This window comes from Momordica charantia (assembly GCF_013281855.1).
Source record: "Momordica charantia cultivar OHB3-1 chromosome 8 unlocalized genomic scaffold, Mcharantia_2.0 BLBB01000008.1, whole genome shotgun sequence".
Classification (NCBI taxonomy): Eukaryota; Viridiplantae; Streptophyta; class Magnoliopsida; order Cucurbitales; family Cucurbitaceae; genus Momordica; species Momordica charantia.
Window position 1 is genome coordinate 11,259,414 of NW_028275166.1, and position 54,167 is coordinate 11,313,580.

General features: G+C 35.5%; 5 protein-coding genes across 13 annotated transcripts; 2 read left to right on the forward strand and 3 right to left on the reverse strand.

Annotated features, from left to right (window-relative positions):
* The first annotated feature begins 5,219 nt into the window (after nt 1-5,219).
* LOC111019921 (uncharacterized) lies at nt 5,220-8,573 on the forward strand. Of its 3 annotated transcripts, none has more exons than XM_088127096.1 (6): nt 5,220-5,476; nt 5,561-5,689; nt 6,762-6,878; nt 7,425-7,645; nt 7,733-7,781; nt 8,262-8,573. In XM_088127096.1, the coding sequence occupies exons 1-6, from the start codon at nt 5,374-5,376 to the stop codon at nt 8,462-8,464; spliced, it is 822 nt and encodes a 273-aa protein (XP_087983222.1). In that variant the 5' UTR covers nt 5,220-5,373; the 3' UTR covers nt 8,465-8,573. The 3 variants fall into 3 exon arrangements, with proteins under 3 accessions (XP_087983222.1, XP_087983224.1, XP_087983223.1); XM_088127098.1 differs by having other exon boundaries at nt 5,221-5,476; nt 5,561-5,693; nt 6,793-6,878; XM_088127097.1 differs by having other exon boundaries at nt 5,221-5,476; nt 7,733-7,780; nt 8,267-8,573.
* Nucleotides 8,574-11,441: 2,868 nt separating this feature from the next.
* On the forward strand, nt 11,442-13,309 carry LOC148209505 (putative cytochrome c oxidase subunit 5C-4). 2 transcript variants are annotated; one of them, XM_088128193.1, is made up of 2 exons: nt 11,442-11,725; nt 13,056-13,309. In XM_088128193.1, the coding sequence occupies exon 2, from the start codon at nt 13,065-13,067 to the stop codon at nt 13,245-13,247; it is 183 nt and encodes a 60-aa protein (XP_087984319.1). In that variant the 5' UTR covers nt 11,442-11,725; nt 13,056-13,064; the 3' UTR covers nt 13,248-13,309. The 2 variants fall into 2 exon arrangements, with proteins under 2 accessions (XP_087984319.1, XP_087984318.1); XM_088128192.1 differs by lacking the exon at nt 11,442-11,725 and having other exon boundaries at nt 12,177-13,309.
* A 542-nt stretch (nt 13,310-13,851) lies between these two features.
* Nucleotides 13,852-17,814, reverse strand: CRK42 (cysteine-rich RLK (RECEPTOR-like protein kinase) 42). The gene is made up of 6 exons (XM_022296443.2): nt 16,795-17,814; nt 16,231-16,344; nt 15,414-15,764; nt 15,102-15,336; nt 14,871-15,015; nt 13,852-14,367 (listed from the first exon to the last, which is right to left on the reverse strand). The coding sequence occupies exons 1-6, from the start codon at nt 17,636-17,638 to the stop codon at nt 13,990-13,992; spliced, it is 2,067 nt and encodes a 688-aa protein (XP_022152135.1). The 5' UTR covers nt 17,639-17,814; the 3' UTR covers nt 13,852-13,989.
* Nucleotides 17,815-28,801: 10,987 nt separating this feature from the next.
* On the reverse strand, nt 28,802-45,089 carry LOC111019948 (polyribonucleotide nucleotidyltransferase). 2 transcript variants are annotated; one of them, XM_022296466.2, is made up of 16 exons: nt 44,664-45,089; nt 43,970-44,125; nt 43,655-43,825; nt 42,703-42,828; nt 42,461-42,622; nt 42,157-42,276; nt 41,719-41,856; nt 41,419-41,581; nt 34,704-34,829; nt 34,249-34,379; nt 32,102-32,321; nt 31,921-32,004; nt 31,289-31,368; nt 30,886-31,029; nt 29,440-29,961; nt 28,802-29,266 (listed from the first exon to the last, which is right to left on the reverse strand). In XM_022296466.2, the coding sequence occupies exons 1-16, from the start codon at nt 45,003-45,005 to the stop codon at nt 29,162-29,164; spliced, it is 2,790 nt and encodes a 929-aa protein (XP_022152158.1). In that variant the 5' UTR covers nt 45,006-45,089; the 3' UTR covers nt 28,802-29,161. The 2 variants fall into 2 exon arrangements, with proteins under 2 accessions (XP_022152158.1, XP_087983616.1); XM_088127490.1 differs by lacking the exon at nt 44,664-45,089 and having other exon boundaries at nt 43,655-43,814; nt 43,970-44,112.
* Nucleotides 45,090-48,094: 3,005 nt separating this feature from the next.
* LOC111019978 (plant/protein) lies at nt 48,095-52,866 on the reverse strand. Of its 5 annotated transcripts, none has more exons than XM_022296510.2 (10): nt 52,589-52,866; nt 51,775-52,107; nt 51,123-51,156; nt 50,779-51,009; nt 50,602-50,691; nt 50,263-50,328; nt 50,086-50,180; nt 49,953-50,000; nt 48,897-48,960; nt 48,095-48,454 (listed from the first exon to the last, which is right to left on the reverse strand). In XM_022296510.2, exons 2-10 carry the CDS (start codon nt 52,104-52,106, stop codon nt 48,383-48,385), a joined length of 1,032 nt encoding a protein of 343 aa, XP_022152202.1. In that variant the 5' UTR covers nt 52,107; nt 52,589-52,866; the 3' UTR covers nt 48,095-48,382. The 5 variants fall into 5 exon arrangements, with proteins under 5 accessions (XP_022152202.1, XP_087984285.1, XP_087984284.1 ...); XM_088128159.1 differs by having other exon boundaries at nt 50,086-50,177; nt 52,589-52,865; XM_088128158.1 differs by having other exon boundaries at nt 51,775-52,866.
* Nucleotides 52,867-54,167: the final 1,301 nt, after the last annotated feature.

A 54,167-nucleotide genomic window follows, 5' to 3' on the forward strand; every position in this document is an offset into this window, starting at 1 on the left:
AGCTTGGCATAGGTTACCTTAGCTCGTCCCCCGCACATCCGCAAGCAAATGGGCAGGTGGAGGCAGTCAACATAATCATCAAGCGAGGCATCAAACTTAGACTGGACTCCAAGAAAGGCAGGTGGGCCGAGGAGCTACCAGAGGTTCTATGGTCGTACCGGACCACCCAAAGAGAATCGACGGGTGAGACCCCGTTCTCCCTGGCCTTCGGCTCCGAAGCTGTAGTCCCGGTTGAGATCGGCATGCCATCTGATAGAGTAGAGCATTACGAGCCTACAGCAAATGAGGAAGAGCTGCTCCTCAACCTCGACTTGTTGGAAGAAAGAAGAGCAATGGCCCAGCTACGCCTGGCGGAATATCAGGGCAGAATGGCCAGACACTACAACGCCCGCGTTCGACCTCGGACCTTCCAAGTCGGACATCTAGTCTTAAGGAAGGTCCAAACCCATGTGGGTGCCCTTGACCCGACCTGGGAGGGGCCGTTTGAGGTCAAGGGAATAGTCCGACCTGGGACGTACATATTGGCCGATCTGAAAGGAGACGTCCTCGCGCACCCGTGGAACGCGGAGCACCTGAAGCGTTATTATCCTTGAAATGCCAAAATGGTTTTCAATGGATCTGTAAAAACTGTTTCAAAAGAATTATGATCGGAATAAATGTGATGATTTAATTTCATGATTCCGAGTTCGACCAGAAATTAAATGGGGGCCACGGACTCCCACACGATCACATTCCAGTAGTCGGTTAAAATTCAATCCTCCAAAACCTAATGGTACGAGGTGCGATGCCAAAACCGTTGGTGAACTTAAAATTCAATCCTCCAAAACCTAAGGGTACGAGGTGCGATGCCAAAACCGTTGGTGAACTTAAAATTCAAACCTTCAAGGCAAGCGGGCGATGTGAAAAGTTTAGAATGATCAAGCCTTTGAACCTGAGGGTACGAGATGCGATATGAAGAACAGTTATGGACTTAGGATTTTAGCCTTTTAACGTTTTTAAGTTAAAGGTGTGATGTTAAAAAGTCCAGAGTTGGTGCAATGCATTGAATACTAGACAGCGATCCGAGTTCAAAATGTCAAGTATTTTAGTTAATGACGCGACCTCAAAGCTACGAGGCGCGAGGTGACATTGGCTTCAACTTGGAGAAAAAACGAAGAAAGAAGGCAACAAAGTAAAAACAAATGAGAAGCCTCTTTATTGAATAAAAAGCAGAGCCAAGGCTTATAGACCTTGCAGCTCTGCCCTAACACTTACAAAAGAAGAGAAGAAAGACAGAGAAAGGCCTCATGAAAGGTGATCGCCTAAGAGCCTGCTTGAGGAGCGCCCTCTTGAGTGGTGCCGACCTTATCCTCTTCGAGGTCGGAGTAGTCAGAGTCCAGATCTCTGACGTACTTATCCACCAACGCTTGGGGGCCAGGGGTGCCGCTAGGCCCAGACGCCCACTGCTCAGCATACCTCTTCTTCAGACCACCGAGATCGATCTGAAGGTCAGACATGTCGGAAGCAATGCCCTTCATGAGAAACTTGAAGCCCGCGTCAGAGAAGTCTTTGGCAAATCCATCGAAGTCAGGATGTTGCCTGAACGATTCCTTCAATAGGGCTCCATTGCTGAGACGCTCCTTCACCATCTCCAGCTCGGCAGTCGCGTGCTTCAGCTCCTCCTCCTTCGCTTCAAGCGCCTGAAGCATGTCGTCCTTCTCCTTGAGGAGTTGGAAATCCTTCTCCAAGCCCTTGGTGATAGCATGGGCAGCTCGGAGTTGGGCCTTGCGTCTGTCCTCTTCTTTCTTCAGCAGCTCGGCCTTGGCCTCCACCTCAGCCTTCAAAATTTCCACCTCAGAGTGAGCTTTCAGCAGCTCATCCTTCATGTTGGAAGAGGCAGCCTCCAAGGCAGCAGAGAACTCCTCTTTCTCCCTCGCTGCCAGAGCTTCCCTCCCATCCAGCTCGGCCATCACGGCCAGAGCCGATTGAATGGAAGCAACAAACGCCTGAGAAAAGGTACAAAGAAGAAAGTTAGACCGAGCTACCTGTTAGGTAAATTGAGCAAAAATGAAGACACCAATCTTACCTCAGCGGCGTAGTCGATGGTTCTCTGCAGGACGGACCCCGGGTCACTTACAAATTTGGACGCTCTTCTGAGGCAACGGTCCAAACTTGCAACCGAGATGCGGGACACCTGGTCCCTCACCCCAGAACTTGACGGCTCGACTCTGAACCGTACTGTCACGTCGGACGTCCCGCCCATCCTGGCCTCAGGATCGTCCATCCGATCTGCGAAGCTCGCAGGCAGGGCCCCACGAGCTCCGACCTCCAAGGGGGAGGTGGTCTTCTTCTTCTTCCTCCTTCGCTTCAGAGGGGCCTCCTCCCTCACCTCCTCGCCCAAGGACGAGACGTCCGCCGCCTCGGTCTGACCCCTGGGGCGCTTCTCCCTCGAAGGACCCTCAGAAGACTCCAGCTCGATCACTGGGGCTGGATCTTTCGAGGCTGGCCCTGCCACGGCAGGAGTGGCAGCTTCCGAACTCTGGGCGGCCTCAAGAGCATGGGCTCGGCCCTTGGACTTGCGTTTCACGTTGCTTGCAAATCCGCAAACCATGGCTGCAAAACAAAAACAGGAGTCAACACAAAGTTAGAGGAAAAATGGGAGGGGAGCAAGCTCGGCATACCAAGTTCGGAGTTCGGCCTTGAGGATTCAATGGGACGAACTGCAGGGTTGTAATCTAGCAGCCCTGACTCAAGCAGCAGCTTGTCGGTCACCAAGGTTCCGACCTTCCTACCCCTCGGAAAATGCTCCTTGTAATATTTCAGCGTGTCGAAGGAGGCTTGCGTAAGCTCGGGGACTGGTCGGATTGAAACTGCACAAAGACAAAATCCGAGTCAGACCTGAATAACAAGAAAGAAAGTTATCACAAAAAGTAAGAGCTACTCCGTACCTAGGTTCCCAAACCTAGTGGGAACGTCAAAGAAGGAACGACCCGACTCGTCCTTTCCAAGCCATTCCCCGGAAGCGTAGAACCACTTCCTCACCCATCCTTTGATGGAGGTCGGCCCCTTAACTATACCGCCTGCGCCTTTCCTTGCGCACATATAAAACCGACCAGGCTTTTTAGCTATCCTTTTCGCTTCGAAGCACGCGAGGAGCTGGTCTACGTCCAACAGCTCGGCCTCTTCACTATCTCGAGCTCATAGCCAAAAAAGGATGGCCAAAGCGAAAATGACACCCCACCCATTGGGGGCCACTTGAGCCGGAGCCAACCCAGTTCGGAAGATAAATTCTTGGACAAAAGGGTGAAGGGGAAGCCTGAGGCCGTACTCAAACATTTTGAAGTAGAGAGTGACCCATCCCTGTGGAGGATTGTCAGCTCTCTCCCCCTCTTCCGGAATCCTAAGGAGGATGTTCTCAGGGATAGCGAACCCCCTACGAAGGGATCCGAGGTAGTGCTCAGGTATCCTAGAAGGGTATTCCAAACCCTGACCCGAGGTGGAGGCATCACTATCCTCCCTGTCATCGGAGAACCTAAAGTTTTCTATCTCCTCGAGCTCGGACTCTAACCTACGAGCTAAATCCTCATCGGATCCTAAGTCGCTGCTAAAAGAGGACGACATGGCAACTACGTTCGAAAGAGAAAGTGAGGGAAGAAACCGACCTACCAAGGGTTCGAGCTGCCTTCAGATCGAACTCCAAGAATTCAGGAAACGTAAGGTATGACCTGAAGGATTGGGGGTATTTATAGCTCGTCGGAAAAATTTCCCCACCGTACACGTGTAATCAACGAGCGGCTAGGATCCTCCCGAAGATCCGAAGCGTCGGAATATTTGAATATTCCGACGATAAATCCACCGCAACGGTTATATTTTCCCACGAATAGGAAGTCGCCACGCGTCCAAAGCAAGTGGAATGAACTTCTCTGCCAGGTCGAGATCGGACCAGACAGAGAGGGGGCCAATGTTTGGGGAAGAGAATACCCTGGACACGTGGAGGACCCCTATTGGTGCTCCAAGATGACTCATGAGTCATGCGTAGCTCGGACCGCCGAGATCACCACCACTAGCGTTGACAGATGCTAAGTATGAGGGCCGAGGTGAACCTGGCCGAGGTCCGATCTATCGGGAAACTTGGTGGGGGCCGATGTGAGCTACTGTCAGCGGCGTGATTATCGTGTGTAACCGTCAGTCCCGAGATTACCGGGTGTAACCGACGGTCCCGAGATTACCAGGTGTAACCGTCGCGAGATTAGCGGGACTACCACCCACAAGTAGAGGACCTCACTCCACGATCACGTATGATGATTTCTGACCTCGAACTAAACTGGGAATCCGACCTATACTGACTTGATCGTCGGAGTGCTCACCTTTTTGTGCAGGTCCGCCCAAGTATTCAGATCGGTCCGGAGGCCGAGTTCGAGCTGCACTCAGAAATACACTATTGTGCATATCCTTGCATAAACAGCATGTTTTCTTCAAGTTTCAAAGTCATGTGAGTTTATCATTAGCCGGTTCTACCGTTTGTTGATAGTAAGGTGCTAATTGAAAAATGTTAAAATATAAAAGAATTAATAGAGAGCAACATATATGTTTAAATATTACTTTGGTCCATTTAATTTCGGGTTGGTTTATTTTTTCATATATTTTAAAAAAATTTATCATTTTGGTCCTTTTATTTTTATTTTTAATTATAATTTGAACATGACACTTCACCTATTTTTATTTTTATTTTTAGTACATGGTGGAAGGATTCAAACTCACGACTTTCTAATCGCATATAGGTGTCTTAGTCCATTGGACTTACTAAATTTCTTAAAATGCATCAATAAATTTATATTAAAGTGTTTTCGATATGTAAAAAAATTGTGTTAAATTTTTACAAATTGTAATCAAATTAGTCACTTCCTAAACAAGTACAATGACCGAAATGAATATTTAAACAACTTTGGAAGACATCGTCGAGTTTGATTTGGAAGACTAGTAATCAGATACAATTTGTCCCATACTCAATCCAAATTGACTTTTATTCAGATCTTCACCTCCAAAGGTAAATTATAAAGACTCAAAATAAACCAAAGTTGAAAGGTAAATTATAAAGACTCAAAATAAATCAAAGTTGAAATTACATTGTAAAAATGTTTGATTAAGGAATTAAAATAAATAAAAGTCAAAACCAAAATAGTATTAATAATCTAAAATGTATGTGTAGTTTTATTTATTTATTTATTTGTTGAGTTCTTGAACAATTGGTTGGATGGGGATTTGCAAAAAGTTGAATTGGCAATTCGGTTGATTATATTCTTTTATACAAATTGGCATTTGACCTCAAGACTAAATTTGAAAGATTTTCAGTGATCAAAATAATCGATTGAACAGTTGTTCGAAATTTTGTGCATGGCCTCTTTAGCAAAACTTCTTCGGCCGCTCCCCAGAGCTTTCGTCTTCGCTTCATCGTCGTCGTCTTCTTCTTCTTCGTTCTTCAATTCCGCAAGATTCTGTATGCTTTTATGCTATATTTACTTTCTGATTGTTTTTCTTATTCGTTTGTTTCGTCTGATTGCTGTATCATTTCCAATTGCAGCCTGCACCAGATTTGAGCCCTCGAAATCGTTTCCGAAGAACTTCGGATCACTACTCTGCAACCGCGTTTCCAATTTCAGATTTAAAATTTCCGATACAATTTACCTGCGGCGGAAGTGTCTTTTGGTAGGCAAGTTCGTTTTCTTCAACTCTTGATGTTTTCGACGATCTGCTGAATTTCAAGTCTATCTGTATAACTGAATTTCAAGTTTATCTCTTGACTGCCGCTGTATCACTAATTTTCTAGTTTGGGTTCTTATGCACTGTGGAATAGGAACTTTGAAAGGGTGTGTCGTGTAGAGTGGTTGCTACTTTCTGAACTTCAGCCTATTCTATTTAGAATTTGAAACGTAATTAGGGTAATTTTGGGACGAGTCTGAAAAAACTGCTTATAGAAGTGCTTCTCCTATCAGCAATGTAAGTTGTTCATCTTCTAAAATGTCATCCAAACTCACTCTTATTGGGATGTATTGAGTCTCAATTTTCATCTTATGGTCAATGAATTTTATTATACTGTTTGATTACCCACTAATTATAAAAAATTTACTCTTTAGTTGGAGGGAATTTGATTATTTAAATTATTCCCAACATTTCCCCTCACAACGAACTTTGCTCAACAATCTCTGGCTCCATGTTGGATTTTCACTGATATAGAAAGGGTTACATAAAAGTCCTATTGTGTTTTTGATTTAAAATCTTACAAGTTTTCTTAGCAATCAAATATGGTAGAGTCAAGTGGCTGTGCCGTAATATTAGTTAAGGTGCGTATTAGTTAGCTCCGACGGAGAGAACAAAAACTCCTAGAATCCAGTTGATCTATGTACAAAAACTCCTGAAAGATTCTTCTATTTCTTTCCTTCCATAAGAACCGCAAGCTGTGCATAAGACATTCTTCCTCCAAACGTTAATCTTTTCTTTGAGGGGAAACACATCTGCTGTCTCCACCAATCTCCATTTGCGGAAAACTTAGTAAAAGTCAGCAAGGGAGCTGCCTTGGAGGCTTGCACTAAGTTTTTGCAGATTACAAGTGTGGTTTTATTAGTTAATATATGTAGATTTAGTTTAATTGTGCTAGAGGTATTCCTTCATTAAGGGAATAATTGGATGTAGCATAACATTACTTCTTTGTGCTTCATTTATGTGCTGGTGTTGATTGATGACATGGTTGGTGCTATCAAATTCTTCTTATCCTTTTTCTACAGTACTGATGAAAAGGAAAATTTTAACAGGAAGTCAGTTAAGTAGGGGAACCATTCTGGGTGCATCCGTTGTTTCTGGATCAATCAGTTTGTGGCCCAATGTTTCATTGGCTATGGATGGTGAGCAGAAATCTTGACTTATGTTTGTATGTTAGCCTCCCTTGCCCTTGGATGAAATTTGGTCCTTAGAGGCTGTGTTTATTTGGGCCTTTACCTTAAATAATTTTCAATAGGTCTTCAAACTTTTAATATTATGTCTATACAAGTCTCCACACTTAAAAAAGTTTCTAATAGTTCCCTAAATTTTCTTGCGTCTAATAGGTTTCTACTGTCAAATATGTAGTTTAACATTTAAGTTGCACGCTGAATGTATTATTTAAGGATTATGCGGTGGACTGATTTTTCAGGCAATTCCAGGCATTTTGGTGGTGCAAATGTTAAATTTACATAATTAGTGAGAAAAACGAATGTGACATGAAATTGAAAATTTAGGGGCCTAATTGAGTATTTTTAAAGTATATATGTAATAAATATGACCTTTAAAGTTTGTGTCCTATTAGAAATAGTACAAGGACTAAATTAAACACAAACGTAAAAGTTTTACTACCAAACTTACAATTTTAACCCTATTTTAGCACTCATTTTTTCTTTAACAAATTAATGCAGACGGATTCATGGATGATCGCCAAGACGATTTAGATGCATTAGATAATGGAAAACCTGAAGGAACCTTGTGGGAATTAGCATTAAGACTCTGGTTGCCTTTTCTTTTCTGTTGGACTGTGTTGACGAACTTGAATCATCCTCTTCTGGTTGCGAGCAAAGTGATCCTATTCCTTCTTAGCACAAAACCCAGTCCTCTCTCTGTTTACATTTTTGTGGAGCAGGTTAGTTGAAGTTTTATCTTCTTGTATCTGACATGAGATGACATATTATTTTACAGTATTTTGATTACAAGTTTCAAATTGTTTCAGCTTTGCCACTCTTCATGCCAGGAGCCTCGTCTCTCCAATGAGAAGAAGGTACATATCTTATTGCATCTTGCGTCGTAAAATTCTTACTAACTGATGTAAAGCATGTGACATGATTGTTCTTACATTCTTAAAAGAAATATGAGATTTAGTTGGTAATGACATTGTTCTATGTTACTCAGAGATCCGAGTGTGTGTTAAGAGTAATTTTAGGCTGTGGTTGAGATCTTTAATCTCTGTTAAGGAAAACGGTCAATTAGGCATATGAAATTCTGCACACAGAAACTGAGGAGTTGGTTTGGCTGATAACATTTTTGTTTCTTTTGTTTTCAATTTTTGAAAACATGAGTGCTTGGTATCAGTTCTTATTTCTCTTTTTAAGTAACATTCATCGATGCGTTTGTTGGAGATCTTTGTTGTAGCTCCTTTGCCCTCGGCGTATTATGCCATTCATCAATGAAATTGTTTTCCTTTTTCATCGAGCGAAACCAAAATGAGTACAGGTGATTTAACAGATTTGATGATGTGCAAATGCAGTGTGTGGTTGCAAGTAAAGTGGAAGTCCAAGACTACAAGGTTGCGTGTGTGGCCAGAGTCGAAATAGAACATCAAAAGATCACTCTGCTGGGAATTCTTGGAGGTTGGTGGGAATTGCCACCCCCTTCATATACTGCTCATCAGTTCAATGTTTTCTTGGATAAATTAGTTCTTCAACCCGCCACTTTTTCTCTGTAAGAAATAAATTTAATAGTATAATTTTTATATTGTATTATATATATCTGTTATCGACTTTAAATATCGGTTTCTAAATTTTAAAAAGACTAGTAGATTTTTAAACTTTTAATTTTGTGTTTAATAGTTTATGTAATTTTAAAAATTGTCTAATAAGTTAGGGATCTTTGTTCATGAAACTATTAGATATAAAATTAGAAGTTTAAGAACCTACTACACAATATTGGGACTTTAAAGGTCCTATGAAATATTTTTAAAATTCAAATAATAGAAGAAAGGAGAGAACCTTCTAAAAGTCGTAGAAAATAGGATTTTGTGTAATAAGTTTATGATACTCAGCATCCCTGTCAAAAAATAATTGCACTTTCCAGCCATAAGGTAGATCGGTCGCGACTTCCCTAATACGAAAAAAATTATGCATCATTCTCATACCGGTGGTTGCTTCGAATAGATCATATATTAATTCTCTTTGTCTAGTACATAAAAGTATAGAATTTACACTTTTGTCACGAAACAATCCCTTATTAAATAATTATTAACCTATAGAATTGGTAAATTGGTAAATTGAGAGGTTAAAATCATTAAAATGTGCTGATGATATTTTTCAAAATTAAAAAATCTAAAACCCAAAAAACCATCCATTTTCGAAATCCACCCCTTTCTTCTTTCTCGTTTTTCTTTTCTTCCTCTGACCGTCGGTTTTCTTTCCTCCAACCCTCTGTTCCTCTTCTCCGACTGTCTGTCCCTGTCTGCCTTTCTCTTCGGTCGGCTATGCTTTTCTTTGTTGCAAGAGCATTTCATCTTCGGCCGCCTTCGAAAGGAGATTTTCGTCAGTTCTTATTCTCCGGTCGTTTTTGAAAGCCTTCATCTCCAGCCGACGTACGTCTGCCTGGCTTCATCTCTGGCCGCACTCAGTCGCCATAGCAGTTCATCTCCAGATTGAAAGGTTTGCATTCCAACGGATGTTTTCAATTTTTGATTTCGTGTGAAATAATGTATATGTGAGGATATATAGTATAGTGATTTGATTAAGATATATCTTATAACTCAACTTGTATATATGCGGATATGCGAATATATACTATAGTGGTTTTGAATGTATATATGCGGATATATAAGTGGATATATCTTATAACTCAACTTGTATATATGCGGATATGCGGATATGCGGATATATACTATAGTGATTTTGAATATATATATGCAGATATATAAGTGGATGTATACTGTGATTTTGAATATATTTTTAGAATATGCGGATATATGTTTATTGAGACTTTAAAAGATGTTTATGTGATTTTTAATTGTCCTTGAAGATTGAGCACAAATGTGGGAGTGAATTAAATGAAAATCAATCTCGGAGTAAATTAAGATTTTGAATGAGTGAATTAAGGGATTTGTGTTGAAAATTAAGGGATTATGATAATAATTTATGGAATTAAATCTTTTATATAAAAAAACAAATAAACTATAATAAACGTAAATACAATAAATAAGGGTAAGATGAGAATTAAAATAAAATTCTACATGTAGAAATCTAAAAATAATTTTAGACGTGTAAATAAGTTTATAAAACAGCCCTGTTAAGAAATTATCTTTTTTTTGTTAGGGTCAACTATCTTGCCTGAGACTTTTTCTTCCACCCCACAACATTCATTTCAAAACAGAAAAGAAAGTTAGAGTTAGTGCTCATTGATCCCTTTTATTATTTGAAGTCAATGAATTACTTTCTTGTGATCATCCTACCTAAAAGTTTAGGAACCAATTTTATAATTTAATATTTTTATTTATTTATTTATTTTTTATGTTGATATAGATAGATCAATTGAATTTTAATACACATATATTAATATTGAAATGCATGGCATGCATGAAAAATTAGAGAATTGAATATTTAAAATTTTTTAAAGTTTAGGGACTAAATAAAACATAGTGTATTTTACTTATTCTAGGGACGCGACCATTAAACTTCTACACGATTTATGTGATATTTTCTAAAAAATAAATATGAAAACAAAAATAGTATATGAAAAATAAAGTAGTTTAAAACTTAAAATTACGTGGTTTAGGCAAAATTACTTTTTAAGTGATGAATATTTAATCAAAGGGGTGTAAAATCATCTTCAAGAAAAAAAAAGTATTAAAACTCTCTTTCAAAAGTGGTGTAAAATTGCAAAAAAAAAAAAAGATATGAAATTACATAGATAACTCGATCACTTTTCCAAACGTGTCAATAAAATACAATAAACATATTAGATTAAAATCATCATATTTTCGACATGAAAATATACTTCTTTAAAAATTATAAGACCATTGATATCAAACCAGACTCTAATATTGTTTAGAAAGATCATTCTAATTGATTATTTTTGTTCACGACATAAGAAATTTGGGTAGTCATAAATCTATCTTTTAACAAATACTACAAAAATAGTAGCTAAAAGAAATAATTACAAATATAGCAAAATTGAAATACCGATAAAATAGTGATTATTAGTAATAGGTTAATCAATATTATAGTTTTTTGGCATGTGAAAATAGCAAAAGAGACTTTAAGAGGATTGCTTGATACCAAAATTACAAGAGTTTATATAAATATTTCGGCCAATCAAATGGTGTAGAGTTTAACTGTTATCACTAGTCGATGTACATATAATTTGTCCTTACTATGCACGTGTACACATGAATCAAGATCCTATACCACATTCAGACTTTAATTATCGTTTTTTTTTTCACCAAACGGTGAGTTTCCTTTTTCTTCGAGTATCTCTCTTAGCTAATGGGTTTATTCCGGTAATTGGTTACATTAAATTTCGATCGCCTTTTTTTTCTTATGGAATGATATTGATCACCCATAAAAATTTGATAGTTTTTTAGCTTTTTGAAAAACAGTCCTTTTATTTTTCTCTCATCGTAAAAAATCAATGGCAGTTGGCAAAAAATAGTGTTGACTATTTTTTCTAGAATAAAGGGTTGTACTTGCAATAATTTTTTTTTAAAGAATTATATATTTACGATCAGTACTAGATAAACACATCTTTGCAAAATAATAATAATAATAATAAATCTACATTAAAATTTCAAATCCAGATGGCAACTCATATGGTGGAACGACATGTCGGCATTTAATATCACACGTGTCGGGCATGCAGAGCAGTGGCCTTTCACACGTGCGAATATTATTTATCAATTTGGGGTTGGGTCCTTTCCGTTTGTTCCGAGTCTGCAAATTCCTTCACTTCCTCAAACTCTCTCTTCATCCAGGTTAGTCAAATCTTTAAAAACAGTACTAATTTTATAATGCAAAATTTCACTTTTTTTTTTCTTTTTTTGGGTTTATATTTTCCATAAAAAACATGTTAGCAAAATTGACTTTTAATTTGGTAATTTCATTTCCTTGCTAAAATGATTTTGCATGTTTGTTTATTTTTTCCATCGAAAAAACATAATTGGATAGGCTATACCCTTGTAATTTGATTTCTTTATTTATTATTCATAATCTTTTTAATAAGGTAGTTAGTATTATTATTATTTTTGCACTCAAATTAAAAGAAAGAAAAAAAGAGATAGTTCTAATTTTCATTAGATGAATAAGAGAAAGTGAGGAGGTATTAAGACGTTAAATTCTTTTACTAAGAAATTTATGTTGTATTGTTATAGGAGTAGTTTTGTTAACAAATTATAATTTATTAACTTAAATTTTTTGGTTGATTGCTTGGGGAGAGATATTAGTGAGAACGATTTAGGTAATATTTTGTTCGAGTATTTAACAATAATCCATTATATTCAATAAATGGAAATATATATATATATATATATATGAAATTTAAAATAGTAATTTTTTTATTCTAATGTTAATTGATAGTTTGTTAACATTTTAATGGGTAGATTTTCAATAAGGATTAGTTACATGTTCATTTGCATTAACGAAGTGAGGGTGAGATGAATGCTGTCCATTTATTTTTAAAATATGGTTTGATATTACATCGGTTATTGGAAAATATTAGTTAAAATATTATTTTAGTTTTAAATACTTTAGCTAGGCTGCATTTTGGTTCTTATATTTTGTATTTTAAAAATTTTTTTCGAAGTCCCTGTTTGCAAAATTTTAATCTATACGGTAGAAAATAGAAAGTCAAGTCATTTCATGAGTAAAGTATAGTTTTGAAATTGTGATAGAAAAAATGAGAATTAAAATAAAATTAATGAATTAAAATAATCACTTTTGAAAGGTACACAAACTAAAATAATACTTTATTTTAATAAATTATATATAGACACCGTTAAAGATTATCTGCTTTAGACATAATCTAATCCTTGTAGCTTTTTTATTGGTTTCACCTAAAAAAGATTTCATATTAATGGAGATAATTGTTCTCTCTTCTCTTTATATTCTCTTTATATACCATGGATCATGCTCTTAGTGGGACTTTGTTTGTATTTTTCTTGCAAACAGATTAAAAAGATTAGAGATCGAATCGAATAAAACTTATATTTTAAAAAGATTAGAGATGAAATCGAATAAAGAGGTAAATATTATGGATTGGATTGTTAAAATTTATATAGTTAATTAAGAATTGAAATGGATTTGCAGTTAGGGAAAATGGTTGGTCATGCTGCATATAAGGGACCAAGCATAATAAAGGAGATTGTGTATGGATTAGGGCTGGCCTTAATGGCTGGTGGCCTCTGGAAAATGCGCCATTGGAATGAACAGAGGAGGACCAAAGAGTTTTATGAGTTACTCGACCGAGGTGACGTCGGGGTTGTAGTTCAACACGACTAAATCCTCGTGAAAAGTACAACACGACTAAGTGCTCGTGAAAAGTACAACACCACTAAGTGAAAGTATTTTTCAGTGAAGCTTTTTTTGTTCGTTAAAATTTTTTAGTTCATTTTAATTTCTGTATTTTAGAAAGGGAAAAAAATATATGTCGGTAGAATAAATTCTCCTTCTACCACTATGCAACCATCACCCTAATAATTTGAACCTAAAATAAATTCTTTTCAATTTGTACGTATCACCTTCATAATTTGAACTCGTCTATTAGTATAATTGTCCCTGACAATTTCTAAAACTTATTTTTCTTTTTAATTTATACGTTGTTAATATTTTTTCTACAAATTATTACTATTATTATTTTGATATCTACAAGTGTTCGAACCAAGTTACATACACCTCAATTATTTACATTGTCGTTTAATTTTATATGATATATTTCATTTATTCTCTATAAATCATCAAATTTTCTAGATTCGCTTGTTCTTTCATGTAATTTTGAATTTTGAATTTTGTAGAATCGACAATTTAGAGAATAAATTTTTTAACTTTTATGTATTATGAATTTGGTATTATTTTTAAAATATAATAGTTAGTTAAACAAAAAGAATCCTCCAACAAAAATTATGGATTTTCCACTGCTTTGTTGTAGACTATTTCAAGGGTTATATACTTCTTTTGGCCAAAAAAAAAAAAAAAAAAAAAATCAGAGAGTGAATTGATATGGTGTAGAAAGTGAGTTGAAAGTTCAATTTGAATTCAAATCAGCAAAATCTCCACTTCTTGAAGGCAAGTTAGAGGAAGAACCTGAGTCTGTTGTTGATGTGGCAGAAGAAATTTCCAGTTTGGAAACTGCATGAGATACCAAGCTGCTAATTCTGCAAGACCTTCTTGAGGGTCCACATGGATTCAAAAATGGAGGCTGTTTTGGGATCTCAACCTCCCTTTCTCCTTCACTGGTTAGCAGTTTCGCTATCGCCACCATTGACGGTCTCAAAGAAGCTTGGGCTTGGGTGCATAACAGCCCTATTTGCAGAACATCCATGGCTTCTCTTGCAGGGAAATCATTATTCAGGCAAGGGTCAATGGCTTCAGCTATTCTCCCTGATTTGTACAGTTCCCAAACCTGTGGCCAAAAATGAAATACAAGTTGATTAGCATCTGTTATGTAACAAATTTTGAACCTACATTCTCATTTCTTGTTTATATCCCCTCTTTTCAATAAATAAAAATAGAATTTTGTTACCTCCAACACCAACAAATTCAAGAATGATAATACAAGATTATTTATGTTGGAACAAATTGAAAATCGGAACAATAAACAAGAAACTCGTTTTTAAAAAATGAGAAAAAACATAAATTGAAAACGAGAAGTTTCTTAAAAATGAGAAATAAAAAACATAAATTGAAAACGAGAAATGAGAAACGAGAATCGTTTCTGTTTTTTTTCAGAAAGAAAAGCAATAAATATATTTAGCAGTTGTTTCTTGTCTGTGAATCGCGAATAGTTACAAGAAGCAATTGCCAAACATATGTGTTTTAAAAGTGAGAAACGAACAGGAACAGTGTTAATTATTGTCAAGTTTCTAGAGTTGGTGAATTTTACAAGTATACTGCCATGAGTCTTACTGCTTGGAGGAGTGGGGTAGAGTTCTCCACAAATGAACTGTTTCTTCTGCCGCAAACGATCTCGAGTATCAGAACTCCAAAACTATAGACATCTGCTTTCTCCGTAAGTTGTCCTCGAACGAGATACTCGGGAGCCATGTAACCACTGCCCCACCAGATATGGAAAGTTGAGAGTTTTGAACAAAGTAATTGCAGATTAAGAAAAAAAGTTACTAAGTCGAACTCTCTTACAGCGTCCCAGCAATTCCAGTGCTAAGATGAGTCTGATCGGCAGCAAAATGCCGAGCGAGGCCGAAGTCAGCAATCTTTGGAGTGAAGTTTTCATCCAGCAGAACATTGCTGCTCTTTATGTCTCTATGGATTATTCTTATTTTACAACCTTCATGAAGATGTGCAAGCCCCTCAGCTGCTCCCACAATAATGTCGAAACGCTGCTTCCAATTTAGAATCTGAACCTTGTTCTTATCTGCATTGAAGAGAAGAAAGACGATGAGAAGCTGAAAGAAAGTACTGAAAGAAGGTTCAAAAGCACAAAAAGGTTACCGAAAATGAAGTGATCGAGGCTCCTATTCGTGATATACTCGTATACCAACAGACTTTCGGGCCCTTCGATGCTGCAACCTAAAAGCGTGACGAGGTTTTTGTGTTGGATTCCGCGGATCAAATTCACCTCGTTGAAGAACTCATCCACCCATTGCCTGGTATGAAAAACCAATCTCTTCACAGCAACAATCTGCCCGTTTGGAAGAGTTCCTTTATATACAGAACCAGCTCCACCTTGGCCTATCTTACTTGATGGGTTGAAGTAATCTGTTGCCTTTTCAAGCGTTTCATACTTGAAATTCAAATTGGAATCCTTGAAGGAAGTTGGAATAAGGGATTGTTTTTTCTTCTCTGGAAGAAAAAAAGAGACAGATCGATCACAAAACTTAGCTAAACCTGCTAAAAGATAAGAACCATGGACACAAGACACGGATATGGCAATGATACGTTTACTAAAATATATAATTTTAAAGCGGTATATAATTTTGATACGGGAAGGAAATTCAAAGTCAACAAGTCTATGCATTTTTATGCTTATAAAAATGAGTTGGTGTATTTTGCTCTCGAAATTTATTATTTTGTCCTATATTACTATTTACGTCTATTTCTTACATTTAACAAGTGTTCTATACGTGCTTAACAAGTGTCAGATTAGTTGGATCCATATTCACTTTGTAGAACTAGTGTGTGACATACATCTATTGAACTAACAAGTGTTGGACATGGACACAAACACGTTACCTAAATGCCTAACACATTGAAAATAATAGTATCCATCCATCCTTTGTTTAAATCTTGACAATCTATCTGAGCTTACCTTTCTTGAACTTTGATATTCTTGTATAGCATGCAAAAACAGCTGAAAGGGAGATGATCAAGGAGGCAGCTGAAGCTAAGACAATGGCAACAACAGCTCTTCTTCCAGAAAATCCTGAAACAAAGCATAAAAATAAGAAGGGAAAAAGAAACAAAAGGGCAATTAATCAAACTTAAGGAAACTCTAATATAATGGTTGTTATTTATGTTATCATGGTTCACACGGTGCAGAACACAAGAAACTCAGAGGTAAGATTCTCCACTTCCATTGAAGGAATGAAGAAGCTGTGAGTTTTTCTTTGATGTGCTCTGCTTTCGAGCTATGAGATCCATTGATTCTTCTTACAACACACATGAACTTAAAAAAAGAGCAGATTCCTCATTCCATAATCACTTTTCCCAAAAGTCAGAAACCAAGATAGAAACAGAATAGAATATCTCTCTCTCTCTCTCTCTCTCTCTCTCTATAAACAGAGTTTACGGAGTAACATGCACCAAAATTTGCAGTTCAAGTTTGAAAAGCAGCAAAAAAAAAAAAAAAAAAAAAATCAATTAAGCCTTTTACCATCATCATCATCATCCGGTTGTTCTTGCCCATCATTATAGAATTTCACAGTCGAATACCTCAGATAACACCCAGCATTCATAGCCCTCCCTTCTGTACTCGGCAAGCAGTTTCTAATGCTCCTCCTCGCCTTGTCCAAGCAATCCCTGCACCCCGCAGGCTCAACGCTCCCCCAACACTGCGCCAAGGCATACACTCCATTGACCTCACCAATTCCAAATCCGCCGTCCGCCATGGCCGCCCTCGTCACAGCGCCAACAGACAGCCCTACATTCCTCACAAACCCTACCCTCTGAGTTCCGTCGACGATCTCGCCAACTCCGGAGGTGCAATTGAGGGAATCCGCAATCGGATCGGTGGATTCCTTGTAGAAACTGTAGTTGTCGTAGCGGAGGAAGCAGCCGTCGAGGAAGATGCGGGCGGAGAGGGCGGGGAGGCAGCGGGGGAGGGTGGTGCGGCTGGCGGCGTAGCAGAGGAGGCAATCGGTGTGGGAGAGGTCGTGGAAGCATTGAGAGAGGGCGAACATGGGAGGCGTGGAGTTGACGAAGTGAGTGGTCCAATTGCGAGTTGTGAGAAGCTCGGACATGGCTTCCATTTCTGCGATGAAGGTGGGGATGAATCTGGATTTGGGCGGCGCCTTCGAGGTTCCACAGTAGGTTCCAGATTCAGAGATTCGTGGATCGGACAGAGAAACGGAGAAGAAGAAGAAGAAGAAGAAGAAGAAGAAGGAAACTCCATAGCTTTGAGCTTGGTTTGAAAAATGAATGAAACTCATATTTTTGACTAAAAAATTCTCTCCTCTCCGTCTATAGATTGTTTGCCGCCACTCTATTTTGTTCCTCATTCAAACAATAATATTTATTTGACACCAATGATTGAGTTCAAGTTCTAAATGTCAGCTTCAAAATACAGTGCTCGGTAACGTTTGTGTTTCCCTGTTCTAATTTTCCGGTTTCCACAAGGGGAGTGTCTGGGTTCTCTTGATGAGGCAGAATCAATTGCGGGTGTAACTTACTAGCTTAATCACGTCTTCAGTTTTGATGAGTCTAAGCAAAAGGAAAAAAAAAAAAAAATCAATTAAAGACGTAGTCACGGGATTCTATGTCTCCATTCTGTTTATGTGAAATCTAAACATTCGACAACTAGAACGTTATTAAATAGACCTTAAAGATATTAATTCTATAAAAATGTTGACTAAAATATCAATAAATGAATACTTTTACTTAAACCATAAAAATAAAAGTCAAAGCGACCATAGTTCAACGACAATTGACATAACTTCAACTAATTAAACCATTTTATTTAAATTAACTATTGATACATTGGTTTACAAGTTTGGATCCTATCTCCTTTTATTTATAATGTAACAAAAATTTAATTCTTTAAAAAACATTCATCAATTTTCTAGTAGCTTCTATGAATTCTCATTCTTCATCACTCAACTGCCAATTTAAGATCTTCACTCAAATAACAACAAAATGAGGTCCCAAATTCTCCTTTTCTCATTCATTTAGAAAGAGAGAGAGAGAGGTGTAAAGTCAAATGGGCCCTCCTAAATTAATGGCCTCATCCACCCACATTGTCCACGTGTCTTTTTCAACATCAATTAGAGTACTACATGTGGCCTCACAAATTAATTACATCTCATGGCTTTACATTTTTTATTTTCCTATCTTCACAAATTTTTACGACCACTCAAATAATTTCTCTTCACAATACTATTAGTAGTCAAAGACGATAATACGCCCATATCGAATAATTGTAGGTGCAGCCAAAGCTATAACATCGACTTAAGCAATGTAAACATTGGTTCTCTAAGAACTCAAGTGTCCCTCGTAAAGTTTGTCTATATGAAATGTGAGTTAGGGTCTTACCACTCTAAGATTAAGTTGTCAAGTCACCCTAATGAAGTATTTCTATACTATTTTTGATTGGTTATGAGAGATCAAAGACGTCACTGTGTAGTAGTGATTATGTAAATATGTGTAACTATCGTAGGGGGAATCAGAACCTGCCACATAGACACAGACCTATTTGCTTGGAAATACGTGTTTGGGCATCAACTTGGACAGGTCGAAGACGAGATGGGATAGACAAAGTCACCTGACTGACTCAGCGGAAGTCAATGTGACTTGAAAATACAAATGTCGTCGCTGTAAAATTCGTTGAATGTCAGGTACGAAGGCCGACGTCGGTAGGACAATATTTTTCAAAACTCTCTTATATAATAGTCAGAGCTCATTCCTTTCAAAGTTACGTAATTTCTATGCAACCTGACTAAAATTCGACTCAACAGTAGCTCGAACTATGAACTAACCTAAGCTTCAGAATGTATGTGACCGAACACATACAGGTACAAGGTTCTCTTGGTAGGTCATCACCTCGACTGAACTTAACGTTCACTTTCGACCAAAAGTCGACCCAACTCGTCCTTCAGAATTATGCATCAACAGTATGTATGATAGGATTTTATGGCAACAAGATTAGTTTTGTTACGTGCAGTCACTACTAGCAAAATGGTCTTCCGTGACACTTGAGAATAGTTAAAAAGTTTGGAAGAAAAAATTTATCATAAATCATGGGGGCGCGAAAAAATGCAACTTTTCATAAATTTTTGTTTTATGACAATTAAAAACTGTGAATTTTCAATGATAATGAAAAACTGTTAGGAAGTATGATTTAGGTGAAATTTTAAACAGTCATTGAAGTCCGTATTTCTAGGCGCGAGTAAAGTTATATCTTCTCTGTCTTTTGGTAAGTTGGGAACAGTTGTTTCAATAATACAAATACTTCCAAAATTCAGCTTTTTACTTATGGGTGTTTGGTTTGGGTAATGAAAGTCCAAAAGTTTTTAGCTGCTTTTGCTTCATAAATTCAATTGGGTCACTCTCATTCACCTAAAAGTTGGCTGTCATCCACATGTGAGAGAGAATGAGAGAAAAATTATTTTTGAATCACAATTCATAACTTGAAGTTTTTTAATAGCCAAATATAAAGTGCTTCCTCTAGAAATGCATGGAGAGTGGTTTTACATATTCTTAAAGTTTTCGAAATCACTTCTAACTAAGTAAAATACTATGAAAATTTAAGAAGGGATCTAATTTAGTTAAAAAGCAATTATCACCGTCTCAAAAAAGTCATATCAAACTCATTAAAATTATTTTAAAGTACACTTTGCAACAATCTTAAAGCACATTAAAATTACTTTTCAAGCACTATTCAGAAAGTTCGATGACACGAAAAACTCAATCAATTCAATCCAACTGAACTCATGCAGTTTGTATTAGTTGGTTTCAAATAAATGAAAATTCTATAATTAATTTCTAGATATTACATTGTTTCTATCCACTATTTTATGGTAAGGTGGTCAAACCCATGCCTAAATCAGAAGATCTAAGAGAAAGCTTGAGGTAAATTTTGAGCGAAAGATTTTTTCTATTAGCACTTTTGACGAAGCACTAATAGATAAATGTCATGAAAGTCTTAAAAAGCAAAAGCAGTTTTCAATAAAGATATATTCAGAAAATTCGATGACTCGAAAAACTCGATCAACCCAACCCAATTCATACAATTTGGGTTGAATTGGTTTCAAATAAAAATGAAAATTTTATGATTAACTTCTCGACATTAACCACACATCATTCTTTGGGCAGGTGATCAAATTCATGCTTAGATTTGAAAGATCTAAAAGAGAGTTCGGGATGAGTTTTGAGCGAAAGACTTTTTCTTTTAGTAGTTTTGATTCGATGAAGCACTAAAAATATCTTGAGGGTGCTTTAAATATAGTGAAAAATGTTATGAAAATTTTTGAAAAGTGATTTTAAATGAGCTAGTCATACAAAACTCATTAAAAGTGCTTTTAGAAAACTTTCCAATATTCTAGAAAGTTGTACAAATTAAAGTGGTAACCCACCAAAGAAGTCGGCCAAATGTTGAAGAATATGTGAAAATGTAGAAAGTCAAAGGGTCTCACCTGTTTAAAAGTGAATCATCGGAGCAGCACCCACTCTCTCAAAAGTCAATATTCAAATTAAACCAAATCAATTTATTTCTCTCCTTTTTCAAATAGCTGGATTATATATATATATCTATACTTTTTTTATATCCATGAATGTTGGAGTCAATTCATGCATTCTTCGACTAATCTATATTTGGTTCCAAGAAAAGTCGTAAAAATTAATTTCTAGGTATAGGTGACTATCATGGAGTTCGAACTCATTTCATCTAAATCATTTTGATTTACTTTGGCTCATCCGGACAATGAGCCACACATGATGATTAAGTAATGATAGCTCTCTAAAAGAAGGTTATTTGTGCCAGAATTCCAAATAAATTAGCTAAGGGTAGCCATACTAACACCAATTTTATACTGATTTTGTGCAAATAATGTTTTACATTCATTAACATCTTTACCTTATTAGACAATGCTGAGAGTTACGAAGAATGACCTAATTTTGAATGTGTTTATGTAGCATTATTGTTGATGCTGCAGCATCAGAATAAAAAATACAGAAAAAAAACAAAGCTGACAGTGATAGATTTTTACCCGAAAATTTATTGCAGTAAAACGCAGATTCACCATTAAATTGAATTGGGCCTCGTTTAATCCACTTTGGTTGCCCTAAAATTGAGGAGGGGTATAAATACTTTCATTTCAAGGTTGCCTCCATTCATTCTTATTATTCATCAAACCTCAGAGAGAACAAGACAAGAGAAGAGGGAAGACACTTAGAGAGGAACCCGAAGAAGACAACAAAGGGAGTGAAGGGCTGTTGTTTTTCTTCATTTTCTTCTTCTTTTGTTCTCTTAAGTGCATGAGTTTTGTATTTTCTTCTTCTCTTTTCTTGTATGACATTGTCTAGTTAAGTTTATTGTAAGGGGAGGATGTTGTGAACTTGTTATTGGGCTATAAATTTTCACTACAAGGAAAATGGGTTGCAGCGACGAAATTGTTTTCGTCGCTAATTAATGTTGCTGAAGACCTTTTTTGTTGTATTGTTTGTTTCAGTTTTTAATGATGATATATATACTAAGTTGAATACCTCTTTATTAGCTCTTGGAAAATTGTAATAAGGAGTATTTGACTTCAACTCGTGCTAGATCTACTTGAGTTTAGAGCGTGAGTACTTAGGAATAAGGCTCACTTAGTAAGGTTATAAACTGAATATATATGCTATCAAGTTTATCTAAAAACATGAATAGCAGAAAATCTAGGAAATCTGGAAAGATTCCGTGTCTGTTTGACCAGATATTACATCGTCGATGCTGTAGCATTGTTTGCGTAAGCCTAGAAAAGTTACATAAACTCTTCCCCTTACCCTTTTAAACATCAGTATTTAATCTCTTATTTGCACACTTTCCTTTAATCGATTTGGTTATGCTTGGTTCTTAGTTGTTTTTACTCAGCAAATTATCAATCCATGTGGATATGATCTTTTTATCACTTGCTACAACGGTTGTGTACGCTTGCACAAAGACATTTAAACCGTACCAACAAGAACTAGAAATTAGTTTCGAACTCACGACCTTTTGACCAAGTATAGGTGCCTTAGCCCGAGTTATATCCCGATTGGCTAGGTCCGTGAATTTAATACTTACCTGATATGTTTAATATTGTATTATTTAAGGATTATACGCAACGTAGTGAGTTAATTTTGAACGGGTTTAAAGTGGTATTTTGTGGCATATGCATTAAACTGATCGAGTTTATTGTAGCTATGTATGAGACACAAAATTTTATTTTGAAAGATTCTAATAAAATATTTTTAGTATAGAGGGACTGAGTAGGCACAACATTAACCAACTTGCATAGCTTAACTAGTTAAGATACTTATCTCCTCCTAAAAAGTCTACCGTTCGAATCTTCACCACACATTGAACTAAAAAATAGACACAACATAAGAGTCTATTTGGTATGAAATTAGAATTATGTTTTTCTGTGGATATTCTGAAAACAAGATTTTTATATTTTTAGTGTTTTAAAACTTTGATAAATATATTATTTCATGGTATAAATTCATTTCATTTTTTGTTAAAATTAAAATATGTCAGATATAATATATTATAAATTATATAATATCATAAAATAACAATTATACAAAATTTATAATATATATGTTAATGAATAAATTGATAATGTTTTGCATTGAACTAAATATCTAGTTAGTACGGTAACTACACTAATTTACAAATATTATTATTAAACACGCCTTCAACTATTTATTTAAAATGAAATTCAATTTCATATGTTACGAAACACACATACAAAAATACTAAAAATATGAAATACAATTATATTTTTCATTAGTCCTTTATTTTTTAATTTATGTTTTTAAAACGTAAAGATGTATTAGAAAATTCTAAAAAATACAAAAACTAAATAGACAGGGAGACAAAACTTATAATTTACCAAAAAGCAAAATTATACTCGTGAATGAAAGGATACATTCATTTATGATAATAAAGTGTATAAATTCTTTTTTATAACAACATTTTCAAATACCATTTTATTAATACGAATTACTTGATTTGTTAATTTCAAAATTAATTTGAAAATACGTGTAAATTTGTGATTGATCTCTCAATTGAACACATTCGTGATGATCAACTTTTGTATATTGATTACGAAGCGTCAATCATTGTTACTTCGCGAAGAGTTTCAAGGTACACTTCAAATGGTATTTCTCTTTCAAAATCTCGTCGAAGTCGTACAACTCTTCATTCCAAGGAGTGTACTCATCGTAAATTTGGCCATAAATAGGAAGATCGGCGATTTTCTTCAGATCCCACAAGGTTTTTTTCTTCCAATTTCGGGTATTCGTCACCCAACTCCACTACTCACAAGCCCCCTAATAATAAATGTTTGCGTCCATATGGTAAGACTCTTGCGTGCTCAGACAACACCATAAATGCCAGCGTTATTCAAAGTCTCCCGATGAAACGAGAGATAGAGAATCTGCTTCGTTCATTTTGGGAGGCCGACGATATAAGACGGAGATCTCCTAATGCAGAATTGCCCGTCCCATTAAACTGCTCCAAATTCGGCTTTCTTCATGTTAGACCAAGTGAAAGAAGCGCCATAGAGTGGGAGGTCAACCAAATCACAAACAGCAACGCAATCCGCGACATCTTTAAGACCTCTTCTCTGATTTTCGGCATGTAAAGTCAGAACCTCTTTCATGTTTGATTGCATAAGGCATTCATTTGACCTTTCCAATAATGCACCAAACAAGGTAGGTTGGAAACACTATGGATGAATCTGAGCTCATTCTATAGGTCTTGCTCGTGAGAAACTATTGCTGGAGCATAGACTTATGTAGCCATCCATTTCAAGTTGTGATTTAGGGAGTGTATCCTATAGTAATGGTCTAGGTCCCAATGTGAGTTGAGACAACCTTTTTTTATTCGTTTAAATTAATTTAAGAGTTTGAGGAACATAGCAGTTGTCAAGATCTTTTTATACATTTTGGTGCTAATGCCACGTATCTTTATTTACATAGTGTTCAATGCTAGTGGCTAAAAATCAGAGTGTGCGAGTCCAATTTGACATATAAAAGAAACTCATATAAAATCCACATCACTCCATAAATTGAAGAGATTTAAGGGGAGATAATCAAGCCATCTAATAATTTTGAGAGGGATCCACAATTCAGAGTCATCTAGAATCATTGAAGCTATCAAAGGTGTTATTCACGAGTTTAACTAATTAATTTAATAAAATAACATATTATTCAAAAAAATTTATAAAAAGAACATTAATTTTTTCTTTTCGTAAAATATACTTTTAGTTTTTAGATTTCAAATATTTTTAGTCCCTAAAATTTGAAAAAATGTTTTAAAAGGTCTATCAACTTCTAAGACTGTTAAGTGTTATTAATGGACTAAATAAGACGACATGAAGGTTAAATTGTTGACTCGACTTCATTGAGTTGACAAAATATATTATTTTAATAATATTGTGTTGGTGGATGGGCTATTCTCTTTCCTTCCTGTCCTCCATCAAATTTTGCGTCTTCTTGCTTGCTCGTCATTGTCGCCAAAAGCCTTCATCAGCCATCGAAAACTCTCGCCAACCTACCCTCGTTTCAGTTTTTAGCAACCGCCATCCTCGTTCGAATTCCAGTCGACCAGGAACCATAATGGAAGGAGGAACATGATCTGAACAAGATTTGTTGAGATTCAATATCGACAACAAGAAACTTACACTTATCTCCTATAGGTTGAGAGTTCCAATCTCCACTCCCATATGTTGTACTAAAAAAAACTTAACAACATATGAGAATATATCATTTTTTTAAATATGGTTCAAACCTTATCCATTATCAATTTTTCCTTTTGCCAAAGAATATAGTTAATTGGTTATGGTCAGTTATCATCAACCAAAATATCAGAAGTTAGATTCAGAATTTTTGTTGGAGAGCTTTATTTAAAATTTAGTAAAAATAATTTATAAGTGCGTGTTTTCAAGAATTTATAAAAATCCATATATGAAATGAACAGTATAGTATTATTTATAAGTTTTAAAATTACCAGCAACAATTAGACCAAGAGACGGTAAATGTATTTATATAAATTGAAAATGGTTTCTTTTTAAAATGCAATTGCTACCTATTAACAGTGTTGGTAAAAGATATCATACCTTTAGAAGATAAGATTTAAATATCCCACCATTATAATTTTTTCCCTTTTAAAAATTGACATATTTATATAAAGAAAATTTTCAAGATTCAAAGAGCACATATGGGATAGAAATCAACATACCATCTAGAATAAATCTCTAATACCTATAATCAGATTAAAAATTTATATATTTTCTAAATGAATAAAAATAATATATATTTTAATATATGTGTATATCACATATCATAGGAACCAACGTTTTGCAAGAAGAGAATCTACACTAAAAAAGTAAATCAATTAAAGTAGAACTTATTATTATTACTATTATTTAGGTCAACTCCTTTCATTTGAAAAGACGTAACTTATTTTATACGACTCCTCTAATTATAACGTGGAATATGTAAGAAAAATATGAGTAGAAAATAAGGAGTGAAATTGTTGTGCAAAAAACTTTTATTAAGAAAATAGGCACAAACTCTAATATCTAATCTTCACTATTTTTCTTTTGCTCTTCCCTCACATATTGACTTAGCTAATAAAAGTGAGTGTTGACCATATATTTATAGGCAAAATATCATTGAGTCCAAGAGAGATTTTTCTAGACCATTTTTTAATCTAAAATATTTTAAATATTTCTTTAAAAATCTAATCATATGTAAAAAGAATTAAAGAATTATTTAAGCCTAAAAAATATTATTAAAAACTAAGATATTTCTAAAGGTCCGGTCTAAGATATAGACAAATGAGAATGTCGCCTAAGATTCTAGAAAACCTCATATTTTTTTTATAATATTAAAAATACAAACGAGTAGTTAATGAACATCTTAAAAAAACTTATAGTTAAGGAATCAATAAGAGAACAATGTTAATAGTTAATGTAAAATCTACATTAAAAAAACACGTAAATTTATCCAAACCGACTTGACAAGGAATCCACTCTCATAGATGACTTAGCATATTCAACAAATGTCCTACAGCACAAGAGAATTACGAGTATTATGGATAGGAAAAAGTCATATTTTCTCTAATTTGAATTTCATGACCTTATGATTTTCCTATATTAAGGAGATGATACTCATTAAACATAATATTACATGATAATTAGTTAAATTTGACTTAAAGATTATCATGGAAATCTAAATCTATCTTAGTAATGCACTATTTAGTTTTAAATTATAGTTTAGTAGCCTTACAAAGTATGGCAAACAGTTTAGCCTTATGCGTTGTCTTTTTCAAGGATGTTAGTTTGTGATGTAAAAAAATTACAAGGGTAGCGAAAAGTCAAAATGATAAAGGTAAATTACACCCCACAAAGACAATGTGCTGTGAATTCTATATGTTAAGGAAGAAGAAACAAATGTGGTATTACGCTACATAATCTCATTCACTCCTATACTTTCTATAAAATTTCAATGACTTAAATCTCACATGTGGCTAGCACTACACAGGTGTGTAATCTTTCTATTTTGCACATTTCATTGAATTCCATATATTGTAGCATCTATGAGTCTTATTAGATGTTCGATCATCTCATAACTGAGTAGAAACAATAGGTATAGCATATCAATAAGTTATCTACTTTTGATTACAAATTAAAGGGTCGGACTCATCTGTAGGAATGAAGCTCAGTAACTTTTTCACTAACTTGGAAGCAGGTCCGGCCTAAGATAATATAATTCCTTCAAATATTAAAAATAAGTAAATATATTATATAATTTAATTGCATATATAAATGTAATATACAAATATATTTAATTGCATAAAGTTGTTTATTAGACGATAGATACATTAATTTATTTAAATTATAAATTTAAAAATAAAAATAAAGAAAATTCATAAAAGAAAATATATGAAAAAAAAATGAATGGCAAAAATGTAAAGAGTGAATATCTTTGGGAGTCTTGGAAATCCATGTTTAAAAAGACATCCAAATGTCTCTATGGACATCCTAGATACTCGGGAATCTCAAGATACTCGGTATCCTACATTCCCGCTTAACAAACATGGGAATCCAGACCTTTATCTCCACGCTCCAATGGTCCTCCGACAAAATATGTGCTTCTAAAAAATCTTTTATACCGTGTCCAATCCCGAAGTTAGTTCTGTACATATGACGAGCAACAAGAAAAATAAATGCAATAGCTTAATGCTCGTCCAATGGGAATCTTGCAAATGGCCCTAAAAGTCTTTTTGGTGCCTTACGATTTTGAGGATCTTCAAAATTCGATGTATCTCAAATAAATTTTGTTGTTTGGTACCTCAAAATTTTGAATGATTTGAATTATGTAAAAAAATTTATTCATCAAAATGGTCGTATTTTGTAGATTTAATCTTGTTATATTTTAATTTCTAACTAATAAATTTAGATTAAAAACCTAAACCAATAATTTTTTTTTTTCCTTTTCTGAAACTTCCAAACAAAAAAATTATATTCATTTCAACTTTCTTGAATTTCAAATCAAATATTTTTTTAGGTTAAATTTACTCGAATTAGTAGTGCTTAATATTTAAATTAAGTATGAAAATTGAAACAATATACTAAAAATTTATCCAAATTAAACTGAATTTATTGATCATTACATATAATTCCATTAAAATATTGTATGAAAGTAGGATTTCTTCTATTCTCTTTTTATTTGAGAATTGAAGGATTTTTGATTGGCTGAGTTCAAATCAAAGAAAGGTTTTTTGACTTACTTTATGTTATTAATTTTTCCCTTATCCCTTATATCATATCAATAATAAGGGATTAATAACTCAATCAAATCAAAAGAAATACAATTATCTTCAAGAACAAAGAAAAAAAAAATTGTTATGCTTAATATCTTAAGTTTCATCGGTATCTGTCTTAATTCTTTCCTTTATCTAAGTAGTTTTTTCTTCGCCAAATTGCCTGAGGCCTACGCTTTTTTTAATACAGATGTTATGCCAGTAAGACCTCTAAACAAAAGAAATAAATAAATAAAACAAAGTATTACAAATAAATTTAACTAAACCCTACACAATTAATTTATAAAAATATAGCTAGAGTTGACACAAAAACTAAATAATACAAGTATTATATTTTCCACTTCATTTGAAAATTTATTAATTGTATGTTCAAAAAACTTTTTCAAATTTATCTTTTATTATCTAACGATTTAAAAGTCTCTGTCAAATCATTCTGACTACAAATAATTTCTACGAGACTGCCTTCATTCCAAACATTTTCTGTATAAATTCCTTTTTTTCCATTATAATTTATGTATAATAAAGTTTAAATTATTGATGAGCTTATAAGTACTATTTATTTTCATTTTGATCCATCACCTCCTAAACTAAACCCGAGTAGTATAACTCATCACAGGCAAATCACCCGTAAACTATAAAAATGCTTACAATCAGAACATGATTTAAACACATTCTTTTAGTAACATTGTTTCCTCAAAATTAACTTACAGACAAATTACTAGTTTCAAAAACTAACAAAGAAAGATTACATCAACTTGGCAATAAATTTTCAACTCACAACTGGAAGATGCAAAAAGGTAGTTTCGAAGTTCAAATCAACTTTTACGAGTCGAACATCTCCACTCGAACATCGGTTTGATCTCTATGCTTGAAACAAAGCTCTGTTCCTGCTAAATATCAAAGCACAAAATAGCTTTTGCCGAGAATTGTAACATCTCATGAGGCTCTCAAAATCCTCAACAGAACCGGTTCACTTCTTATTTCTCAATAGTTAAAACCTGATGTGTGATGTCGCAAACTACTCGTTTTCGACCAAAGACATTACAGGAATCCCCTTAACCGTAAAGCTCGAACACTGAACGTGTAACTCATCTCCAACCTCGAAATTGCTCCTGTTGTCTCCCTGAATAATGCAAAGAGTGTAGAAAACTCATCAACTTTTGGATAACAATGTAATTTTTAATCGTGGAATCATCATACTGATTCTCGCTCACATTAAAGTCAAAGTATTTTCACCCGTTGAGATAGAAGAAAACCACAATGTAAGGACTAAGATAGAAGAAAATGGTTACGTACCTCGAATCGATACATCCCACGAAGTCCTTCGCCTAAATCAAGTACTAAACCACCAACTCGAACCTGGTAAACCTTTGCTCTGACTTTCATTCCAAGTTTCAGATTTCTGGCAGTTATGGGGAGGCTTTCAACTTCGTTCATATTTACATCATTCTGAGTGAAGGATTTCGACATGGCATTGAGTTTTCGAGTATTCTTAAGTTTAAGGTTCAAACCAGCAGATCTCTTTTCCTCCTCGTCACAATCTTCAGCACTTCGGATAAGGATTGATGGAATTGACGAGGTAGGATTCACCTCACTACCTACACCTTTGTCCACTGGAGAAGTATTTGCATTCAGAGTTTCATGCCGCATCTTAGATACTTCACTGACAGGAGGAAACAAATTTCCATTCCGACCTTCGGCTTTTGGCCCTGGCAAAGTTGCTTTAAGGGATAATTTGATGTTACCACGAACATCTTGACCTATGCACATCAAAGAAATCTTCTGACCAACAGATACAACATCTGAAACCCGGGAGACCTGATTATAAGAAATGCAAAACCTTTTTTTAGGAAAAACAAAGTACACTTGTAAATTCTAAAGAATGCCAAACACAGTTCCATCACAACTAGATATACTCTCCTAACCCAAGGTTGCATGGATGCGCTCAGGGGGGTGGGGGGGAAGTAATTACTATTTTCTTAATATCCGTGAGCAACTAAGCTTAACTAATCCAACAAAACCACTTGATACTACACACTTGATTGTCAAAAAATTAGTACGATTTTTTTTATTTTAGTAAGAAACCAAGCTTCCATTGAAAAAAATAAAGAATACAAAAGGGCATACAAAGGTTGAGCATACAAAAAACTACCTGCCGAGACCTGCACCTTCCAAAAGAATAACAATAACACCTAACGAATACCTTAGACAAGAATGCCCAAATGGAGGTATTAAATCTAATGTCCCAAACCTTCTCCCAAGAACTCTTCAGACCTTTTGAAAACTTGATTATTTTGCTCAAGCCAAATACCCACGAAGTAGCGAAGAAACAAGACTGCCAAAGAACTCTTCCCTTGTCCCGAAAGGAAAGATTCAGCAACACCTCCTCCCCAATCGCCCGACAATCTCAATTGTGTGCCAAAAAGGCCTCAAAGGAATTCCAAAAGCAAATCCAAATCGACTAGGCGATTACTCGTAGGACTTTAATATCATAGGTAAGTGACTACTGACCACACGCGATTACCAATCTTATTTGCTCCAGTTAGTGCAATGCAATCTAGAGCAACACTTTGGTCATACCACAATTAGGTTTGTTAATTTTTTGTACAATGAATAATTCTTCACAAATAACTGTTATTTGTGAAAAACAGAAGCAAATGATTTAGATTATTTTTTTAAGAAAAGACCATGCATCCACAATGAAGATATTTAGTTGAGCTCATTTTCGAGAAACGTGCATACCGGATCATGTGACAACTCTGAGATGTGGAGAAGGCCTTGCTGTCCACCATTAAACTCAACAAATGCACCATACTCTTTTACTGAGGCTACAACGCCTTTATAAACCCCTCCAATTTCAATCTCACGACCAAGTGTGAAATCAACCTGTAAAACAGCGAAGTTACTTTAGTCTGAAAATTTTGGTTCAACTAGTCAGGCAGTAAAAGAGTTGCATAAGAAAATTTTGCTAGATTCATGCATCATTACTGGAGTTAGGAAGCATAAACATAATTTTCCTACAGAAAGTTATAATGCAGAGCAATTAACCAAAATTTAAAGGCACACCCATCAAACAGTAGCCCCTGAAAATGCGAAATAACATGGAACACAGTTAGCAGTAGAGATAAACAAGGGGAAGGCATACCTTTTCTTGTACTTTTTCCATCACAGATTGATTTTTAGCCAGTATGGTAAGAGTTCCATCGCCTACTGATATGCGTGCACCTGAACAGAAGAATAAGTATATGTGTCAAGCAAACCATGCACCAAGAGAAGGCGACAATAATTCAATATTCGAAGGAGATGGCTTCCCATCACAGCTAAAGTAACAAGATATTTATCCAGCCAATTCTAGTGGTGCTTGTCGATGATAATTCAATATTAGAAGGTGATGGACTCCCATCTCAGCTAAATAACCAAATATCAGCACTTATCTTCTGATAATTGAATCTTTCCCAGAAATAAAATTCACGTTAGTCACTGACCACACAAATAAATTATTTGCTACAATGAAATCCTTGGTTTGTAGGGAAAAAAAAGTGATTCAAGTTCTACAATCATATAGAGATGCCATATTGCTTTAATCGGATTACCAGAAAGCTTTATTTTTACAATGATGTAAAGGGAACATCACAATCGTAAATAACCAAAGAATTTATGAAACTAGAAGTATTAAAGTAAATGAATGAATTAATAAATGGTCCAATTTTTTTAAAAAAATGGTCCAAATGAATGAATAAATAAGTAAAATCAGAAGTTCTCAAGTTCAAAGCACACCTGTTTCCTCCTCAATTTTTTTCTTCAAAGCACCAAGAGGTCCAATTAGTCGACGAAGAGCATCATTAGTGTACTTTAAGGTAGCTACAATGTATCACATCAGCCAAGCTCATTTAATAGATTTGAAGTAATATATAATAGTCAAACGATGAAAAAGGAATACTTCACTAAAAATTCCCACCTAATCTAGGAGAGTTTTTATCATCTTTAATACGCGGTGCATTAATTTCACGCTCCATGTGCTCAAGTATTTGCAGACGACCTTTACGTGCAGGCTCTAACGACTCACATATTATGTCCAATGGAATTCCAGCAGGTTTTATGTCCAATTGAATTGCTGTAATTCCTTCTCGCGTACCAGCGATTTTGAAGTCCATATCCCCCAGATGATCTTCAAGTCCCTACAAATCCATATGTAAAGAAGTCACAAATCAAACCAGCAGATACCAGAAGGTAAACATGTATCTGAAACTTTAATAGGTCTCAAAATGTCTTCCTTTATTTAAGCATTAGCCTTCCAGAGACTTGGGACTCTCCCTAAGATTCTAATTCTTCCCTCCACTCTCCTCTCAATTCAATATCTATAATTGCCCCAAGCATCTCTCAACTAACAACCAACTACATTCCTTCCAGCTAGTTAATTATGCCTAACTAATGTTATGTTACAATGGCTGGACCTTAGGATAACATTCAAGAAACTGACGTTGCATACCCATGATCAGTTAAAACATTGGCTATGAACAATGGACCAACCTCATTCGTATTCATAAGAACAAGAAGGAGACATTTCATTGATTATTGAAAAAGTATCATAATAACCCAATGTCTACATATAGAATCAAATCCAAAAAAAAAAAATCAACCGAACATATTTCCAAACTATTCTTCAAAGAAACCCAACCCAATTAGAATTAATTACAAAGGGAGTATAATTTCTCTTTTTTTTTTGATATCCGTGTGTCCGGGCCAGCTTGCGCGCACCTCGACTAATCACGGGCCAACCATCTGACCCTACTACATTTGGTTGACAAAGGGAGTATAATTTCTAAACTCAGATTTCTAAAGAGACCTACAAAGAAACTCAAATACTACCTTCCAATCTTTTCTTTGCCCATTAAAAATTTAGTTGTTCCTTTCCTGCCAAATGCACCAAACAATTGATAAATCACTGTGCAAATGTGCAAATCTGAAAGTTCTCTGCTCTCCTCTCAAAAGGATGACCTCAAAGCATATAAAACACAATGTCTTCTCACACACATGGAAAGTTGCAAGATATGCCAAAATTTTGTTGAAGAGAACACCACGAAATTTTACTATAAAGACAATGAAACAATACGGCCTCGTTTAATAACTATTTCGTTTTTAGTTTTCTACTTTTAAAAGATTACACTGGTTTTCTCACAATTTCTTTGACATAGTTTCACATTTCTTAAAAACATATTTGAATTCTTTGCTAGAGTTCAAAAACAAAAACAAGTTTTTGAAAACTTTTTTTTTTTAATTTTATCTTAGATTTTGAAAACATTTTTAAAAAGTAGATAGCTCCAATGGGCCAGGCAAGGGCTTGGGATCTCTTGGACTTTGAGGTCTCAAGTTTGAATCTTCGAGTGAGCTTAATACCAAAAGCCCTCGAGGTCTCCCAAGTTTAGGCCTTGGGGCAACTGTATGTGCCCTGGGTATAAAGGAGCAAAGCTACCACCCCCGATTAAAAAAAATAATAGATAAAAAATAGTAAAACAAAGGAGTACATAACTGAAAGTAATATTTATAAGCTTAGTAAAATAAAATGGTCAACAGAGGGGCCTAAATGATCCAAATCCTCACATGCTCCCAAGCAAAGACAACAACACCTCAACAGATTCAAAGTTAGCAACCAACTACCATCCATCTCCTTGACAATCTATTCTTCCTTCCCATCTCCTCTCAATTCATTATCTATAATTTCCATAGCATCTCTCAGAAAGCGACCAACTACCAACCAGTTAGTTAGTTATGTCTATTAACTAATATTATAATAGCTAGTACTAACTAGTTCTGTAACCAGACCCCTTTGTCCCTCTTGATGTATGTATCCCATAAAGATATCTAGAAGACGCATCAATTTTCAAATGGAAACAGAATGAAGACAAATGAAAAATAATGTGTTGAACTCCCCTGAGAAAAGCGAAAATAATATTCTTCATTCAAAGGGAGAAAAAGAGAAGGGAGGGAAAAAGGAAATACTATAACGCAGACAAACAACTCAATATAAGCTAAATTGAAATGAGTAAAAAAGGGAAAGGGGGGACACAAAAGTTAACCTAGAGAGAGGACGAGAGAAAATCTTACCAATATATCAGTCAAAATACGGTAATCTTTAATTGCACCAGTTGATGGATCAGTTTCACTAACAAGACCCACTGAAACACCAGCTACATGTTGATTTAATGGAATACCAGCATCCATCAATGCCATGCTACCTGTGAAAAAAATAAGATCCTATTGATCATATGAAATCCTAATACATCATCTCAAACTAATACAATTATTAAAGATTTACTATCACGGAATGAAGGTATATCTGGACACAGTAATCAAAATTTGCCAAACAGATTTGACCAAGAAAGCAGTTCATTAACTTGAGTAGCCTTTAAGTTAAAAGGTGTGATTATTGATTCAGAAATTGAGAATACCAATGTATACAGAGAATACAGATAACATTTTATTTCAACCAAAGAATGATCAAGCTTTATGCAACAATTTTAATGGCAAAACTTGGTTGATTCAAGAGAAAATAGTTGTACCTCCACAAACAGTTGCCATTGATGTTGAACCATCCGAGGCCATGACTTCTGAGGTTATGCGGACAGTATATGGAAATTCATTTTCAGGAGGTAACACGGCAAGCAAAGCTTTCTCAGCAAGAGTTCCTACGCAAGAATAAAAATTGAAAAAAAAAAAATCAATGAAGAATTTCATAGGGTAATTCTAGGGTACTAAATGCTTTAGATGATAGGCTGCATTCACAACTTCTAATATTTCCTCTCTGTCATCCCTCATATCTGCAATGAAAACCTCTCTACAGCTGACCATGTCCTAGATAGATTAGAATAGGGAAGCAAGAAGTATCTCAACCAAGGATCTGATAGAAACGGCTTTAAGGGTAATTAAGGATATTAGTAGGGTCTTGAGGGTACCTTAATAAATAGATATAGAAAGTTGTCAGGGAGAGTATTATAAATAGAGTGAGGGTGTAAGAATGAAGGTATCCAATTAGTGAGTATGGTTTTGGCTTGAGTGATATCTCAAGAGGGGAGGATCCAAGTACCTCTAATACTTGGTAGCTATTGTAGTTCGTTTATCTTTTATCCTTCAATATATTTGGAGGTTCTATCAGGATCCCCCAGAAACTTAACAGTTTTACCTTTACCAACATTAAAACAAAAGCAAGACTCAGTGAGGGGTGACTCCTCAAATTTTTTGCTCTTATCACTGGAAGGCCAATATATTGTACTTTGACGAAATGCTGCACTACCTTAGGTAGAAAATCAAGCCGTAAATTAAGTTTTTTCCCTATTAGAATTTTCATTATGTCTCTGTATATTCTGTAATTTTATTGTTTTCCTTGTAGGCTTAGATTAATTCCTTATTTGTTGAAAGGTTTTCTTGTATATTTACCCCTAAATGGGTTGTAATGATAATAAGAAAATATAACCTTTCTCACAAAGCTACATGGTATCAGAGCTCTAGGAATAAACCCTAGAATCTGAAAACCCCTAGCTGCCAGAATCTGGAAAAAAAACCCTAGCCACCGCCGTCTTCAATATCCACCTCCGGCAGTCATCTCCTTCCGCCGCCGTTGATCTCATTGATCTTCCACAGATTCGTCATTTCGTCGATCCTGTCGCAGGTGCCGTCGCTTCTGCCACAGATCCCAGATCTCGCCGTAGCTCTTGTCTCAGGTGCCGTCGCAGATCTCGCCGCAAGTCGCAAGTCGCAGCTCCAGTCGTCAAGTCGCAGCTCCAGTCGGTCGTCGCAACCCATTTGGTTTTTCTTTTCTTTCGCAGAAGCCCACCGCCGCCCGGTTTCTCTCTCGGTGTAACCGCCATAATCTCTGCTGCTGCGTCCGCCGCTGCCGCCGAGCTTTCCGCCGTCGCCGTCGAGCTCTTCGCAGCCGCCGCCGAGCTCGTTGCCGCCGCTACTACCCATACTTTATTCCGAATCACAGCTCCTTACATTTTTTTTGTAATGGCAGGTTCAGAATCACAAATTAACGTCTCGTCGTTTTCCGAAAGTAACAATAATCCGATAACATGTCACAAACTCAATGGCCACAATTACCTTCAGTGGTCCCAATCAGTGATGATGTTCATGTATGGTCGTGGACGGGAAGACTATATCATCGGTAAAGCGGAATCACCCAAACCTTTCGCAAATGGAGGGCTGAAAACAATCAAGTCATGAGCTGGTTAATAAATTCCATGACCACTGAAATTGGTGAGAATTTTCTCCTATTTTCTACTGCCAAAGAAATTTGGGATGCTGCTGAGGATACATTTTCCAATAAAGAAAACACTACTGAGCTGTTCCAGATAGAGACTACTCTCCAAGACATTAAACAAGGTGATTCAACGGTTACAGCGTACTACTCCAATTTATCTCGTTACTGGCAACAACTAGATTTATTTGAAACTCATGAATGGAAATGTTCTGATGATCGTATTCTCTTTCGAAAATTTGTGGAGACAAAAAGGATCTTCAAATTTTTGATGGGTCTGAATAAATCACTTGATGAAGTTCGTGGTCGCATTCTTGGTCCTAAGCCATTACCGAGTCTTCGAGAAGTCTTCGAGAAGTCCGTAGGGAGGAAAGTCGAAAGCAAGTCATGTTAGGACAAACCGAACATCCTCCTACTCAAAATGGATCTGCGCTCATTTCTCGAGATCATCCTAATGATCCAATCGCTCTTGCTGCTCGGGGGAATCTATATGGCGATAACCGCCAGCACAAAGGGCGACCATAGTGTGATCATTGTCATAAAGTGGGACATCTCAAAGAAACCGGTTGGAAATTACATGGAAAACCAACGAACTGGAAGCCAAACACTACCAAATCAGAGCGAGAAACTCGAGGCAATGCTGTTGTCTCTGAAACTTCTAACCTAACAACCACATACCAAAGAGTTGTTGGACATGCTACAACAACTATTGAACAGAACAACTCCACCAACAACAGTAAGTGGTTCTGGGAATGTACAACAAGGTAACCAAAATTCTCGTGCTCTCCACACTCAAACTCTTCCATCTGAATGGATAGTGGATTCAGGAGCATCGAATCATATGACAAGTGATAGATCCTTATTCTCATTATTTTCAATTTATACGGGTAACCTGTCTGTTCGAATTGCTAATGGTACACCTGTTCAAGTTACTGGAATTGGGAGTATTCAGATATCAAGCTCCATAACTCTTGCATCAGTATTGTTTGTGCCCACATTAGAGTATAATCTACTGTCTGTGAGTAAGTTGAATCAAGACTTGAACTGCGAAACTAAATTCCTTGCAAATTCTTGTATTTTTCAGGACTTGGGATCGGGGAAGATGATTGGCAATGTTGAATTATGTGCGGGATTGTATCTTCTTAAAGCAATGAGTCCTTCACCAACAAAGAAATGCAATGAACTTGTAGTTCAGTCTAATCGTGAGTCTGCTTATGTTTCTGAGTCTTTAAATCATAAAGATAGTCTTGTCATGATGTTGCACTATCGTTTTGGTCATCCCAACTTTGTTTATCTTGAACGATTGTTTCCTTCTTTATTTCTCAATAAAAAGAGTCAATTTTTCAAGTGTGAGATTTGTCAACTCTCCAAACATACTCGTGCTTGTTATTCACCTCACATTTATTCTCCATCTCAGCCTTTCTCCCTTATCCACGGAGATATTTGGGGACCTTCAAGGGTAAAAAATATCAATGGGGCACGTTGGTTTCTTCTCTTTGTTGATGATCACACATGTTTGAGTTGGACATTCCTTATGAAAGAAAAATCTGAAACAAGCCACTTATTCACCGTTTTCCATAAAATGATCCAAACTCAGTTTCAAGTCAATATAAAAATACTTAAAACTGATAATGCTCGTGATTTCTTCAACTCTACCCTTGGTCCATATCTTCAATCTCATGGTATTGTTCACCAGAGCTCTTGTGTTGACACACCTCAACGAAATGGTGTTGTTGAACGCAAAAAATCGTCATCTTCTCGATGTTGCCCGTTCTCTCATACTCACATCCCATGTCCCAAAATCTTTCTGGGGTGAAGCTGTCCTAACAGCTACCTATCTCATAAACCGTTTGCCATCCCGCATTCTCAAATTCAACACACCCTTACAAAGTTTACTTTCAATTTATCCTACATCCCATCTTGTGTCTCCATTACCATTAAAAATATTTGGGTGCACTGCGTTTGTTCATGTATATCCTCAGCATCGTAGTAAGCTTGATGCACGATCCATAAAATGTATCTTTCTTGGATACTCGCCAAATAAGAAAGGATACAAGTGTTATCATCCTCCCAGTCAACAATTCTTTCATACCATGGATGTCACCTTCTTTGAAAATCAACCATATTATCCCAATTCTGTCCTTCAGGGGGAGAATTTTGTTCTTGAATCACAAAATTGGGATTGCATTCCTAACTTCTCTTTAAACCCATCCTTTGAGAGTTCCCTTATACCCTCTTCTGATTCTGAGCCAATTCCATTCTCTGAGAGTTCACCTGTACCTCATTCTGAGCCAACTCACGTATCTCCCTCTGAGGCTGAACTGCAAGTTTATTCGCGACGAACAAGACAACCTGAGAGAAACAAAATACAACCTACACAAGTTCAGCAAAGCCAAGATCTAAACCAAAATCTCAATGTCCCTGAAATAGCACACGAGACATCAGGAGATGATAGACCCATTGCTGTCAGGAAAGGTATTCGCTCATGTACCCAACATCCCATACGGTATCACTTGTCTTACACTAATCTGTCGTCGTATTTTAGAGCTTTTGTGACTTCACTAGATCAGGTTCAAACTCCCAACACAGTTCAAGAAGCCTTGCAGAAACCTGAGTGGAAGGATGCTACTCTAGAAGAGTTGCAGGCTTTGGAGAAAAATGGGACATGGATCCTTACAGACCTACCCCCAGGTAAGTGCACGGTTGGATGTAAATGGATTTTCTCAACCAAACACAAACCAGATGGCAGTATAGAACGATTCAAAGCTCGCTTGGTGGCTAAAGGCTTCACCCAAGCTTATGGGATTGACTATCAGGAAACCTTTGCTCCAGTTGCCAAACTAAATACTATTCGAGTACTTCTCTCCATTGCAACAAATCTAGATTGGCCATTGTTTCAACTTGATGTGAAGAATGCATTCCTAAATGGTGATTTAGTAGAGGAAGTGTAATGGACATACCTCCTGGATTTGAGGACAGATATACTAAGGGAAAGGTATGTAAACTCAGGAAGTCTCTGTATGGACTAAAACAGTCACCTCGGGCCTGGTTTGAAAAATTTACAAATGTGTTGAAACAAGACGGCTATACTCAGTGTCAATCCGATCATACCCTCTTTATCAAGCACTTCTCACCAAGTAAGATCACTGTATTAATAGTATGTTGATGATATAATACTTACAGGAAATGTCTCTGAAGAAATGGTTCGTCTAAAGCAACTCCTCTCGAAGAAATTTGAGATCAAAGACTTGGGACACCTAAGGTATTTCTTAGGTATGGAAGTAGCAAGATCTAGTAAAGGGATTTCTGTCACTCAACGAAAGTACACTTTAGATCTCCTAATAGAGACCGGGATGAGTGGTTGTAAACCAACAGACACTCCTATGGATGCAAATTCAAAACTTGGAGTTAATCCTGAAGATGAACCAGTTGATCGAGGCAGATATCAACACCTAGTTGGAAAGCTAATATACTTAACTCATACGCGACCAGACATTAGTTTTGCTGTTAGTGTGGTAAGTCAATTCCTGAACAAACCTTCAAAGGAGCATATGGAAGCTGTGTATAGAATATTGAGATATCTCAAACACGATCCTGGAAAAGGACTGATGTTCAGAAAGACCACAAACCGAGCTCTTGAAGTCTACACGGATGCAGATTGGGCTGGATCTCCTATTGACCGTAAGTCAACATCAGGATATTGTTCCTATGTATGGGGGAATCTAGTAACTTGGCGTAGTAAGAAACAGCAAGTTGTAGCTCGAAGTAGTGCTGAAGCTGAGTTTCGATCATTAGCCCATGGGATCTGTGAAGGAGTTTGGTTGAAACGTCTTCTCACTGAACTCAAGGTGAAGACAGAAGGTACTATAGAGGTATTGTGTGACAATCAATCTGCCATAGCCATAGCAAGAAATCCAATACATCATGATCGGATGAAACATGTCGAAATAGATCGTCACTTCATCAGCGAGAAGATTGAGACAAATACTATCAATCTGAGATATGTATCTTCCCAACAACAAGCTGCTGATATTTTAACTAAGGCATTGCATCGACCCTTAGTAGATTAATCTCAAAGCTTGGAATGACAAGCATATATCATCCAGCTTGAGGGGGAGTGTAGAAAATCAAGCCATAAATTAAGTTTTTTCCTTATTAGAATTTTCATTATGTCTCTGTATATTCTGTAATTTTATTGTTTTCCTTATAGGCTTAGATTAATTCCTTATTTGTTGAAAGGTCTTCTTGTATATTTACCCCTAAATGGGTTGTAATGATAATAAGAAAATATAACCTTTCTCACAAAGCTACACCTTATATGAAAGAGAACTATTTTTTCCCATGGAAACCTTCACAGCCGAATGGAAAACAACATTTTTTATAAGAAACTGAGCTTCCACGGAGAGAATGAAAAAATATACAAGGGCATACAAAAAAATTGCCCAACAACCCCTAGAGAAAGGGGCTTCAATCCAAAATAATAACATCTAACTAATAATTACCAAAAACTTGAGAGATTGATCCCACATGGAAGTATTAAATCTAATAAACTCTCGAACAAACTCTTTGGATCTCTCCACCCCTAAAGATTCTATTGTCTCTCTCTGGTCAAACTCCCCACAAAGTAGTAGCAAGGAAATAAGCTTGCCACCAGAACCTTCCCCTATCCCAAAAGGTGGGGCAACAACATCTCCATCATCACCCGACAATCCTTGTTACAAGCCAAAGACTTCTCAAAGCACTAAAAAGAATGATCTCATATATCCCGAGCAAACTGACAAGACTACAGAAGGTGGTCACGATCCTCCGAGGCACTTATGTAAAGTACACACCACAGCGGTCCCAATATGAAGGAAGAACTCCTCTAAATACAAAGGAATAACTCCTTTGAATACAATCCAAGGTATTGACTTTCCCATAGCCCCGACACTTATTTACTCAAAACCAAGTTGCAATACCTAAGCCCCCACTTTAGTTTAAATATATTGAATAACATGAAGAAAAATATATAAATCATTTACCATGGCCAACTTCACGCCTATTTAAACCACCTCGCTTTCCCACTTCATTTATCGAAAATGGGGGAAAGCTATAGTGAAGCATAAAACGTTTTGTTGGTGGACCAACGAGGGATTCCAAGCGTTGAGCATCTCCAGGTGCTCCAAGAGTTACAGTACATAGAACCTGTGGGGGAGTTAATCGAAAGTCTTTTTTGAGAATTATAAGTTAAAATTAACGTGCAATAAAGTTTTCTTATACTTAAGGGTAAAATGATTAGTAATAGCTTGCCAAAAACCTACTAAATAAATTATCTAGCTCACCTGTGTATCTCCTCGAGAAAAAATTGAGGAGCCATGAAGTACAGGTAAATAACTGGACTCACAATACAATGGCCTAACTTCATCAAGACGTCTACCATCAACTCTAAGTCCTTCTGAAATGATCCTTCTTCGGACAACCTAATATTTCATGAACTTCAAATTGCTAATCTTCTTAGAGAGAATAAAGATGAGTGTATTAAAAACATATAAGACTGAAACAAAAATTCATGTGTTTTGTACTTCATAGAAAACCATATTCCATCCAGTTATGTTTATCCAAAAGTCATAATCCAGGCATAATAATGGTGCAGTGCAGGGCTTAACTATGAAGAAACTGCAAGAGTTTAATCGCCCATTACAACTCAAGTTCCAATTTTGCACAATAGGAAAAAGAGGAACATCTTTCAAATATTTATAATTGCATTGTCATATGCATACCTTTTTCCTCACATAGTCTACTGCTTTTGGCAAAACCTTCAGGCCTTCTTCATCGCATTCTTCTTCAAATGTTCTCTTTACATCTTGAGTGATATTTTCTAGGGCCTCTCCACGTTCAAACTAAATGTAATACAAAAATAAAACTACTTAGTACGGATCAAAGCAGTATTTAATGGGATAAACATGAAAGCTTTCTTCACAAAGAAACATGACAGACACACACAAAGGAAGAAGGTCAGCAGGAGGTCAAGTCAACAATTCTAATTCAAACAATTCAATCTTGCAAATAATACATAGTGAACACCTTGCCATATGAGGGATCAGTGAAAACAGCTTCAATAGGGGCTTCGGCCAACTTAGTAACTTTTTCCATTGTACTATCTGACACCATGGACAACTTGTATTCCTTCTTCAGTTTTCCAGCTTTAGCAGCCAGTCTGACTTGAGGTTCAAGAAACTTAACAGCCTAAACATCAAAGTCGGTGATGTTAGTAGCAATCAGTTACACAAAGGCTATTTGAATTAATTTATATCCCCATCACTTACTTCAGGATGTGCCAACCTCAATCCAGCTTCAAGATCTTTTTCTGTGATTTCACGCGCTTGGACATCAATCATCAAAGTTTTCTCCCTTGTACATGCATATACTAAGTTGAGATCACTCAAGTTAAGCTGCATTACATCCAAATGCAATACACTCATAAATAAGAGAAATTGAAACATGTAATTTTCAGAGTTTTTGACAGAAACTGCACTGAACTAATGTTTTCTAAAGCGTGAGGTGCATTGAATTGCAATAGCACTCTTCAGCTGTTTTTTATGAAGTGCACAATAGAAAAATGGTTAACAAACATTTTATAGCATGCAAGAATATAGGTTTACGAATAATGAAATGATGAAAAATTAAAGAAATGTGAACTTTTTAAAGAGATTGGTAAATTATTCTATTACTTTCTTGGCTCTGTCACTGCCTTGCCTTGGGAGAGCGAGGGGCCCAGGTGCACCTTTTTAAATTGCTGAACAGAACCATATGCTAGGACAACTGAAAACTCTGATCTTTATTACATCATAAAATGTATAGTTCAAAGCAACAAAGGGTCCATTGTAAGCAAAAAGTTTTTCTAATTTTCTTAGGGATGGCAGGGGAATGGAAGGGTTGCATGGAGAGTGTAAAAACAAGATAACTGTTAAAGTGAGAATTCATAATGTTAAAAAAGAACCTACATGAGAATCCATAAGCCAACTAATACCATTCACACTGGTGAATTTCAAAGTCGTGGAGAAGCAAAATTAAATACTTAATTTCATGATGATAGGTGGTTGAAAAAAAACTGGATCAGAAGTAAAACTTCACTAAGTAATAAAAAGAATGCAATTTAGTATACAAGTTCAGAAAAAAGACAACAAAACAAACAACCTCAAACACACAAATAGACATGTCTATGTAGGTACGCATGTATAAATTAAGGATGTGCTGTCAAACACCACCCATAATTACCTCATTCATTGTCGGGTTGACAACAAACTGCCCATTAATCCTTCCTATACGTATCACTCCAATGGGGCCACCCCAGGGAATATCTGATAACATAAGAGCAGCGGATGTTGCATTAGCTGCCATAACATCTGGATCTTGTTTACCATCGGAAGAAAGAACGCTGGCCATTACCTTGGATTAGCGAATATGCACGGAAGTCATCAAGATAAAAAAGGGTCACAGGAGAGGCATGTCAAAATATTGCAGATTATAACGACACATGATAATTAACCAAAGTACTATTGTCAGCAAATTACCAAAACTCAAAATGCATACCTGGACCTCATGGTAAAATCCAGCAGGAAATAATGGCCTAATGGGACGATCTATAATGCGGCCACATAAAAGTTCACGCTCTTTAGGAGCCCCCTCCCTCCGCATGAATGTATTTGGAATAACACCTTGGGCAAATTGCTTCTCTTGATAATCCACCTAAACAGATGTAAAACCCTCAAAAACCATGATCCACTACACATTCTAACTAATGGTGTGGGAAGAACACAGGACAAAACAGGACAAAACCAAGCATCTATAACGCATGTTACAAGCATGAAAAGTCATTAAGAGAGAAATGGGGCCAAAAACAAAAATTGTATCACTCTTTCCCATGGATGCATCCTTAATTACGTTGCTCGATGCACAGCAACTGTTCAGTACCCAAGCACGAGCCAGTGCATAGCAAATGATACTCCAGACTATATGTATCCTTAAATTCCCGATCTCTTCAGATTATGACGAACAAGAAATCGAAGAAGCCGACCAGAAATGTGGAGGTAACAAAATCTTGCACCGAAAAAGTTCCGGATCCAGTAAGAACATTTTATAAGTCTCATTTCGTGCATGTATGGTTACAATCAATTATCTCTGTTTCGCATCCACCCATACAATAAAGGCTCAACATTCTCTTCAAATAAAGCATTGTAGTAATCATCTGCAAACATTTCAACACAGAACTAGCGAACAAACATACCGTGAGAGGTAAAAAGTCCCGAACAGAGTCCCCCTTAGAAGAGGCGACGGTAGATAAGACCTTGGTGTCTTCCATGCCCAAGACCGCCGCGCCATTAGCGAAGCGAGCGATCTTCCCAGTCTCCAACGTGATTAAGCGCGATCCAATCTCGAATTCTTCTGTGAAAGTTTCAAGAACCTTGGTCCGGGACGCCAGGGTTGTGTCGGGATCGAGCTGCTGCTGGGACTGAGAGGCAAAGCCCATGCGACCACAACAAATGGTACGGAAACCGAGGCTCCTCCATGTTAGGAAGTGGGGAATGGTAGAAAAAAGTGGATTCGCTTTGGAAGCCATGGACGCCATGGCAACTGTGAGCGAGAGAGAGAGCTCAGAGGGTTTAGGGTTTAAGACTTTTTGGCGCCACCGGACTGAGTCAGCTCACCGAGTTATACCGCCAAAGACGAGGGTAGCAAAAATGTCTACTTTAGATGGAAGAAAAATTGTAAGAAATTTTCAACATTTTCAAATAAATTTAAAATAATTAGTATTAATATTATGGGTATGTTAATGATATTTTGTTGATATTATTCCTATTTTGTCGTTTTTTTTTTTTACAATAATGTAGAAATGTTGGTTTGATGTTGTTGATCTAATGAACATTTGAAATTATTGATGCAAATATCGATGTGTCGACCGAAATTTAATATCATTCCCTCCCCTTTTGCCCGTTATTTGGACCTCGGGTTTGGAAGGATTTTAAATCTCATATTTGGTTTGGAAAAAAAAATTACATAAGGACTTATTTGAAATAACGTTTTGGATTAAAAAAATTGTTCCAACTAGGTCAAATTTGGAAGAAAAATTGGTATTTAATTTTTTAAATTTGCACTCATCACTCCACTTTACACTCTTATAACCTCAACTCAACTTCCTAAGCATGTTGTTTACGCAAGAATTTGTACAACGGTTCTCGAGCTCGAACCCGGTCCTCGCTCCGACCTGAAATACAACGAGAAGACCTGCATAAGAGGGCAAAATCTCTGACGCTCAAGTTAGTAAGTAGCTCGGACTCAATATTAAGTTCGAGGAGAAAAATCGATACCTTATGGTGAAATGAGGCCCTCTATTTATAGGTTTAGGTCCCGACAGGGGTCGCGACAGGCTGTTACCCTAGTAGGTTTTGAGGTCGGACATGTCGGGTTCTAGTAGATCAAACTCGGATATTCTTAAGGTTGTAATGTGATTAGGGGTAATGAACCTCCCTCCTCGGAAGCAGCTTTGCTAAACAGTTCTTCAAACAACTTCTTTTATCAACCAATCTTTGTCCTCCACGTGGCAATTGGATATTTTATCCCCGAACACATGTGATAATAATTTCGAAGTTGCATAGGTGGTTGGTAGTTTTATATTGTTTATGTATTTTAAACTTGTACGAGATAGTTATTAAAAGTCTGTGACTTTCGATAGCGTTTTTTGAGAGCTATAACTGATGTATAATAAATGAAAAAATTATTGCATATTTACATTGCTATGAAAACATTTAATAGTGTTTTCCTTTTAACGCTATTATATGTTTAGATAGTTTATTTTTTGTGCTATCTTAAATCTATAATAGCTCATTTTTTGTGCTATCTTCAACTGTTTTTTATAATAGTGCTATCATATGCCTATTGTATAGTCATTATAGCCCATATTTTGTGCTATCTTAAACTTATAATAGTTTTTTATTTACGCTATTATATTGTGTGTATAGCTTCTATATTACATTGTTATCTATTTCTATACTTTTCTCTCATTGTTATAATTATTATAGTTGGTATTTGGCACTATATATAACTTTGTATAATTTGATCAAATTTACTTCAAAACTTGTTAGCAGTTCAATAAACATACAAAAATAATAAATTGACACATTAAATATACCATCACATCCTTTTTCTAAAGTCTTATTATCCATCATATCACTGAATAAAACATTCAATATTTTACAAAGAAACAAAGTTATATAAATTCACAAAAAGTAATTTACAACAATTGAGTTCACAAAATTACAAAGTTTTCATCGAGTTTTGAAGAATAAAGCAATATTGGTGTCATTTTATTTTAAAATAATCATAAATTAAAATAAACTTTTAGGGCGTGAATTGTTGAAATGTATAAAAATATGTATTCCAATGACATACCACCATGTCACTTCTTTACCTATATATATGATAACTATATAGTCATAACTGAATTATACATAGCCTCTACATTTTTGTGTTTATTTCATGTTAGCCTTTCAACTTTTTCAGACATTCTATTTTAGTTCGTAAAGTTTCCATTAAAAGACCATTTTAGTTTTTGTAGTTGCTTTTTAGATAAAGTTATTCGACAAAAACTTAATAGACGTGATTTCATTCAATTACTCATTCAAGTTCTACCTGTTAAGTATTTTAAGTTTTACGTAATTAGTTAGTTGTCGAATTTTCAATGAAATATTAATGGTAAAAACTAAAAAAGTAAGTGGTGAACTAAACCCTATATCAATCATTCATATTATTTTGAATTTTAACCTATCAAGTTTAGTGTCAAATTGAAAACAAAAGAGTGACAATAATATAACAGTGACTGATGGTGGGAGAGGGTAAGAGCCTTAGCATGAACATGAAAGTATTGCCTTTGTCAATGTTGTAAATCAATTTGGTTCTATCAATTCACCAAGAAGGCAACAACGACCCATCGACAATAGGCGACAACTCCCTCTCGACAGATGTTGGCGAGCCACTGCAGAGATACGACAGCAACGTCGAAGCATCTTCGAGGTGTGTCATTTTGGGTTTTGAGTTTTTGTGTTTTGCAATTTGCAGATTATTGAGACTGAATCATTGTGCATATATGAATCAAATCATTCCAATTAACATTAGTTCAACTTGATTAGTCATAAGATACTTAATTTCAATATAAACCATTTATTTAAGACATAATCATTCATTTGAGAGATGATTAAATTATTTTTAAAAAAATGTGACTGTTACCTAGTACTAGATAAATGATCATTTAAAAGAGATATTTTTGCCTTTTTTTTCTTGGCAAAAGTTTCAAGTATATTGCCAGGAAAAATATAGATCTTACTGCCTTAAATCAAGGCATAAAGGAAATAAAGAGACGTGCCAATAAGGCGACAATAACACCAACAAGAAAGTAAACAACACAATTAAAAGCAGACAAACAATAAAAGAAACACAACATATCTCATAAACAAGAGAACATAACAACTCAGGTAGGGAAATAAATCCCAAGCAAACTTTATCAATGGTTGGGAGGTAGAACGAACACTATCCATAGCATGAGCATAAACATCACTCTGAACAAGATGTAAAATAACCAAGGCCGAACATAAAGTAAAATCTCTTATAAAACCTCTCTTTAACCAACAATTTGATGGGTATAAATTTACACGAAATCGACTATTTGAAAAATTATAAAAAATTGTATAACCTCAAATTAAGAAATTTGAGTTTGTACAGACATAATGTAAATTGTAGGGAGGAATAAACTCTGTAAAAATATACATATACAAAGCATGTGTTTGATTTGTAAAAATGTGAGCCTGCTATTTCAACATCAAACTTTCTACTCTCACAAGGGGCAAAAATAAGAGAAAAGAAAGAAGCAATCAACAAAAAACTAACCATGATTTCAAATTTGCCAGTCTTCACTAGCATTGGTATGTCTGAGGGAACCACTTTGATATCAGATTATGTTTCAGTTCTAAAATCAACATGGACATACCGTAGCTCGGAATATGCATCAACCCCATCAGTAGATACCTGAGATTCATCAAAGAAGAAAAAGGTTCGGAATCAATCCTCCATGCATGGAAGTCAAAAACAGGCCTATTTTTTGAAGCAAGGCTCAAAGAGCAACTTGCTAGTAAATTGTTGAAAGGGAGAATGAAAAATGACATAACTTAGTAATTTTTTTTAATTTTACAGTATTTCCAGATTAACTTTAAAATGCAAAATTATTACATTAAAAATGTAAAAAATACACTTTTGATCCTAAGGTTTGAGGCTAGTGCCTATTTAGTCTCTGAAATTTGGAAAATAGTCCTAAATGGTCTCTGACCTCAATCGACTAACAGTAAGATGTAACTTATTTTGGATTTGGTAAAATATATTAATTTATAAATTTATTTTGTATGATTGGACTTTTTTATTCAAATTATCTCCATCTTTTATCGCCTTCCTCCCCTCTTCCTATGGAACTCACCACCGGCCACTGTCTCCATCCTCGCCGGCCATCAACGCTGCTACCGTCAATCTCCTTCGACGACCTCCACCGACAACGAAGAGGGAACGAACGAGGGAGGGACCTCTCCCTCGTTCCATCATTAGTTTATAACAAAAATGTTAATATATTATTTTTCCCTATAATGTATTATAAATCATATAATATTCCAAAAAAACAATTCTACCAAATTTATAACAAGAAGGTTAATATACTAATTAATATTATTTTAGATTAAACTAAATATTTAGTGAGTAACTATCATTGGTTTACAAATATATTACATTGAACAATTTTTTAAATTGAGATTCCATTGTCAAATCTTTGTTACCTAACACATATCCGAAAACATTGAAAACAAATAATACAACTTTGTCATTGAATCTCTTGTTTTCAAATCCCCAACTAAACTCACCCTTAACATTTCATATCCCATTTTGGCTTGAGATTAATATTCTATAAATTATTTGATACAAACCTGGTTATGGGGCAGAGGCAGAAAAAATTTCAGTCCAACTTTATATACATATAATCTTTCAATTCTAAAAATTTAGGAGGAGCAAATCAGTGGAAAACACCCATACTTTAAATATTTTTATGCACTTTTTGAATCATGAAAAACTAGGAGGACAATTGCTCCCCCCTCCTTCCTTCTTCACCGTGCCCTTGAATATAAACACATTTTAGGTTCATTTATTTGATTAGCAAATCTATACATGGACAAGTATTTTAAGCTACATATAGTATGCAAGAATCGCTTTTTTTACAAAATTTAGGAACTAACTAGGGACTAAAATAAAAAAAAAATGTGAAACTTTATTGACCAAAATAGGAATTAAACCTATAACAAAAAAGAGACAGAGAACTTATGAGGAAAGGATGGCATTTTTTATGAATTTATGCAATATGAATGCATATGCATTTGTAAAAATTAATAGTCACATGTCTGTTAATCGGAATATAATTTCTAGACTAAATTTATACGAAAGATCATGTCAAATAATGTTCGACGACTGAAATAAATATCTGAGTGCGTACCATAATGGCGAATAAGGAGCTGACAGATCAAGAAATGGATATGGCCACCTGCAGAAAGCCAGTGCTTGCTATTCACTTGGTGAATTTAAATAGGTAAGAGTTGGAAAGTAGGACAAGGGAAATTGTAAGTTACCCAATCGAAACAAATGCATGGATGATCCACTGGAAAATGACATAAACACCCGTCCATAAAAAGAAATATGAAATCCGGGGCATTGGAAGCAACTGCTGAGCATCGACATCAAACAGCTTGTTAAAAGAAAGGGTACGAGGAAGAAAACAGAATGTAGCATATAAGAGGGAACATTACCAAGCTATTAAGAGCAGTTTCACCGAGAAGTAGAACCAAATTCAGCGTGTGCATATTAATCGTCATCTGACATTATGGAGATAACTGATTGAGATGGAGCAAACCTTAAGCAACGGAGAATAGAAATGGTCATATATGAAGAACAAAAATTCAACAAACGGTCTCAAATGAATATAACAATACTAATTATAACTATATCTGATCTATCATTTGGGAAAAAAGCCCCATTAAAACAGAAAATTTCAACAATTTTTCATAGTTCTGCATTTTAGGTTCACCTGCATCCAAGCAAACGACAAAATAAAGACCAGACGTAGCACTTGAAACCACGATACTTACAAAGGTAAAATTGTAATCTTTGATCGTAAGAAATGGAAATATGACGAACCAATAAGTGCAATCAGTGAGAACAACTGCCCCTGCATTTATCTGTTTGTATAAAACAAAAAACAGTCAACAAAGTTGATTCAAACGAATTGGAGAATTTATCTTTTAGAAGTTAAACTGAAAATTGACCTGGAATAGAACTTCAAAAATGTAACTCCAGATGTCGGCAGCCTTCGAGGAAATACTTTGCTCCTTGGAATACGAAACTATATTACCCCCAATTATATTTGAGGGCTTCCCACAAAGAAGAGGAACATGTTGCCCTTCCTCCATACTATTCTCATTAAGACGAGCATTTAAACCGTCACTTCTTGTTTTGTTGCAGATAAGAACTCCATACATGGAAACCACTGACCCGCACTGAAAAAGGAAATTTAGATCATGTGTTACTAAAACATTTGAAGAAACTAAAATACATTAAAGTGGGTGTGCTATTCTCAGTACCGAGAATAAGAAAAAAGAGGATAACATACCGCAAAATATACTGCAAGTAGAGTAAATGTCCATCTAGCCCAACACAATGCATACAACAAAACCAAAATTAGAAGATTATTATGGGAAAAGGTTCATAACACTTGAAAAGTTGTTGGCAAATTGCAATCTATATCATCGTTAAGAACACAGATTGATAATACATGGATTTATACCAAGGAGCACCCCCACCCGCCTCAAGGCCCGGACGTGGGAGACATCAATGGTTTTTTGTATTAAGCTCACCAGAAGTTGCGAACTTGAGACCTCTAAGCCAATATGACCAAAAAATCTCAAGTCCTTGCCAACTGGGCTGCCACTTGGGAGCTCGGATCTAAATATCTACTCTTGAAAACCATTGTCTTAAACTTTCAACCTCCTGAAATTATGGAGGTTGATAAAGGTTCCCTGTAAATATACTAAGCACTCAGAATTTTCTCCATCCTTGGTGTCTAATCAACAATTTAAATTCCTTATTTTAACTAAAACTAAGACCAAATGAGACTAATCAAGATGTCTTACTGTCCCAAGGGACAATTAACTGCAAGAAATTAGGGGCTTGAACACCTAAGCCAGAGATGAAACACAATTAGAGTTGATTTACCCTGCCTTGAGATAGCCAAATAATAATCATAATAATAAGAGAATGCTTACTGGGTGTAATAATAAAACATGGAAGCCCCGTTCAAAAGGCCCTTCACAATTAGTGAAGCCAACAGCAAACAGAAAGCACAAAATCGAAAAGCCAGCAACCAAATTGGATGAATCTGTCTGACGCATGGTCTCCAAGCTTCACAACTCCGAAGTTGGTTTTTATCTTGCTGAGTTTCTTGTCTTCTGTGTTCTAGTCGATCTTTAATTTCATATTTCCATATCATCCACAATGCTACAGAAAAAGAAGCAAATACACATATTGCACAGAACAGTACCCTCCAGCGTAACCAGTAACCGAGGGTCGTTGCATCAACAGTAGCTTCGTACAGCATCCTGAGAGCGATATATCATGGATTCACTTCCTAATTTTGTTGATCATCCTCTATTTTTTAACGCAACTTGCTAACTATTTTCATTCATTAAATTATAATCCGGATAACAACCGATCTAAACCTAGAGTAGTAAAATAGGATTACGATTATATTTCCGGATCAATGCATTAAAAGATAGTTCGATGTATGAACTCTCCAATCACAACATAAGAGTAGTAAAAGTAAATGCCGTATCGTCGAAATTGTCAAATAATCGCATTCGTTAATCGGCAATTTTCAAATATTACTACGATATTAAATCCAAATCCATTCCAAGCTACTGAACTATTCTTTTGTCAAATTCGAGCCTCATTTCAATTCACAAAACACCACAGCAAACGATCATCAAAATCACTTCGAGTTCCCATTCTCAACGAGTTTTCCTTCATATCCCGAGCAACAAAACCGACTGAGTACAGTGAAATGAGAAGTAGATCACTTACAGAGACAGAAAATGGGAAAAAGTGAACGATTCTGGAATAGGCAAAAAGAATTTGAAGACGGTTCCAGTTCGAGCATTCGTTTTCGTCGATGGCGACAAGCGATCTTGCCTTGAAAAGAGGAAAATTTCAAAATCGGATGAGAATGATTAGCGAACCGCTTCGGCTCCGCCTTAAACGTTCGCCACATCTCAGACGCGTCTATGGAGCTTCTCTCGGTGGAAGTTAACCATTGACAGTTTCTCAGCCTCAAAATTTCTCTTGTTTGAAGAACCATTTTTCACTTTAATTTTCTTTTAACAACTAAAAAAGAAACGTCAAGTTTTAAAAAAATGTCTTATCAAATGTGGATATCAGTAGATGTTTGTTTGTGATAAGATTATAACAAAATATACAAATCAATAAATAAATGTTTTATTACGAATTTTTAAATTAAATAGATGTACCCTTGTTTAGTGTTTGAGATGTCTCATAATCCATGTCTTTTATGTGTTTTTTATTCATAACTTCATATGTTCCATTATCCATGCATCATGTGTGGAAATCATATGTCTCAATTTTAGACATTATTAGTGTCAGGTAAATCACACCACATGCTTATTCATGGCCTATAAATAAGGTCAACATGCTTATCCATGGCCTATAAATGTCATTTTGAATTTTGAATTTTCTTTTATTATTTGAATTATTTTGTTTATTTTATTTCTCCGACGTTACCTCATTTCGTTCCTCAATTTTACAACATGTTTTACTATTTTTAAATAGGCTAAAAATTATTATTATTACTAGTACTAGGTTTAGTGATGTTTTGTTGATGTTATTTATATTTTGTGTGATACTGTGTAAATATTTACCCACCCTTTCTATTAACGTCGAAATGGACATATGAAAAATGTCAAATTGAACACCTTAATTTGGGTTGTTTTTGTCAAAATCAATGCAAAGTAGATTTTTTTTTTCTTTAAACCAATGAATCAAGTTAAAATTGACATTTTTGATTAAGAAGTAAATCGGCCCAACCTAAATATAACTCGGTTGATAATGCAATTACTTAGGTCAATATTTTTTATTTTATAAGTTTAAAAAATTGAATAGACTAATATGTATAGTTTCGCACCCTTGGGTGTTGAAACTCAAGATCCAGGTTCAAATTCTTCTATGTCCAGAAGTAAAAATAAAAAATTAAAATAAAAATAAAATGTATAGTTTCGTATTGATTGAACCTAATTGGAGATAGTTTTTTTCCTTTTTTTTTTTTTTTTTGCTTGCGCCTCTTTTTGTTAATATGCTTTTAACCATAGTTCAATTTGGCTCCATAGATTTAAGAGTTGCATTTGGCTCTATATATCAAATTACTTTGTGAATGCTAAAAGAAAAAAAAGAGAATTCAAATGTATAAGTTATTTGTAGATATAATAAGTGAGTGGTGTTTTGTTTCTAGAGCACGAGAATTTGATTGTCGCACAACTAAAATTAATTTTACCATTTTCTAAAATTACTTGTATATCATTGTAAAATATTACAAATTTAAATTGAAGTGATTTTGGCAATTACAAAAGTGATTTAAAACAAAAATAAAACA

What these genes read in the sequence shown, in the direction of transcription:
- LOC148209505 (XM_088128192.1), top strand. Translation starts at nt 13,044, where the DNA reads ATGGATTTGCAGTTAGGGAAAATGGTTGGTCATGCTGCATATAAGGGA.
- LOC111019978 (XM_022296510.2), bottom strand. Translation starts at nt 52,106, where the DNA reads ATGCTGTACGAAGCTACTGTTGATGCAACGACCCTCGGTTACTGGTTA. An exon ending in TTTTTGAAGTTCTATTCCAG is followed by an intron (nt 50,692 to 50,778) that starts GTCAATTTTCAG and finishes TTATACAAACAG; the next exon opens with ATAAATGCAGGGGCAGTTGT. An exon ending in CATGCATTTGTTTCGATTGG is followed by an intron (nt 50,001 to 50,085) that starts GTAACTTACAAT and finishes GGCTTTCTGCAG; the next exon opens with GTGGCCATATCCATTTCTTG.
- CRK42 (XM_022296443.2), bottom strand. Translation starts at nt 17,638, where the DNA reads ATGAGGAACAAAATAGAGTGGCGGCAAACAATCTATAGACGGAGAGGA. An exon ending in ACCGGATGATGATGATGATG is followed by an intron (nt 16,345 to 16,794) that starts GTAAAAGGCTTA and finishes GCTTTGTTTCAG; the next exon opens with GATTTTCTGGAAGAAGAGCT. An exon ending in AATATCAAAGTTCAAGAAAG is followed by an intron (nt 15,765 to 16,230) that starts GTAAGCTCAGAT and finishes TTTTTCTTCCAG; the next exon opens with AGAAGAAAAAACAATCCCTT.
- LOC111019948 (XM_022296466.2), bottom strand. Translation starts at nt 45,005, where the DNA reads ATGGCGTCCATGGCTTCCAAAGCGAATCCACTTTTTTCTACCATTCCC. An exon ending in TAGACTATGTGAGGAAAAAG is followed by an intron (nt 41,857 to 42,156) that starts GTATGCATATGA and finishes ATGAAATATTAG; the next exon opens with GTTGTCCGAAGAAGGATCAT. An exon ending in GTGGGATGTATCGATTCGAG is followed by an intron (nt 29,267 to 29,439) that starts GTACGTAACCAT and finishes TGCATTATTCAG; the next exon opens with GGAGACAACAGGAGCAATTT.
- LOC111019921 (XM_088127096.1), top strand. Translation starts at nt 5,374, where the DNA reads ATGGCCTCTTTAGCAAAACTTCTTCGGCCGCTCCCCAGAGCTTTCGTC. An exon ending in CTTCAATTCCGCAAGATTCT is followed by an intron (nt 5,477 to 5,560) that starts GTATGCTTTTAT and finishes TTCCAATTGCAG; the next exon opens with CCTGCACCAGATTTGAGCCC. An exon ending in GCGGAAGTGTCTTTTGGTAG is followed by an intron (nt 5,690 to 6,761) that starts GCAAGTTCGTTT and finishes CTTTTTCTACAG; the next exon opens with TACTGATGAAAAGGAAAATT.